We start from the raw sequence: 72,089 nt of genomic DNA on the forward strand, positions 1-72,089 counted from the left end.
TATTGTCTTAGAAATAATTTGTTGGGGGCACCTGGGTGGCTCAGTGGTCAAGCATCTGCCTTTGGATCAGGTTGTGATCCTGGGGTCCTGGGATTGAGTCCCACATCGAGCTTCCTGCAGGGAATCTTCTCCCTCTGCCTATGACTCTGCCTCTCTCTCTCTCTCTGTCTCTCATGAGTAAATAAATAAAATATTTTTTAAAAAAGGAAATTGTTAACAACTTTTCACATAATTAACTTTTAGGTAAATAACAAGAGTAGCATTTATTCTGAGAAATAATAGACATTTACCATTACATATAATTTCTGTTAATAATAATTATAATAGGATGTTAAAGAGGGATTTTTTTATCTTATTTTTATGGCCAGGGCCCCAGTGGTTAAGAAAAAATATAATATTCCAAGAAGTTTCCCCATCTAAAGGGACAAGTTGGTCTACTGTTCCATGATGTGACAAAACTCATTCTTCTAGAATTATTGATAACCCACTTCCAGATCATAAGAGTAGATGTTGATAAGGCAAAGAAAGAGCATACCCTTAGGGTGTGGAGAAAGATATTCTTGTACCTTTGACTGAATGAGAGAAAAACCTTCAAAGGGTTTACTTCTTAGAATTTCATCATGTCTTATCATCATTTGTTGAAATCTGAAAGCAATGCCAGGGATACTCTTCCACTTATATAAATGACTATGATGGCATGGGTTTCACAAGTACCAAATATGAGCCCTTTGGGAGGAATATTGCTGGAGTCTTAAAGACCCATCATCTGGGAAAGCCACTTGGAGAGGTGAAGAGAGTCAGAAAAAGAATGAATATTTTACTTCTTGAAATAAGTTTACTTTATGACTAAAGAGGGCTAGAAATCATAAAGACCTGCCTGATATGTCATCCAGGACCAAAGAACTAGTCTTCAGAGCAAGTGATGAGTAGAGAATAAACATTTTCTGATTGTACTCAATCAAGTCCAGTTTGGTCAATCATATAATGATAATAATTTAGAGTTTATTCAGGGTGCAATTTTATGGTACAAGTCTGATTTCCCAGGAAACAATGAGGTAGAGATTTATGGGCTGAAAGTTTACTGGAAGTATGCTCTCAGGATCCATACTTTTGGGGGAGTGAAGAAATTAAATTTGACAAAGGGAAAAATTAGACTGCTGTTCATTCATATCATAGGTTTTAGCTAGATTGGGATCATCCTGCAGAGTTGCCCCAAATTGAAGCAAAGAAGTGGAATTTTTATATAGACCAGGCATTGCATGTGAGTTACTCCGGAGAAGGATACATGAGTTTGGATGAAACAACAGACTTTTTTTCTGGGGAACTCACTGGATCAAGATGGGATAGTGTTCAGCTGCAGGATCAGCTCATTCAACAGCTGGGGAAATATACAAGTGCTTCAATCCTGGAGGGTGTGGTTGGCACCTCACAGGGTTTGTTACAGTTCATCCCTCATACTACTAAGATTTACTTGCTTCATATAAATTTGGGGATTAGCTTCTTCAGAACTATGGTGGCTTCCTCTCCTGAAGAAATGTATGAGTCCTCTTATACTCAGCCTCCATCACTGAAACTGCTTCTAAGAATATAATCAATACTTACCACTTCTTTTTTTTTCCATCTGTTCCAGATTTCCTTCCCTGTAGTATGACCTCTTTTCTGGCCTAGTTAGCTTACCTAAGGAGTGGGGTGAAAAGATTTGCCCCTGGTCACCATATTCTTCTCAGGCTGTGCCTGCTGCACTTGCCCATTTATCATCAAAATTCATCACCAGGATAGTAAGAGATACCCAAACAGTGACTAAATTTATTTTTCCCTGTCCCAATTATGTAAATGCAGCCTCTACCCCATCCTAATGAGTAGTGTCAATTACCCAACCAGGGTGGAGATGATTTCTTTCCCTCCTTACTGCTCTCTTGGTGTATTTTCTAACCACTGGCACATCTAATACCATATTGTCTCCCAGATCTCATGGCTCAAGTGCCCACGCTGCTTGCCTGGATCTGCTTCAAGGTTCTTTCCTTCTCTGGACCTTGATGAAGCTGATAGCTTTCTTATTTATCAGCTGGTGGATGACACCGAACTTCATTTCTCACCTGGTTCCCATACACAACCACACTAATAGAGGGTTCCATGATGATGCTTTGTGTTGCTGAATATCAATATCACCCCAGATACTATGTGCAAAAACTCTCATAATGTTTGGATATTTTCTTTTGTTACCCGGGTAAATGACTCAACTTGTAAAGAGACTGAGAAAACTTTTAATATATATACTTTCTGTGGTGTTGCTATTGTCTGTTTCTCCCCAGGTCAGATACTCTAGCTAACAGTTCAAACTTGTTATTCACTATGGTCTTTGTGTAGAAAGAACTTGCTCTGGCCGTTAAGTGCTACCATTTATCCTCAAATATTTCTGAGTTCTATCATCCATCCTATTAGTGAACCCATTCCTATAGTCATGTCTCCTCCCGTCACTACTGTTCCACCTGCTTAGCCCCCACTCAGCAATTCTGGTGTCCCTCTCATCAGTGCATTGCTTGCCAGGTAGGTGGGCAGGATGACCTGCATGCAGTCTCTCCTGCAGAACATAGTCAATTGGTGGGTTTTCCAGTCTTATACAGGACACCAACTCTAGCGTGCCCATTCTCTTAGCCTTTTGATTCCTTTTTACATAGTCTGCAATGGCTTATCACTTCTATTCAATTTACTGAGGGTCACTGATTTCCCCAAGCTTGAAAGACACATCCTGTCAATGTGTTAAAATCCTCATCCATGTTTTTTTGCCAGAGTATTACATTTTATATTCCTGGTAGTGTTCCCATTTTGGTAGCCTGTCTCTATCCAAACTTAGATTCTGCTCTGCTTACTTCAATACGTTCTGAATCCTGTTCTGTATATCATCTCCTGGCTTCTGACAGTAAGTCCTATAGTCCCTTAACAAATTCCTTTCCTCTTTTGGCAGGCTCAGCACTTTCTGAGCAAAGTATCATTGTGGTTTATCTCTTAGAGGTTTAATGGTGAAGAATGAATACAAAGCAGATCCTGAAGTGGACACATGTTGTTCTGCGTGGCAGAAAACTGCAGTCTTCATGAAAGAAGGGGGTCCTAGCTTTTAACAAGGGGTGGGGGGAGACTTCCATTTGCCTAGAGGGTTCAGCAGATCTAGAGATTCAAGGTTTTTGATGAGAAACCTCAGACACCCCTATCCTAATTCTTAGGGTCTCACTCTATCTCAATCACAGCAACCCCCACCCCCTCTTCTGCCAGAGCTGAGAATTCAACCCTAATCATTCCTTGGGGCTCTGCTACTCATAAGATTAGGTTTTAGGAATAGGTCAGGTTCTCAGTGCTTTTGTCTTCCAACTACACAGGAGAATCTCTTTTTAATTTGTCAAAGAGGTCTCTGGTTTTCACTTTTGACCTTTAATGATTCATTAATCACCTTCAGCATCTCATTGTCTTTCTCAGGAGGCTTGATTGCTTCTAGCTATGGCCATCCAATTCCATTGTTCTTATAATTACATTCAGCCTCAAACTTCTCAAACACTTGCCTTATAGTTTCAGATAATGCATTCCCTTCAGCAGGTAAGTCATTGAGCATCACCACCAGTGCCAGAGGTTATCAATGACTCACCTCCCAACTGCAATGGGATTGACAATGTCAGACAAAAGCGGTGGACCTCGTTCCCAAATCCCATTTTAGAGTCTGTTTTCTTGGAATGCTCCTGGCACCAACTGTTGCAGGTTGGCTTCACTGGGAAACAGATAGAGAAGATGGGTATTGGCATGCAGGAAGTTTATTTGGAAGTGTTTTGAGATCAACAACTGTGTAGAATAATGGAAACAGGATGGAGTGGAGGGGGAAGTCGAGCTGTGATGTAATCATGATAATATAGTAACCGCCTCAGACAATACCAAACAGGAAGTCCTGGAGCTGGGATGGCCCTGAGGAGTTGTCTTGAGCTGAGGCAAAAGACTTTCATGCCTCTGCATTTACTAGTTATTGATAAAGGATAATCCTGGGAATGGAATGTGTCCTTTAGCTAAGGGCATTTGCTGGCAGATAAACTTCAACTGCTAGCTTCAATTCTCCCATCAGGTTAAGAAATAAGTACTTAGTCCTGCTGTGGGGATGGTGGTTGGCAGGCAAGGTGTCAATCTATAGCATCCGCAATACTTTGTAATAAACTTTTCATATATATTATTCCAAAAATCAGCATTTCTGACATCAGGGGCACCTGAGTGGCTCAGTTGGTTAAGCATTCGACTCTTTATCTCAGCTTAGGTTTGTGAGTTCAAGCTTGGGGCCCAGGGAGCCTACTGTGTATGGAGCCTACTTAAAAATACATACATAGGTAAATACATTGTCAATATTTCTGATAACAGTCATCTAAAGTAGGACCTCCTAGCATTTATTTTACAAACATGACAGAACGCACACAAGAAACTGAGCCTCTAAGAAACTTTTGAGATATAATTTAGATATTCAGAACAAAACAAAATGCACAGAATTTGTGGGTTTAGTTTGATGAGTTTTGGTAACTGTATACATCTATTTAGTCACCTTCAAAACAAAATTTAGAATATCACAGCATTTCAAAAAAGTTCCCACCCCAAGAAATCACTTCCTTATTTTAATTACCATGGATTATTTTTGCCTATTCTTATGATTCATATAAGTGAAAATATCTGTGTTTTGATTAACATGACATTTTGGAAACTCAACTATGTTGTTCTGTGTACTATAGAGCATTCCTTTCTACCGTGAGTATTAGCTCTTCGTATGGATATACCCAAGTACTTAAGCCATTACCCAGGTATTGTTTCTGGTTTTAGGCTATAATGAATAAGGTTGCTATGAAAATTCTTTTTGACAATTTATTTACTTTTTGTATATTTTTTATTGGAGTTAGATTTGCCAACATATAGCATAACACCCAGTGCTCGTCCTGCCAAGTGCCCACCTCAGTGCCCATCACCCAGTCACCCCTTCCCCCCACCCACCTCCCTTTCCACTACCCCTTGTTCATTTCCCAGAGTTAGGAGTCTCTCATGTTCTGTCACCCTTTCTGATATTTCCCACTCATTTTCTCTCCTTTCCCCTATAATCCCTTTCACTATTTTTTATATGCCCTGAATCTTTTTGACAATTTAGAAATTTTTTTTTCAATTTTCTTGGGTAAATATATAGAACTAGACTCACTGCATGTTTGGGTATATGTATTAGAAACTATCAAACAGTTTCTGAAACAGTATTATCATTTTAAAGTTCCTCCTACAATGTATGATAGTCATAATTATTTCATATCCTTGATATCATTTAGTGGTGTCATTGTGGACTTAATTTGCATTTGTGACTAATGATGCTGAATATATGGTAACATCTTATGTGAAGTATTTGTTCAAGTACTTTGCCCATTTTTAATTGGTTGCTTTGTGTTATTGTAGATTTGTAGGGATTTTTTTCACATATTCTGGAAACGAGACCTTTTAAGAAACATGCAATGACAATATGTTTACCTGTGTATGGCTTATCTATTTGCTTTCTCATAGTCTTTTGAAATTTAAGTTCATTTTTTAGATTTATTTATTTGAGAGGGAGAAAGCAAGAGAAAGAAAGAGAGAGAGAGAGAGAGTGGGGTGGGAGATGGTTAGAGGGAGAAGGAGAGAGGGTCTTAAGCAGACTCTGTGCTGGGTACAGAGCCTGACATAGGGCTCGATCTCACAACCCTGAGATCACAACCTAAGCCAAAACCAAGAGTCATATGCTTAACCAACTGTGTTACCTAGGTGTCTTGAAAATTAATATTTTTTTAATTGATGAAGTCTAATTTGTTAACTTTTTTTTTCATTTTGGTGTGTTTTGTAGCATGTCCAAGAAAACTTTACCAGAATCATGAAGATATTTTCCTGTTTTAATATTTTATTAATTTATTTACTTATTGTAGAGAAAGAGAGAGAGTGCTCATGCAAGTAGGGGTGGAGGGACAGAGGGAGAATGAAAGAGAGAATCTGAAGCAGGCTCTGTCAGGCTCAATCTCATGATCTTGAGATCATGACCTGAGCTAAAATCAAGAATTAGATGCTTAATCAACTGAGCCACCAAGGTGTCCCATTTTCCTGTTTTATATTAATATCTGTTTGTGTCTGAGTTTCATGTTTAGATCTATGATTCATTTTGTGTATGCACTACAAATTAAAAAACAAATCATGCAAATATCCAGATTTTTCTTTCCCAATTAGTTTGACCTGGCATCTTATCTAAAATTCAATTCTGAGTCCATTACTATTATGGCTGTATAGTAAGTCTTAAAATCATATTGGAACAGTTGTCCAATATTGTTCTTATTAGAATTTGTTTTGTCTGACCATATACATTTTAGAATCCACTTGCTTATTTTGTCAAAAAATTTCTCTGGTAGGGACTGCATTCGATATTTATAATAAGTTAGGGAGAATTGGCATTATACATCTCTCTATTTATTTGTGTTTTTTCAAGTTCTCTTGATGTCATTCTATAGTTTTCAGTATAGAGGTCTTGCTTATTTTTTGTTAGACGTATTCTAAGGCATTTAATGTGTGTATTTTTTATGTGATTATAAACTGAATTTTTCTAATGTTTTTGAGTTGTTTAATGTTAGTATATAGAAATTAACTGATTTTTAAATACTTATAATACTAACCTTATATCTTAGAACTTTTAAAGTTCACTTATAAATTCACTTATAAGTTCACTTAAATTATGTTGTTCTAATAGCCAAATTATGGAAATGTCCATCAACTGATGAATGGATAAAAAAGATGTAGTATACACACACATATATATATGTAAAGGAATATTACTCAGCCATCAAAAAGTATATCTTGTCATTTGCAACAACATGGAGTATATTATGCTAAGTAAAATAAGTCAGTCAGAGAAAGACAAATACTACCTGCTTTCACTCATATGCAGAATTTAAGAAATAAAACAGATAAATATAGGGGAAGGAAGAAAAAAAAGAAAGAGGCAGGGAAGCAAGCCATAAAAGACACTTAACTGTAGAGAACAAACTGAGAGTTGATAAAAGGAAGTGGGTGGGGGATGGGCTAAATGGGTGATGGGCATTAAGAAGGCACTTGTTGTGATGAGCCTGGGTGTTATATGTAAGTGATAAATCACTGAATTGTACTCCTGAAACCAATATTACATTATATGTTAATCAACTAGAATTTAAATACAAACTAGAAACAAACAAACAAAAATAATGGTAATTTAACCTTTTTTTCTAACCAGCATGCCTCTTACATCTCCTTCTTCTCCTTCTTCTTTGTCTTATTTAACTGCATAGGACCTCTAGCACCATGGTGATCTCTGAGTACTTCACTAACTTCCCCAAATTCATTCATGGGAGAATATGGAGGTAGTGAGTAGAACTCATAGTTTGTCTCCAGAACCATGTTCTTAACCCCTATGGTAGGTATTATGATGGACCACATATGTTCATCCTTTAGAACTAAGTCATTCATTCCCCTACCTGCTAGAAATATTGGTAACAGTTCTCAGTTGATTCCATTTTTAGGAATTGCCCTCAGCTAAAGAGAACTACCCAGCCTAAATTTGTACTTTTTCCCAGAGTAGAAGCACGGATCCAGTGACTGGTAATATAAAGGCGAAAGGTTCAGCCTTTCTGCCTGAAGGCAAGCAATTTCCAAGTGATGATCCATCTCCAAAACTCTCCAGGGGACCTTGGGATTGGGTTGATGCCTTCTAAATTGCATTTCTCCCTCTGTACAATCTTCCTTCCTTCCTCCACAAGAGTCAATATTGAAGGCACTTCTCAATCATCTTTCTTTATAAAATTTCTGTTTTTCTTTCCAGGAATCCGATCTAAGATACCCATCATGTTTTGTAGTTACTAAACTTATATTGTGAACATCATTAGAGATTGTGTCAAATCAAATTTATCATAAATTTCAAAAATATTAGTATGCAAAATGAAATACTTACTTAGAAGTATATTTTATAATCTCTCATGCAAAATGATGAAAAGATTGAAAAAATATTCCTGAAAGTTTGTGAGATTATGCTACTATAAAATGAGTTTGTAAATTTAAGAAAGTTAGTTAATGCTTGACTACAGGATTATTTCTTACCACTTGCCCCTCATATTCTAACATCTTCACTTCGAAAGGTGCCTTTTTTGCCATAAATGTGCCACACACTGGCTCCTTTTTCAGGCCTTGTACCATACTATTTACTCTTCTCTCTTCTTCACATAGCAAAGTGAAGTGATACCAGAAATAAGCCTTTTCTATAGTTATGTTGACATATTTCACTGTGCAGGAAGCATCTCCAGAACTAATAATTAATATGATGATATCATGCTTGTATAACTCATTATCATAAGTTTGTCCTCTTTAGATATAACACAAGGAACTGGGTCAGCCAGATCCAGAGCTTCAACTTTGATAGAAAAAAATTTGAGAAAGATATGAGTGTCAACAGAGTAGTGTCCAGAACTCTCTTTTGTTGGTTTATACATTTTCTTATAAATACAAGTGCAAAAGTTCAAAGCCAGACTTCAGATGTCAACTCAACTCAGTCTTAGCTATTCAGGGTTTATTAGTAAGGAGCTGTCAACCATAGACTTCAGAACATCCATAATGGTCTGATAACTAGCTCAGGATAACAACATGAATAAAAATCTCTGCCTTAATTCTTATAAAGATTTTATTTATTTATTATTTTAGAGAGAGAGAAAGAGAGAGAGAGAGAGAGAAGGAGGGAGGGAAAAGAGTAGAGGAAGAGGGACAAGCAGACTCTATGCTTAGTGAAGAGCCCGATGTAGGGCTCTATCCCACACACCTAAGATCATGACCTGAGCAGAAACCAAGAGTCAGATTCTTTTTTTTTTAAGATTTTATTTATTTATTCATGATAGACATAGAAAGAGAGAGAGGGGCAGAGATATAGGCAGAGGGAGAAGCAGGCTCCATGCCAGGAGCCTGACGTGGGACTGGGACTCCAGGATCATGCCCTGGGCCAAAGGCAGGCGCTAAACTTCTGAGCCACCCAGGGATCCCCCAAGAGTCAGATTCTTTTTTTTTTTTTAAGAGTCAGATTCTTAACCAACTGAGCCACCCAGGAGCCCCTTCATTCTTTTATTAGAAATAAATGTCTCTACAGTATAAGTTAATAGCATTGCACAATCCTGTATGTAATTTAGGACTCTAGTTAGTCAGCAGAATTTGAGAAAGGACTGGAGTGCTCTGAGCCATTCTGAGGAGCTTTTTGGTAAGATCCTTCCCTTGAAATGGTTCTATAATAACAAATGACTGTTTAGTAGAGGTACATGAGGGATTTCCATAAAAAATCAGAGCCTCTAATAGAGTAAGTTTATAGCTTCATTTGTACTACTTTTACAGATTTTCCAATATTAGATTCTGTTCCAGAGAATGAAGCACAGCTTCTACCCAGTGATTTTGAGGGGACCAATCCCAGAAATGTGTTATAAGTAGTGCTGTCAAGATAATTTGACAAATGTTTTCTGGAAGAACAATATAATATCTCCACAAAAGATATTCTTTATCAGAAGACAATTGGCAGACATGTTATTTCTATCCTGTCAGCATCTTTCTACCCAATATTATCCTTGGAGACCCTCACTCATGATGTTCCACAACCTCTGACCATATTCTCTGACCACAGTTATTGGCTTGTGACCCAATTTGGGCCAATAATAAAATTCCATCTCCTTAGATCCAAAGATTTGTTAAGAAATGAACACACTATGTAACCTGGACAAGCAGATACTTTTGTGAGATTAATTCATGCTTATGAGACAAGACAATACCTAGTTATGTTGGGATTCTAAAACTAAGAAGTGAGCCAAAGATGGCTAATGGTGGCCGGTGGCTACCTTACTAACTCTATGAAAGAAACCTTCATTTCAAGTGAAATAACAGCTTACAGGTAGATGAAAAGGAAGATTCCTGAGCATATGTGTTGAGTCATTGGATCTGACTGAACATTTAGCTAGCTGTTCTCTTGGATATCTGTCAGTACACCAATAAATTTTTTTCCTGCCTGAATTTATTTGAATAAGATTTTTACACTTTAAATACATTTAGTATTACTTAACAAATTATTTGGATGAATTGTACATTAGTTGAATTTACTAATGCCTAATTCCTCCTGCCCAAATTCTCCATACCTAATTCGAGTCAGGCTAATCCAGAACCACTGCATATAGTTGTATTTTTTTCTATCTAATTAGAGACATACCACAGAAAGCTTTTTTTACAGGAATATCTTTCCATAGAGGCCAAAAGCTTAAAAAATGCCCATTGCACCCAGATATCCTAGGTTAATTAAAATGTGAAAGTATTAGACAAATAATTCCAATGTCACAGAAATGATAACAAAACTAAGAATATAGAATTCTACTTAGTAAAAACTTCATATAAAAGTATGAACAGAGGTTGTAAGGATGTGACTATAGAGGTAGGTGGAACTTTATTCTTATGAAAATAGAAAGGATTCCTTTATGTATTAATGTCCTTTCTTTCTTTCTAAGTAATATGTGATTGTTGTCTCTGCTATTAGGCAGAGCTAATCATTGACACAATCATGTAAGGTGGAATAGCAGTGATTAGGAGGGCACACTTTATATTTATTATAATACACTCCTCCAAAGTCAGAAAGCAGGAATAACTTGGAGTTTCAGAAATCATCTTCTCAGTCATGAACACAAGTATGAAAATGAATTAAGTTGACTGTAAGAAATTTCTTGTAAACTCAATTAAAACATAGGTAGAAGGCCTGAATAGATAGTTTTCTAAGGAAGCCATAGGAATGGTCAACAGGTACATGAAAATATGCCCAACATCATCAATCATCAGGAAAACGTAAACCAAAACCACAATGAGATATAACATCACATCTGTCAATATAGCTGTTATTCAATAAACCAAGAAATAACAAGTATTAGCAATGATATCACTGCATTCTATGCCTGAAACTAGTATCATGTTGTATGTCAATTACATCTCAATTAAAAAAGAAATTGCCTTTATTTTATCTTATTTTTACCTAAAAAGTGTTCATGTGGTTCAATGTAATAGTACCTAGTAATTTAATTCTAATACTATTACTGATAGAATACTAGCATCACTAAAAAGACAATACCTACCAAAAGCAAGTGTTGTGATAGGTACTTTATTTAAACTCATGGCCTTCACAACATTTGCTATTATATCAATAGGTATAATTATCTCCTTATTGTACCATTGTGGAAAATTCGTCATAGAGTTTAATTAGCTTGCCCAACACCACAAAGTCTGTACTTGTGGGGCTAAGATTTGAACCTGATTAATCTAGTTCTTGAGCTTGTTACCATTAACCATCATACTATATTATCCTACAAAGTAACACTCTGGAGTCCAGGTTTATATATCTCTTCTCTTATACTCATATGGTAGGTATAATGAAATAAGGAAGGGCTTCTTGAAGTCTTTCATCCATCTTTCTCTGATTTCTTATTTAGGACACCACTGAAATAAGGGATCACTGTTGGTGTTAGCAAGCTTTAGGGCTTCTCTGATGCCCTGAATAGATCTTGAGTCAACAGAATTACAAATCAAAATCCTTACTTAACAAGGATTATTCTTTGATTATGATGTCTGAAGTACTTCTTTTTTACTTCATTAGTGGGGGAGGGGCTCCCACCCTAAGCTTATGAGAATGACCAATGTAAGACACTTGATACCAGGCAGCTGAGATTTAGTATTTCATTAGTCACATATACTCTCAGCCTGGGGGAGGAGGACACTGCATGCCATATAGGGCCACATGAGGTTGTGCTTAGGACAGAGTGAAAAAGCAGGTCCATGGGAGAAACTCTTTGTAGCACCAAGAGGGTGAGGTGACTCTCAGTTCCCACAGGAGGATATGATTGGCTTGTTTGAATAATTCCACAGGCTGCAAAGGAACAGACTCAGAGATACTCTGAGATAAGTGGGAACTGTGCCTGGTCCTTTTGACATGGAGGGTTATCTGGCTCAGGGACCTTAATCGTGGGAGCAGAATGAGAGGAGAACCAGTGGTTAGGCCATTCAAGACTCTCCCAGTTTCCCCAGATGTCAAGGCAGCACAGAATGTTGGCCCTTAATAGTAGACTTTAAACACAGTTATCTAGCTTGATATTTTTAGTGGTATCTTAAGCCCTCCCCGCCAAAAATGCCAAACCAAACCAACAAAACTCCCCAAAATCCAAAACCAAAAAAACCCACAACAAAAACCCACAAAAAAGAAAACAGCTCTGACATGCTAACATGTTTAGACAAACTTGAATATGAAAAAATGTTTCCTCTAGCCAAAAGAGCTATGAGGCTGATTAATTATAAATGATGATTAGAGGCACTGTTTCTTGTAACCTGAAAATCTTACTTTATCCTCAGATTTTTTGGGAACCTACATAGTTGGGATACCTGAATGATTTGAAAATTTCCAAGTTATTTATTGAAATGTTCAATGTTTTAGGCTAACATAGACAGGAGGAGGCTATCCTCAAATATCTTCAAATGCCTGCTTTGAAAGTCATCTAGCATGAGAGTCTATGCTTAGACTCTGCTGATTACCAGCTATGTCGTCTTTGGCTATTGTCCATTTTCCCAGTCTCAACTGCTTAACTTTCAAAGTAGATCTAATGATATTTATCCAAATTATTATGGGAAGCTTGAGTGTGATAGCATAGACGAAGGAGCTAGTACTTCAAATGAATATCACTAATATTCAAATAAATATGTCTTTTCCTCCTGCCTGTTCCCTTTAGCAAACCTGTTTTGCCTCTGATATTATTAATAATTATTAGATGCTGCGTTACTTTCTGTGGTGAGCAAATGCAGTTTTTGTAACTAGATCCCTTTATCAAACTGTTGTAAATGTAATATTTAAATCAATCAAAAAGTATCTTATTAGTATTTAGTATAAGCACATAATAATTCTATATCTTTTCATCCATAAAATCCTCAAAGTCTGAAAGGTGAAAAAAAGAGAGACCAGGTTAGAACAGAAATGGCAATGTCTTCACTAGTATGTGGACTCCATTTGTAATATTTAAATCCTAAACTATTACTGATGGTGCTGGTGGCAAGTGAAATGTCAGTAATTCCAGTAGCTAATCAAATGTTTCATTGCTAGATAAAGCAGCGGGGAAATAAAATATATAATAGCTTATGTTTAGAGTCCAAGATAGTCCCATAACACTTTTTTATTAAAGGTAAATTTTAATTTAATTTGTTCATCATATGTATGGAATACCTGTTTTATGTTAGCAATTCTTTCCACTGCTTACTAAATATCCACAATATCTTGGCCCATGGACACCCCAAATTTAAGATGTCCAGGTTGAAACTTTCATCATGTATTCAGATCCCAATTATTTCTCTTCTCATTTCAGTGAAAGGATTTGACAAATTTATAACAAACTAGATTAGAACCAGGGCTTCAGGGACTCCTGGGTGGCTCAGTGGTTGAGTATCTGCCTTCTGCTTAGGGAGTGATCCTGGGATCAGGGATCGAGTCCCATATCAGGCTCCTTGCAGGGAGCCTGCTTCTCCCTCTGCTTGTGTCTCTGCTTCTCTGTGTGTCTCTCATGAATAAATAAATAAAATCTTAAAAAAAAAAAGAAGAACCAGAGCTTTATCCCTGACCTCTCCCTCCCACCCTTCATATTGAGTCATTCCTATTGTCCCATCAATTCTTACTCTTAATACAGTTTGTTTTCTCCCCCAGAGCCTTTATCTGAGTTTAGACCACATTTAAACTTTAGTCCAAATTAAATCATTCAACAACAGCTCTGTTGTCATATGCATTTTCCATATAGTACCCAATGAACTTCTCTTATTTAAAAACTTTATATAGTGTAGAAGATGAGAAGGTATGAGCATGATTATGAAGGTCCACTTTAGCCCATCCCTTACAGAAATTGCAACTAAAATATCCACACAAAATTTGTAAGTAACCAAGGACTCTAAAAAGGAAAAAAAAAAAAAAAAAAAAAAAAAAAAAGGAGGTACAGTAGAGCTGAAACTTGGAAAAGTGGCTTCACAGGTATGAGTTTCCTGGCATTTTTTTCTTTTTCCTACCATGTATTACATCTTTTTATGCCCCAGTCATGTGGCAGCATGGCAGTAGTGGTGGAGCCTTCAGCCAAAACTTAAAAAAACAAAAACAAAAACAAAAACAAAACTGTGTTTCTGGCCAAGGAATAGAGGCTTTCAAGGATTATTGCAGGATAGATTAGATGCTGTAAGAGAGAAGAGAATCTTTTAATTCTGTGTATAAAAATGTGTAAGTCTTAAACTAAACTTTGGGCTACATCTGTGTGGGACAGAGTCACACTAGCTTAGCTAAGACTTAGATGAATGAAAAGAGATATGAATGACATACACATCTTTCAGTGATGTCCCTAAGGAGTATACATATGGAATAAATACAAACGAAAAATAGTGAAAGTTTGTAGAACTGAATTTAACCACCTTGAAGCACAGGATACTTGAAGCCCTAGTATCTATCTAACCCCTGAGCTGGTCCTGCACAGGACAGACTCCAATCAGCACAGCAAAGACTTAAAGAATTAACCTGAGAATTCAACCACTTTTCACAGAAGAGAAGACATAACTTAAAATTGAAACCTAATTAGACTGAATGCCTGCTAAAACAAAACATATTCTTCATAGGACTTTCACAAAATCCAACATCCAACAACTTAAACTTCACAGCATCCAGAGTACAATGCAAAATTAACTGACATAAAAACAAAATAAATAATAATAGTAACAGCCAAAAAAAAAAAAAAAAAGATAGAGTAAAAAGTGACAAAAATCTCAAAGGCAAAAACAAATACATGCAAAGCTTAAGATTCATTTAAATGTTGGAAATATCAGGGAAATATTTTAAAGTGGCTCTTATTTTTCACATGTAAAGAAAACTACAGTTGAAAATTAAATTTGGATTTTGGAACTAAAAAATTCAATATAAGAAATTAAAAATTACTAGGTAGACCCATTAATAGAATAGTAATAACAGAAGAAATAATAAGTGAACTTGAAGATATATCAATGGGAGTTAGTCTAAAAATAGAGAAAATGTTGGAAAAGAAAATGGACAGAAACTCAGGAGTTTGTGGAACAGTATCAGAGGTTGGTTATACTTGTAATTGGAGTTCAAAAAGGAGAGGGGGGTGATTGCAGTTGAAAAAAATATTTGAAGGAGTAATTGTTGGAAACATCTTAATTCTGTGAAAGACAAATATTTACAGGTTGAATATCAGCAAATTACAGCCTATAAAATAAAATAAAACCATGCTTGGATATATTATATCAGTTCACAACCAAAGATGAAGAAAAGGTCTTGAAAGTAGCTAGAAAGAAGAAATTACATATAGTGGAAGTACAAATCGAATACTAGTGGATTTCTCTTCAAATATCTTTAAAGCAGTGAAAAAAGAACTGTCAACTCTGGTTTCCTTTTCTAATAAAAATATTCTTCAGAATTGAAGATGAACTAAAGAAAATTTAAAATAAAAGGAAACTAAGGACTTTTATACCCAGCAGACCTGCAGTGTAAAAAATGCTAAAGGAATTTCTTCAAGCTAAAGAGAAATGATACAGACAGAAATTTGAATATTTAGGAATAAAAGAAAAGCAACAGAAATGACTGGTATCAGGATAAATATAAAAGATTAACTTTAACACATAACATAACAGACACACACACACGACTGTTAAAGTAAAAATTATATTGTTGAATCAAGCGACTGATGTATGGCAGAAGTAAGTCATAATTCATATGACAACTATAAGATAAATATCAGTGTGGTGGAGAAATGAATTGATATAATTGCCAAGATTTCCATTTTACCTAAAGTGATAAAATAATAAGCATAAAATATTAAGAGCAAAAAAAAAAAAAAAAGATTAAGAGCGCATATTGAAATCTCTAGAGAAATCACTAAAAGTAATACAAAAAGATACAGACAAATGTCCAATTAATAAAATAATAAAATAAAACAAAATAAAATGTTTTCTAAATCTTCAAATAATTCAAAAGAAAAAGAAAATGAGGAATTAAAAACAATAAAAAAGAAAAATAATTGTGGATAAAAATCCAACCATATCAATGATGGTATTAAATGCTAATGGTTTATCCACTCTAATATAAAAAAAGGCAAAAAACCTCTGCCAGAAGAGATTAAAAAACAAGATCTCATTATGTGTTGTCTACAAGAAACACATTTTAAACATAAAAATGGCCTATTGAAAGTAAAGAAGTGGAAAAAATATATGTCATGATAAGAGTAAATATCAAAAGGCTAGAGAGGCTATTTTAACAATAGATAAAATAAAGTCAATGAAAAGAATACTACCAGAAATAAAAGGAAATATTTCAACAACATAAAAAGGGATATTTTGATATGACAAAATGGACAATATATGAGGGAGGCAAAAATTATCAATGTACAAGTACTTAATAATATAGTCTCAAATTACACAAAGTATAACATGACAGGGGAACATAGATAATTTTACAACCATGGTAGAAGATTTTAACATTGTTGCTGCTCATGAATTGATAAGTCAGACAAAATCAATAAGAAAACAGAATATCTAAAAGCCACCATCAAGTACCTTGTTCTAATTGACATTTCAGATCATTATATACAAAAGCTTTGCCATAACCTTCTTTTCAAGTGCACAAGGTGCACTCACTATAATAAATCACAAATTGTGATAATAAAACAGTTCTTATTAAGTGTAAAATGTTCACAATTGTACAGAGTGTATTTTTTTTATCACAAAAGGATTACATTTGACATGAATCCAAAGAAAATGTATAAGAAAACCCAAATATCTGGAAGTTAGTACACTTCTAAATAATTTATGGGTCAAAGTTGAAATCACAAGGAAAATTAGAAAATATTTTAATAAAAATAAAACACATAAAAATTTGTATAGTATAATTAAGACATATTGGTTATTTCTGATTATACTAGAAAAGAAGATCTGCTTTAGTAAATTAAAATAAATCAGATAAACAAAGACCTATTTTACAAAAAACACAAATGGTAGTCCTTCAGGTTAAAAGTAACATCATCAGACACCAGGTAACTCTCAAATGCATGGAAAGAAATTAAAAGCACCTGAAATGATAAATATGTGGGTAGAAATAGAAGATTGTATGAATTTTTTTCTGTTTTTGTTTCACTTCTTAAAATGGCACAAGACTGCCTGAGGCAACATTACAGCCCACTATTGTTGGATTCATAAGGTATATCGGAATTATAAGGTATATGATAGTAATGATAAAAGCAAAGGAGAAGGAAATGAAACTATATTGTAACAAAATTTCTATATCTTACAACAATTAATCTAAAGTGGTTTGTGATAATGACCACATAATTCATAGAAAGTAACTAAAAATATGTACATAAATCAATAGAGAAATTAAAAATGGTGATAGATAATACATACTTGTCATATTGCTATTCAACATATTGATACTCATGTCTTTTTTGTTACTCTGTTTCTTTTCCTATGATCTTTCATATGTATATATACAACCAAATATAAGTAATACTGTATGTATATATGTAAAATACCAAATATACACATAAATAACACCAAATATACATATATAATATCACATAATTGTACTATATATCAAATTAAACCATTACATCAATATATATGTGTGCATATGTGTGTATATACACATATGATTCATGAACATATATGCAAACATAGTAGGAAAGGAGAAATAGAGCAACAAAAAAGACATGAGATATATTAAAACCAAAGAGCAATATGCCAGTTGTAAATTCAATCACAACAATAAGTATACATATAAATGGACTAATCGGGGCAGCCTGAGTGGCTCAGCGGTATAGCGCCACCTTCAGCCCAGGGCATGATCCTGGAGACCTGGGATCCAGTCCCACATCAGGCTCCCTGCCTGGAGCCTGCTCCTCCCTCTGCCTGTGTCCCTGCCTCTTGCTCTCTCTCTGCGTGTGTGTCAAAAATAAATAAAATCTTTAAATAAATAAATGGACTAATCCTCCAGTGAAAAAGCAGTGATTGCTAGACCAGATAAAAAAGCAAGGTTCAAAAAAAAAAAAAAAAAAAAGCAAGGTTCAACTACATACTGTTTACAAGAAACACAGTTTAGATTCAAAAGCACAAACAGGTAGACTTTAAAGGATAGAAAATGATAAACCATGGGAATATTCACCATGAGGGACATGGAATAACTATAAGAATATTAGACAATAAGGACTTTATGACAAGAAATATTGCTAGAGGTCAATATATGATAAATATAAATGTATATACATCTTATAGATCAGCCCTATAACATAAATAAAAATCTGATAGAACTGAAAAGAAATAGACAATTCAACAAGAAAATTTCAATACATTCTTTTCAAAAATAGAAAGAAATCTCTAATTATATGAAAACTTGAACCACATATCAATATTTTTACTTCACTGACATTTATGCTGTGTTCCATCTAATCAGAGCACAATGTACTTTCTTTTTAAGGCTACTCAAAAATTATCCAGGATAGACTGTATACTAGGCCATAAAATAAACATCAGTAAATTTAAAGAGATTGAAATAATACAGAGTATGCTCTTTGATTCTAAAAGAATTAAATTAGAAACCAAATCGGAAAGATATTTGGGAAATCCTCAAATATTTAAAGATTAAATAATAGATTCTACTAAATAACTCTTTGCCTAAAATCACTACAGAAATTTTAAAAATATATTTTTAAATGAATGAAAAAAATATCAAAATTTAGGGAACGAAGCTAAAACAATGTTTAGAGGGGTATTAATAGTTTCCAAACACCTATATTTGAAAACAGAAAAAATTTATTTATTTATTTATTTATTTATTTATTTATTTTTGAAAACAGAAAAAATTTAAAATAACAGTCTAAATTTCCAACTTAAAATACTATGAAGGATAAATTAAACTCAAAGTTAATAAAAAGAAGGAAATAGTAGAAATAACACAAAAATTAATATAATGGAAAACCCAAATATAGAAAAATATGGAACTAAAAGTAATTCTTTTTAAAAGATTGACACAATTGAGAAACTTTATTTAGACTAAGACAAAAAAAGAAAGACACAAATTTCCTAATTTTTTTTAAAGATTTTATTTATTTATTAATGAGAGACAGAGAGAGAGAGGCAGAGACACAGGCAGAGGGAGAAGCAGGCTCCACGCAGGGAGCCCGACATAGGACTCGATCCCAGGACTCCAGGATCATGCCCCAGGCCGAAGGCAGGCGTTAAACCACTGAGCCACCCAGGGATCTCCATTTCCTAAATTTTTTGTAAAGAAATTAAAAGTATTGCTATGGAATATTTTGAACAACTTTTTGCCAATAATTTAGATCATAAATAAAGGAATATAAAAATTCCAAGAAAGACAAAAATTACTAAAATGAGTCAAGAAGAAATCTATAATCTCCCAACATTGAAAAGCCCAGAAACAATATCTTTACTGGAAAATTCTATCAAATACTCAAAAGAAGAATAAATACCAATTCTTCACAAACTCTACCAGAAAATAGAGAAGCCTTCCTAACTCATTATGTGAACCAATAATACCTTACCAAATATGTTGGAAGAAAACTGTCAACCAACATTCCTCATCATACTCAAAAATACCTAGTAGGATATTAACAAACTGTTAATATATATAACATATAAAAAGGATTATACACCATGACAAATTGAATTTATCCCAGAAATGCAATATTGATTTAATATAATACAATATATTAATTTATCAATTAATTAATATAATTAACTGATCAACTAATACAATATAACAGATTAATAAAGAACAACAATCGCACAATCACCTGAATAGATACAGAGAAAAGGCTTGTGGCAAAATCTACCACATAGTTGTAATTTAAAATTCTCTACAAATCGGAAATAGAGAGGATCTGATAAAGGACATCTACCAAAAGCCACTAGATACCATCAGACTTTATGATGAGAAAGTAAAAATGTTATCCTTAAAATTGGGAAACAGTCAAGGATGTTCACTCTTGCAACTTCTATCAAACATTGTACTAAACTCTAGACATGCAATGAGCAGAAAAGAAGAAGATAAAGAAAACTAAGAGATCCATATTAAAAAAGAAGAATTCAAACTGTCTTTTCCCACCAATGGTATGTTCTTTATGCATAAAATTAGGACTAATAAATTTAATCAAGCAGTTATGAAAGATAAATGTGCAAAACCCAACTGTATTCCTATCCATTAGCAATAAACAATCAGAAAATGAAATTGACACTTTACACCATACTTCAACTCAATATTCATCAACTGGTGAGTGGATAATCACATTATGATGTATTGATACAATAAGATATTATTGAGCTAAAAACAAAAGTATGAAACATACAAAAGCAAGGATATACTCCAATTATAATGCTGTGTGAGGAAGTTATGCAAAAAAAATAGTACATGCAGTTTGAATCTATAAATTCATGAGATATATCATTTTAAAAAAAGTTCTAGAATACATAAATAAGAAGTTTCATGGCTCTCTGGGGATGGACATAGGGTGATAAGAAACTTTTGGTGGTAGTGGATCTCTTCATTATCTATGGTGATGACTTCATAGGAATATACCAATATCAAAACTGATCCAGGGGCACCTGGGTGGCTCAGTGGTTGAGCATCTACCTCCAGCTCAGGGCATAATCCCAGAGCCCTGGGACTGAGTCCCACATTGGGCTCCCCTTGGGGAACCTGCTTCTCCCTCTGCCTATGTCTTTGCCTCTCTATCTGTGTCTCTCATGAATAAATCAGTAAAATCTTAAAAAAAACCTGATCAAATTATACTCCTTACACATGTGTGTCAATTTTATCTTAATAAGACCTACCAAAAGTAAATACACAAAATTTCTATGGTAGTCCATAGTCATTTGGAAAATTTTCTGTTTTTTTTTGTTTTGTTTTGTTTTTGTTTGTTTGCTTTGTTTTGTTTAAGCATGACAGGTAACAAAGGTCTCTGTATCATTTGAATTAGTTTTAGCTTTGAATGGCAGAAAATCTAAGTGGAAAATGGCTTAAATCAGGTGTCAACAAACTTCTGCAAAAGGTCAGATAGTAAATAATTTAAGCTTCTCAAGTCACTTGGCCACCACTCAACACTGCTTTTGCAGCACAGCATGAGTCATAAATGATACCCATGTGAATGAGATTACCGTAATGAACCCAGTGAAACTTTATTTACTAAAAATAGAGGGTGGGCAGAATTTGGAAGGTGGGCTATAGTTTGCCTCTCCGTGGTTTTAAAGAAATAGTTTTTGCACGTAGGCCATCCAGGAGTAGGATGATGGCTTCATCTACCTCCTGGATTTTTTTGTCATCCTTATTGTGTGGCTTCTACCTCATGTCCCACAGGGCTGCTTCTGTATCAACCACGTACATATTTCCACTAACAGGAAGAAAGAAAGGAATGAGAAGCATACTCTTCCCTGTGGCTACTCCTAGCAAGTCACACACAATTTTATTTACATTTCTCTGTCTGGAAATTAATGACATGGCCACACTCAGATACAGGGGAAGCTGAGATATGTAGTCTTTGTTTGGGTTGACCATGTGTTCAGTGTTCTATTACCAAGTTTTCTATTACTAAGAAGGAGGGATTAGGCAAAAGGTTTCTTCTCCACACTTCTAAACATAACATATACAAAATTCCTAATGATATGAAAGAATGAAAATTGAAAATAAAGTTTCAGACAGGAAGTGTAAGCTGTTTTTGTTTTGTTTTGTTTTTAAATAAAAGTAATATGTTTGGTCTTGGAAGACATTTGTTTACATTAAGGTATTTGAGATTCCCCTAATGATACAGAGGCAGTGTCAAAGTTGGTGTGTAACACATTCTATGTGTTGGATTCAGACAGGCCTAGATTGGAATTCTGGTTCTATCATGCATTATTTATGTGAAGCTTAATAAATGTCCTTTGAATCCTACTTTACTAACCTGTATAATGGGCAGATACATTTTGTTTAATACATGTATACCTATGTATTTGGACATGGAGAATATGGTTTATCCATTTAGCCTTGTAGATGTAATATTACATGATTCTCTTTTGCTCTGCTCCTCAAAGATTATAATTTTTGTGAAGATTTTATTTATTTATTCATGACACTGGGAAACTTAGGTGTGCCACAGAAATTTTAAAAATTCACATTAGGTGTGTGTAAATACAGGTAACTGATAAAATATTGTATGTAAAGCGAGCCGCTCATGGCAAAGCCATTCCTGATACTGACATGCCAGTAAGTCTCCAGAAAAATACTGGGGTTGGGATCTGAAGTTTGAGCCATTCTTGCATTTGTTGTCAAGAAAGTCATACCTATTACACATTTAAATGAGGTTATTATCAGTTTGTCTTGAAAATAACTTGCAACCATAATTGTATTCTATTTTAAAACAGCTTAGTTTGGTAATCTCTGCTTGACAGGTGACAAAGCCAAGACATAGAACAGGTACCTGCCTCGTAAGGTAAGTAGATATTTGTTGCTGCAGCATATTGCCACTGGGGGAGTATAAGAAGGTAAGAAACAACTGGTTGATTTGCCTTCAAGAAATTTACAATCACAATGGCACCTCATCGGTACTGGGCCAATCATTCCTCACCTCTGCAATGCAACAGTCGGGGATGTTGGATATTTAGTAGCTACAGCAGTGGGTGTACTAAGAGTAGAGTGCCTTCAAATTCTAGTCCCCCATCTTCCCTGGATAGATTTAGTAGCTAGAGGACCTACAGGAACTATCTGCTTCATGTGGTCCTTTGGGGAAGTAAAGATTCTAAGAGGTAATGCAAGGCTTAGTTGTTAATGTAACTATTGCCCTAAGGTAGGAGATTCAGGCTGTAGGCCAGGGAAAAGAACAAATTGGGGCTAGTTGCCCAGCACCTTCAGCCCTAACCACAAGCTCTCCGGAGATATGTGACCCTTCGCTTCAGTCACCCTCACCCAGCAACAGGCTAGCCCCAAATTTAAGTCTGGAAACCTTTAAAAATATCAGTTTGGTCTTGCCTTCAATCTCCAGAGTGTCTGATTTAATTGGACAGGGATGAGGCCTCAGTGTGGTATGCTGGAAGAGCTCTCCAGGTGTTTTTCATCTGGAGCCTAAATTGAGAACAGCAGCTTGAGACTGGGGTGTGGTGGTGGGAGGAGGATACCCTGACTGGGGCCACAGGATGCCTTCACCTTCTGGGCTTCCCCTTCATAATGCAAACTCGGCCTTCACCGTTGCTGTCCAGTTTGCTCCTGATTCTCAACTGAGTTTGGACCTCCTCTTGGTCCTGCACACTCTGCTGTGCGTGTTTTCTTCATTCTCTTGCACCTACCCAGTTTTAGCTGGCTGCCTGCTCCTTACTTCCCAGGTATGTCTGGGTTGAATCCAGGCCTTGCCTGAGCCTCTCCTGCAGGCTGGCTCCAGTTCTTTCCTGACAACCGTGGCCTGAAGCTTAGCAGAGTCTCCAAAACCCCACTCCTCAGGGATGCTTCCTTGAGATTCCTCCCAGCCAGGGGTGCCTTGAACGCAGACCCAGCTTCTGGGGCAGGCAGCAACTAAGGGCAGCAGAATTGGTCTCCTAGACTTTCTTTGAATTCCTCTTTCTTTTCTTCTTTTTGTTTCTCCCAAGGCTTTGAGAAATGCATAGTGAGATTCTCTGATGTTGCACTTTTGGAGAGAGATATGGGAGGAGGGGGAGGGGGATTCCAGCATATATTTTCCTATTATTACTAGACATAAATATTTAAATTTGATATATTTCATGCATATTTCACATTCTATAAACCTACTGTATTTTTAGTATTCTATTAAAAACATTGAATATTTATTAATAAGGGTTTAATATAAATTATTTAATTTAACTCCAATGCCTGCATTTTTTATGAAATTAAAAGGAAAAACTGTTATCCATACAGAACTCCACTTGGTGTTTATTGAAATTTGGGTCCCTGCAGCTCATGCTATTATGCAAAAGGAACTTATAAATATGACACATCATGTAAGTAAGAGGAGGAAATGGAGAAGAAGTCATTTTCCAAGCCTACAAAAATGGAAAACCTCGTCTTCTGTCCATGCTCTCATTCATATCCCTCAGAGATAGTTGAGAAGGAAAGTTGGGATCAAATTATCATATAGTTACATAAAGGTATAAATTAATAATTTCCATTTGCTTCACTTCCCTCTCCTCAATATTCTTAAATGGAATAATTCTGGAAATTCTGGAAACATGGAACTGAAGGTATGAGTGGAAGTGGTTCATTGAATAAGGTTACTGTCCTCTATTTTACCATTAGATGGGAGATATTAAATGGGTAGAAGCATATTTATCATTTTGCCTCAATTTTCAATGTCATGAATATACAACATAAGTCCCATTATGCCAGTGACTGACATTTACACAAAATTTCCAAAATAATAGGCCATTTACATACTTATAAGAAAAATAGTCCTAGAATAATATTCTGCCTTGTTTCCTGTCAAAAATTAGTCAGAATATGGCAATGCACTTGATTGCTTCCAATTGATGAATCATAATTCATGTCTGTGGTGTCACATTTAACCCATTTTTTTCAACCTATTTATTTTTATGCAGATAGAAATAACATTGCATTGACTTATTTTGTGCATATTATTTCATATTCTGAATTTCTTCTCTAGTAGAGATTCCCAAAATTATAAACACTGGTTAAATATCATTAAACATTTTAATCTAGTTGATAAGCCTACGGTCTAGGCTCTAGGCTTCCTAAAACAGAGGAGAGAGATTTTAAGAAGCTACTTATGTTGGTAAAGAGTGTTCGAGTTGAGGACAGGAAAGAAAGTAGTCTAGAGTATGTCTCCTACTCTGGGGAGGGTTGGTCTTCTTTTAGAGCACAGTGGTATTAAATCCCACACTTAACTGATTTTTTTTTTTTTTTTGGATGTTGACAGCTTGGGATAAAACTGCATAAAAGATCCTTACTGTGTAGAGCACCTACTGTGCACTGATATGCAGAGGAAAGTATAGAAATAAATACATTGGGAAAAAAAAAAAAAAAAACATTGGAAATCGGTGATGTCCAATATGGCCACTTGTATTGTTTGGGGGCATCTGTTATTTGGCCTCTTCTAACAGGTCACTGTCCCCTGTGGCTGGTCAGGCCCAGTTGGGTGGCCAAGGGAAATGCAGCTGTTCAGCTCTTACAAGTGCATGTATTGCCTCTTGAGGACCTTATTTTCCCCCACAGTTCCATGTATATTAGACTTCTGTGATTAACTGTCTTTACTGCTCAGTGTCTCAGCTGTGATCAGCAGACTTTTAAATCCTAGGCGGAACTTCCAGTGGGGTGCTATCGTGTGTGCAACAGCTTCTCTGTCTGTCTGCATGCTATAGAAATAAGATCGCAGATGCTTTCCTGGCAATTATTTTATTGGGACTGAAATGATATTTGATCCTAGTCCTAGTGACCAAATAAGATTTACCATCTTATAATTTTGCATGGTTAAATCTATAAATAATCATAATTTATCTTTTATTGGGAGGATAGTCAATGTATTAACTGCCATGAACAACTTCTATTCATTGATTTTCCTTTTTTTTTTTTTTATCTCAACACATTTACTTCTTTTGTTGACACCATTGCAAAGATTGTCCCTCTGCATATTTAAGAGGAGAGCTTCTAGGTAGGTGATTTTAGGTATGAGGTTCTGTGTCAGGATTGAGTTACTGAGTTTGGTCAGAGTAGCCAAAGCTTGTGGTGTTGGTGTTGTTTTTGCAAACTCTTACCTCCTCTTTTCAAAATGAAGGATACAGTCACTTAAACTTTTCCAGTCAGGCTCCTCATCTCCACAATGACATTCTTCATGCCTGGGGTGGGGGGTAGAGCACTCTTTATTTTCCCTCTCCACAGCGCATGGTCCCAGCTGTGTGGCTCCCTTCATGAATATGCATGAAATCAGATATGACATTGCCCTGCTCCCATTAATAATCTTGTCATCTGACTTGTGCTCCAGAAAGCTCCAGCCCATGGCTTCTCAGAGCAAATGTAGCCTGAAGAAAAACAAGACAAAACATAACAAAACAAAAAAAGGTCATATCGTTTTGTTTATCTTTTTATTTGACTGGGATTCAGTATTCCAAAATTTGGGGGCAAGGGCTCATGAGGGGAACCAAGGAGAGGTGAAGGGGGAGGGAGTGAGCACAGCTGAGAAGAGAAGTCAGCCCCTGTGTGAATGGCCCGGCTTGTTGGGAGCCCAAGCGGTGGGTGTAATGGTATGCCAAGTGACCTTGAATATAGGCGCTGTGGGTAGCCCCAGCTTTTTTCTAAAAGAAGCATTTGCAGTGGAGGTTTGGGTTTCAAGCCTCCCAGTCATCAATCATCCCAGGCCATTCTTCTCTTTGACAGCTCAGTACAAGGCCTGACATTTGACACCCAAGACCCCAGGACTTGCGCACAGACACAAGCTGAGGCCCAAAGGGAGGGGAGGAGGGGGAGGAAAAGGAAAAATGGCCCTTATGGTTTTTGTTGTTGTTGTTTTTCTTCTTTTCTTTTCTTTTCTTTTCTTTTCTTTTCTTTTCTTTTCTTTTCTTTTTTTTCTTTTCTTTTTTTTTTCTTTTCTTTTCTTTTCTTTTCTTTTCTTTTCTTTTCTTTTCTTTTCTTTTCTTTTCTTTTCTTTTCTTTTCTTTTTTCTTTTCTTTTCTTTCTTTTCTTTTCTTTTCTTTTCTTTCTTTTTCTTTTTTCTTTTTCTTTTTTTTTTTTAAGCAGCTAACTGAAGAATATACCAAACAAATTCTGTCACGGGAACGGATTCTCCGGGAGAGCATCAGAGCGAATTTTCCTGCTGCTTTGTGATTTCTCATGCCATCCGGGGTGCTTAAAATAGCTCCATGCAAATTGTTTGGGGCAAATATCTGAGCCTGGCTGGCCACTTCCCATTTGGCCAGATTGAATCCAACCTCAGCATGCAAGGATAGATTGGTGGACAAGAAGGTTATCACTTTCTGGACAATGGCTCATGACATTGTGACCTGAGTGTCATTACATCATACTGTCACCTCAGAGGAAGGCCACCCTCAGGGTACTTTCCCTTTGGAAAATTGAAGAAATAATTTAAAAAAAGGATAATAATTCAGGTTCAGATATGAGCTCACTGAAGTTCAAGGTCAACTAATGCAAGTGTTTCAGGGATCAAATAATGGTAATTGGTGTTAAAAAGAATTGTGTAATTTACGGTTCTAACATTGAAATAGTCTAAAAGGTTTACAACATGCAAGTCCCAGGATTTCATGGGTGAAGGTCCAGGTGGCTCTGCCTCAAATCCCTATTCATCTCTGGCCAGTTAAACTGAGTGCCAAACCCTGAGCATGTGAGGCCAATGGAGTGTGATTAAATTCTTACCCAAGTCTGAGACCTGACAGATCAATCCAGCAAGTATTTTTTGACACTGAGTGTATGCCCCGCCCTGTACCAGTGTCCTAGAAGATGCAGACACTCTAAGAGACTGTCCCAGCCCACACAGATTCTACGTCTATTTGGAGAGATAAAGCACACATTGATAAGATAGCACATAATAGCATGGCAAAAACAAATGTATCCTGATAGATCAACGAGGTTGTCTCCAGGATTACTCAGCACATCTTCCATTCTGGAAGCATCGGCATCCCACACACAGGCTTGAGATGTCATATATTTCTCCCCAGTGGAAATGTGGAAGAAATTTGGGGTGGGGGCTGCTTAGGAAATGTAAAAAGCTTTCTAAAGATATTTAACAGTATGAGGTTAGAAATACAGAGTTCAAGATCCGATGTGGTTCAGAAAAATTGGAGAAAATATATGGCATCAGTGGTAAATGGGGAGGCTACATTAAAAATATTTTTATTTTTATTTTTTTAAAGATTTATTTATTTATTTATTCATGAGAGACACAGAGAGAGAGAGGCAGAGACATAGGCAGAGGGAGAAGCAGGCTCCATGCAGGGAGCCCGAGGTGGGACTTGATTCCGGGTCTCCAGGACCACATTCAGAGCTGAAGATGGTGCTAAACCGCTGAGCCACCAAGGGCTGCCCAAATATTTTTATTTTTAATTCATTTTCTAATAAACTCTAATGAATATATGTAACTTTTTACTGATAAGCAAATGTTACAAATACAAAACAAATGGGTATATTCAATGGCTATTTGGAAACCTAGACCACTTTCATTCTATAGTTTTTCGCTTTCATTCCATTCTATAGTTTTTCTCTCAGCGTAGAAAGTCCATTAAGATCCCCCTCCTTTTTTTTCTGAGATTTTATTTATTTATTCATGAGAGACACAGAGGGAGCAGATTCATAGGCAGAGACAATCAGGCTCTCTGTGGGGAGCTCCATGCGGGACTCGATCCCAGGAACCTGGGATCATGACCTGAGCCAAAGGCAGATGCTCAACCAGGTGCCCCCCAAAGTAGGTATTTTTAAAATCAAATTATTTTATTTACTTTTTCATGTATTTGGCTGTTCCATCAGTGTACTTATCTATGTTTGGAGAAATCCGTGCTGGTACTTTTACCTGCCTTGGAAAACTCCCTCCACTGCTGTCTAGAATCCTAAGTCCAAATCATGACTTTTCTTCCCCACTTGGGCAAAGAAGTAAGGAATTCTGCAATATTGCAGAATGAAAGGTCCTAATCTTGAGGAAAATTCTTTGATCCATAAAATAAGAATTATGCTTAGCCACAAGCACTTGGAGACAGTATTCTTCATTTTGTGCAAAAGATCTACAGTTAGAAGTTTGAAAATGTCATACAGTGGAGATGATTACTTTTAATATAAATAGAACTGTGCTGTTGAAGACAGAGGCAAGACAACTGCTTGGTTTTTGTTTTAAAACATAGATTTTTCCTACTATTGCCAAAAAAAAATGGAGTTCAACATTTGTAATTAACAATGTTCAATACCCTGATTTCGACACTTTCCAACTATGATATCAGCTGGCTTTGCGTGCGCTTAGGGTGAGGCATGTATTGTTGCACAGAGGGATTCTGTGATTATTTTTCTCCTCTAAGCTCACTGTGTGTCACCACAGAATTGGAATTCAAGAGATGCGCCTGTATTTCTAATCATGTTGATATTTCCCATGTAGCTTTCTTAGTCAGCTCCTTGGATTCTTCACACAAAACTATAAAAGGTCATCAATTATAGGGACCTTATGTAAATAGTGGTCTGTTTTGTGATTCTATTCTGAGCAACGTTTATATACATCTGCTCAAATAAATTAATTTTCTTGTCCCAAATGACTCATTTAGAGGAACTCAAAGTTCTCATGCCAATGCAAATAGAGAAGGGGAGAGAGGGCACAGGGAAATGGGGAGGATGAGAATTCATTTTATAATCTACCAATTTATGAGTGCTGGCACATAATATTTAAATGGAAAAGCACTAAGCAAATATTTATATGGGGAAGAAAAAGAGAATGATGAATCTTGTCTTCTCATGTGGAATATAACCATCTTGAGGGTATGGGAATGGATACAGATATGGCTGCATTCCAGTCTTATTTGCATTATTTTCTGGCTTTCTGATCAGATTCACTTTAGTTAACTTCTCCAGGTCTTATTTTTTACATACAAAAAAAAAAAATCATAATATGGTTTTCCAAACTGTAATAGCTGGCAACTAAATTGCACAGCATTTTTATTTTCTCTAAGTACCAGTGTCATCTCCACATGTCTTAGACATTCCATAGAAGATGAAGAAAGGCTTGCAGACATTGCTCAGGAATGTTCCAGGCTAAGATAAAACTGACAGATCCTGGAAATGCCACCTGGGGCCTGTAGTCATGTCATATAGATTTTAATAAAGGTTCCTTTCCTTCCAAGAAAGGAAGTTTTTTTACAAAGCTTCCACTATGTTTCTATCAACCCATTGCCATGTGTTGTATAGATAGCTTCAGAATCTATATTGCCCCCCTGTCATTTGTTTCATCCCAATGAACTCTCCACCTTGGCATTTATAAACTCTCAACATCATGTAGCATCAGTTATCCTATTTTTGTGCTATTAGTTGGTTCTATCATTCCATGATTTCACCTCTCAAACCTTATTGCTAGCCCTTTGACATTGCTTGGGATTTCCATGTTTTGTACCTGATGTTGCATTGTTCTTTTGTCTCCAGCTTGTACCCATAATTTCCTTCAAAATTCAGTTCATCTTTCTTCAAGAATTCTTCCTGAACTAGACTCACCTTCTTTGAATTGTTGCTTTACTTTATGTTTCTTAAATTTTACACACAGTGCTTATGTTCTCATTTTTGACACTTCTCTGTTTCTCATAGGTTTTCTTTCCCTTCTACTTAGAGTTTAGAAACTCTTCAAGAGAGGATGGAATTTAATTTCTTTTTTATTTTATATTGCCTACCAGAGTTGCCTATGTAGGATAAAAGTTTTAATAATTGTTTCTTGAATAAAATTATGATTAATTAAATGCTACTACAGATTCCCCATTAACTATTACTATTCTTTTTATATAAATTCTGCTTATTTATATTTTTCTCTAGATGGATAGAAAGATTGATTCATTGATTTGGATATAAGTATTGATAGTCATCAATATCTATTTTTTTTATAAAGATTCTATTTTATTTTTTTTAATTTTTATTTGTTTATGATAGTCACAGAGAGAGAGAGAGAGAGAGAGGCAGAGACACAGGCAGAGGGAGAAGCAGGCTCCATGCACCGGGAGCCCGGCGTGGGATTTGATCCCGGGTCTCCAGGATCACGCCCTGGGCCAAAGGCAGGCGTCAAACCGCTGAGCCACCCAGGGATCCCAATATCTATTTTTTAATTTTATTGTGGCAATTCCCCTTGAAATAAAGGTTCATTTTTAATTGCTGTATTCCTTGATCCTAGGATGGTCCTGGTACATATAAACCACATAAAACATATTTTTCTTTTTCTCTCTTCCTTTTTTTTAGAGGCAGGGAAAGACAGAGAAAGAATCTTAAGTAGGAGCTACCCTCAGCCTGGAGCCTGACTTGGGACTTGGTCCCACGACCCTGAGATCATGACCTGAGCTGAAATCAAGAGTCAGATGCTTGACCAATTGAGCTACCCAGGTGCTACAACATATAGCATATTTTTAATAGAAATTAACTGAGCAATTACTACCAGGATTTCAAGTTTTATACCTTTGTATTCTCAAATTCCAGTGAACCTCCCTGTACTTCTAACTACTTGTCCAATAGGGCCTCAATCCAAGATCAAGAACTAAAATGAAGATGTGTCATTTCAGTTGTGTTCTTAAACCCCATTTTTATGATATAGATTAGTGAGTGACTTGATTTTTACCCTTACTAAATAAAATAGGCCATTGGCTAGTTTATACAAAATCATCTACTCTTTGAGTCCTGCCACATTGTGGTTTTGCATTTAAGCACAGAGATAGCAGAACCTACCTTACAGGATTATAATGAGGAAAGAATACACTAAATGCTTTAAAAAGGGGGGCAGGGAGTTGACAAGCAGTAGAGAGGAGGATGTGTGGTATGGATTCTGGAGCCAGAATATTTTGTTTGAATATCGACTCACCACTCCCAGCCTATGCAGGCTTACTATACCTCAATTTCCTCTTCTGTAAAATAAAAATAAAATGGAATTTTGCAAGGTTATTGGGAACAACCAATGCCATCTCAGTGGAACATGCTTATTTGGCATCTGGAGGCTATTCTTTTTGTATGTTTGTTTTTATGAATGAATCAAGTGGACAATGTGTCTGTGAGTTAGTCTTCTGCTGCAGGTTAGTGTGCTCTGGGTCAAGCCCCAGTCAAGTGTATGCTTATTTGGCCAGCACAGCTGCCCAGCTTCCAGCCTATGTTTCTTCCTCCCATCTTTGTGGGCTGATTGTGAAGGAGGATGGCAAAGTTGAAGGGGAGAAACAAGGCCCCTGAGCATTAAACAGAGTATATTCCCCACGCCTACTCTATGAGATTAAAGGGATGGATTCTCAAGCAGTTCTTCAGACTGACTAATTTATATGTATATGGAGGATTCAGCTGGAGAATTTTTTTTTTTTTAAAGGAGCTGGGGGAAAATAGGATGCTCTCACATTCCCAGTGGTGTTGCCACATTCATTTTACTAGTACGTTCATCCTTTAGTACTTTCATGGATTGACATGAGGGAGGAATTCGCATGTCACAGAAGATAACATCTCACTGTTGCCAAAGGAGTCTATTCAGACATGCATGTTAGTGGGTTGATAACTTATTCGGTATTGCAGAGGACTCAAAGATAGACATTTCGCCTTTTATCTCCATCTGTGTGCTCCCTGCATACTAAAGATAGTGCAAAACAGCCAGATCCATCTTAACTAAGCCACACAGAAAAGAGGGACTTTTGCTAGCCTGCTGTAAGGACTGCAAAGTTAAAGGAACAAGGTGTCACATGAACTAATGACAAATGAATTAAACATGTTTATGCACCCAACTTGAGTAGTCTGTGAATGTAATTTTAAAGCTCAAACCTGGTGATAATTTAGCAAGAAGAGGTGTAAAATAAATGGAAGCTAGACATTTTTGCTGTTGCTGTGGCTTGGGGAGGAGGGTGATAAAAGCTGAGTGAAGTTGCAATGAAAAAAAAGTAGGTTAACTTGTATGAATTTGTTCGGATTAGCTGACGTGTATTTTAAGGTGAAAAAAGGAAAAATGAGAACTGACTTAAACAATGCTTCTAATATGCATGAAAACAGAACATTCTAATTTCCTGTGCATTTGCAGACAGGTGGTCATGTAGGACTCTGTGAGACATTGTACAAAAGCACTGTCTATTCTCTTTACAGTACTAAGCATTGCGTGTTCATCCTTTACTCAAATGGCATGTTTTCTCTCTCATTTACTTGTGGGTGGTACTCAAGTGGGCCATTTAAGATTATGTTTAAAATATATTTCAAATATGCAATGTGAGGTTGACCATGAAGACAGTGATCAACTTCTTTAAAAATGAGGAAAATCACAGTAGCTCTGATGAAATCAGAAAACTGAAACCAAAAAGTGATATTTGGGGCAAAGTTTTTCTTTCTTTCTTTCTTTCTTTCTTTCTTTCTTTCTTTCTTTCTTTCTTTCTTTCTTTCTTTCTTTCTTTCTTTCTTCTTTCTTTCTTTCTTTCTTTCTTTCTTTCTTTCTTTCTTTCTTTCTTCTTCTTTCTTTCTTTCCTTTTCTTTCTTTTCTTTTCTTTCTTTCTTTCTTTCTTTCTTTCTTTCTTTCTTTCTTTCTTTCTTCTTTCCTTTTTTTGTGGTTGTTAAGTTTTATAAGTTCTTTTTTTTAATTTTTTTTTTTTATTGGAGTTCAATTTGCTAACATATAGCATAACACCCAGTGCTCATCCTGCCATGGGGCAAAATTTCTAACTCACTTTTTGTATTCAGTTGGAATCTGTAGTTGTGTTAATAATATAAAATGTCATTATATAAATGAAATATTAATATTCTGGGAGAAAAGTAAAACTCTTTATGGCCATGGGTTATTCTGTTTAAAGTGCTTAAAAAGAGATTAGGAGAATACAAGCCAGATGGTAAAAAGTGATTATTGGGTTCAAAGAAGCAAGTGATTTTTATTTTGTGCTTCCTTTCCTTAGATTTTCTAGATATTCTAAAGTTAGCATATATTTTCATCACCAAGAGAAAATAATGTGTAAGTACTTCTTAAAGAATATTTGCTATACTAAAACTCATTTATATGATCCATATTGTTTCCAAGTACATTTTAACCTAAGATTCTACTTTAGAATCCTTTCATACTCCTTTAGAATCCTTTTATACTACTCCTAAACAAAGAAATACTATATTTGAAAAAGTTTGCCTCATACAGACACCATTTAGGAAAACATACTATGTTTTTTTTCAGAGCCAAGTGTATCAAATAGACTAATTAATTTTGAGACCTCACCTCAGCACAGTAAACTGAACTGCTACTCAGAAATAGGTACAAAATTTATTTATTTATTTATTCATTCATTCATGCATTAGAGACACACAGAGAGAGGCAGAGACATAGGCAGAGGGAGAAGCAAGCTCCTTGTGGGGAGCCTGATGTGGGACTCGATCCCAGGACCCTGGGATCACACCCTGAGCCAAAGATAGACGCTCAACCACTGAACCACACAGGTGTCCCTAAAGGAAATTTATAATTCAATAGCTATAAGAAGACTACTAGATACCACTAATACAAGTAACTTTAAATATTATGCCTCTAACAGCATGCAGTCTGCTCACATTCTTTATAGGGTTTGTCCCAGTGTTGGGAAGTGTATGAGCCATACCTCCTCTGCTTGACTTCCTTCTTTGCTTTCAGCTGGCTTTTATAATATGTTTGTACCTTGTCTACATAATACAAAGTGAGGTGGAAGGCAAGTGTTTCGTTCTTTGATCAATATAGGGAATTAATCTGAAAAAGGAATCCTGTGAAATTGTGTCATTTGGTTCAGCAGCCTATTCAAAGATAGAAAAGTTTACTCTTCCCCTTCATGCCATGTAGCACCAGTGCCCGCTGCTCCTTAGTGGGAAAGTTCTTTTGCCTCAGCTTTAGTATGTCCTATCATTTTCCAAAGGAGCATGAGTTTCCTTTCCTTCATTTTTTAGTCCCAGAGTGAGTGCATTCTGATTGGTCCAAGTGTCACTGAATTCCTTGAGTGCGCAGGGAACCTCACTAATTCAAGAACTAATTAATAAATGATAACTGTAAATGCATTTTTTACATATATGCTTTTTTTTTTACATATATATTTAAAAATATAAATTTAGGAGCACCTGGGTGGCTCAGTCGGTTAAACATGTGCCTCCAGCTCAGGTCAGGATGCCAGGGTCCTGGAATTGAGCCCGACATCTGGCTCCCTGATTGGTGGGGAATCTGCTTCTCCCACTCCCTCTGTTGTTCCCCTGCTTATGTGTGCTCTCTGTCAAATAAAGAAATAAAATCTTTTTTAGAAAAGAAAATATAAATCTATATTATTTATATATGAGCTGTCATTGCACACAAGTCATAACCTGCTATGAGAATGTCTGAGGTGCTATCCCTTGCTTTCTACCTCAAATGCTCTTAACTTTCAACTTTTCTTCAAGAGCAAGGTTAGTACATGTGACTTATGGCCACCTCAATTCATATAGAAATGTGTTCTACTGCTCCGACAGAGTAGTTCGTCTTCCACATGATGACACCAGCACATCCCTATAACCTGAAGGAATTCTGAAGATGCAAAGTCAAAATGGTTGTAGAAAGAATCCAGGATCTAATTATAAACCTGACAAGCAGGAACTTGCAAAAATAGAACAGAGCCACTCTGGGTGATGTGTCTATGGTGATTTGTCTATTTATAAATTGACATGGAACTAAAATCCTGGGTAATTTGACCCTCTCAATGAGAGTACAATGTTACTCATTCAGAAGTCAATTGATTTGAAAAGACTTGGTTCATAATCATTGGTCCACCAAAGTTTTTCTTTGATTTTCCAAATTAAGTTGTGGGCTTGAACACAATACAAATAATGTGCTCAATATTTTAGTTTCTTCTTTAGAACAAATGTCAATGTTCTGTAAACATATAACTATAGAAATCATTCCCTTATATACTCACTCCTATTTCTTACTCACTGTTCCTAGGTATTTGTTTATATTTATAAACACACGGAGTTTGAATGTATCAAAATATACCAATTCAAAAGAAATCTCATTTCCTGGATAAAGTTTTTATGAATATCAATTATATAGGAATTTCTTTGATGTTTCTGATAAGATCCAAGTACATTTCACTTCTATCGTTAGTAATGTCAGGATGAAAATAGCCATGTGTTATGGTCAACTTCACATCCAATGAATTGTGTCCATAAATTTACACTTCCCTAATACCTCTGGCTATAGATTTGAGCCTGATAAATGTGACACCATTGGAGGTCCATTAAAAATGTGTCTTACGTTGGATGCATCCTTAAGATAATACTTTATTCATTGACAGTTAATTATATCTTGTATTAAATCTCTTTTGCCTATGATTGAGCAAAAAAAAGAGAGCCAGCAGGACTTGCATAAACTTTAGTTTTGATTAGATTAGGTGATTAATAAATATTGGTGATAAATAAATCTTGTTCAACAAAATATTTTTGAATGTCATTATCCACAAAAGCCACAACTTCAAAGTCTCTATGTGGCTAACTACCAAATATAAATCTCTAGCTGCCATGTTTTTAATAGATTATTTGACTTCAGCTGTATGATGGTCTTTTCTAAATGATTTCCATAGTCTCATAATATCATCATGCCCTTTTCAAGCATTTGCTTTCTTTTTTTTTATTTTTTATTGAAGTTCGATTTGCCAACATATAGTATAACTCCCAGTGCTCATCCCATCAAGTGCCATCCTCAGTGCCCATCACACAGTTACCCCACATTCCCCAGCCTGCCTCCTCCTCCACTACCCTTTGTTCATTTCCCAGAGTTAGGAGTCTCATGTTTTGTCACTCTCTCTAATTTTTCACACTCAGTTCCCCTCCTTTCCCCTATAATCCCTTTCACTATTTCTTATACTCCACATATGAATGAAACCATATGATGATTGTCCTTCTCCAATTAACTTACTTTACTCAGCACAATACCCTCCAGTTCCAATCACATTGAAGCAAATGGTGGGTATCCGTCCTTTCTAATGGCTGAGTAATATTCTATTGTATACATAGACCACATATTCTTTATCCATTCATCTGTTGAAGGACATAAAGGCTCCTTCCACAGTTTGACTATTGTGGACATTGCTGCTATAAACATTGGGGTGCAGGTGTCCCAGCATTTCACTGCATCTGTACCTTTTGGGTAAATACCCAATAGTGCAATTGCTGGGTCATAGTGTAGCTCTATTTTTAACTCTAAGCATCTGCTTTCTCTTCTGTGTCTTCTTTCTGTGAAAGTCACTCCCCACTGATTGACCACTTCAAATTTTTGAGTCATCTTTGGTTGCCCTCTTTACGTTCTATTCCTCCACTTGCCATGAGTTGTAAACTGAGCCTGTTCTGTCTTGCAGTTTTTTTTATGCTCATCTTTTTCTCTATTGCCACTCTTGCTACCTATCCTTAAACTGTCAGTATTTACTATAGAGACATCAACAACTTTCCAGTTGGTCTTCCATCCCACTGTCTTCTCTGACTTTAGCCAACTTTAGTACAACTGCCAATTAGTATTTCCTTTGGCATCTACTTGGAATATAAGAACTCTGTTTCAAACTTTCAGTTATTCTAAAACCCAGATTTCTAGAATGAACCCCTCCATATTTTGACTCCAAATTTATTTTCTAAGGACACTTGCTTTTATCTCTGATATGTATTGAGCTCAGAAAGTCATTTTCATCCTTCCTACAGGAAAAAGCTGAGCAAACTAAAAATCAGTAATTTTTCTAAGACCCATCAGAGAACTGATATGGCAAAACAACCCTTTACCCTGAAATCTGAAGACAGATACAGGAATGGAGATCTATTTACCAGAAGCAGAAGCTCCTCGGGCCCAAACTGCTAGGAACGCATAAATGGTAATGTTGATAAATTGCTGGAGGCAGAACATGGATTGATGTGTGAGGGAAAAAGCTCATGAAGGCTTTACTTAGGGGCCCTTATACTTTTTTGAGTTTTCTTCTTGGGAGTCTTGTGAGGATCCAAGAAAGATTCCCCTCACAGACAAGTCCAGAGCCTTTTCCATAACAAAGGTCTATCTCCAGGGAAAAGGACTTTGCCAGAGTGCAGTTCTGAAAACTTATTCCAGCTGGGAGAAAAATAGTACTCCAGCATATGGTCAACAGACACATAAAAAGATGCTGAACAACTAATTATAAGAGAAATACAAATCAAAACCACAGGCAGATTTCATTTCACACCAATCAGAATAGCTAGTATCAAAAAGACAAGAAATAACAAGTGTTGGTGAGGATGGAAAGAAAAGGAAACACCGGCACACTATTGGTGGGACTGCAAACTGGGACAGCCCTTCTGGAAAACAGAATGAAGTTTCCTCAAAAAATTAAAAATAAAAGAACCATATGATCCAGGATATGGATATTTGCCTAAAGAAAGCAAAAACACTAATTCAAAAAGATATATGAACCCCTATGTTTAGCGCAGCTTGATTTAGAATAGTCAAGATATGGAAGCAACCCAAGTTTTCATCTATAGATGAATGGATAAAGAAGATGTGGTACATACAAACACAATGGAATATTACTCAGCCATAGAAAAGAATGAAATCTTGCCATTCTCCAATTTGTAGGATGGACCTACAGTATGCTAAATGAAATAAGTCAGACAGAGAAAGACAAATAACATATTATTTCACTTATATATGGAATCCAAAGAACAGAACAAACAAATAAACAAACTAGAAACAGACTCATAAATATAGAAAATAAATGTGATTGCTAGATGGGAGGGGGTGGAGGAAGGATGATATAGGTGAAGGGGATTGAGAGGCACAAACCTCCAGCTATAAAATAAGCCATAGAGATGAAAAGTACATCATAGGGGATATAGCCAAAATATTGTAATAATGTATGGTGATAGATGACTACATGTGTCATGGTGAGCATTGAATAATGCAAAGAATATCACTGTGTTGTAAACCTGAAGCTAATATATGTCAACTACACTCCAATAGTTTAAAAAAAAAAAAAAAAAAAAGGAAGGAAGGAGAAGAGGAAGATGAAATAAGGACTTTCTCAGCCAAATAAAAGCAGGAGTTCACTAAGAGCATAGGAATTGTTAAAAGAAATTTTTAGGCAGAAGAAAAACTACATGGTCAAAAATTTGGATCTACATAGGGAGATTAAGAGGCTAGGAGAATGAATTAAGTACTGTTATTTTAATTGATCAAAAATTTCAATTAGAGGTTAAACTAATGCTAAGGCAATAATAGTAATAATGTTTTAAGTGATTTTAGTATACATATAAGTCAAAGGAGTGACATCAGTGGCCCAAAGGTTAGGAAAGTGGAATTGGGAATACTTTATTATAAGGTATCTGTGCAACACATAAAGTGCTATCATGTCATTTGCAGGTGGACATAAATTATTTGAAAATGTATATTATATACTCTACGCTAATCTCTAGTTTAAAAGAAAGCATAAGTGATATGTAAGAGAGAAGATAAAATTGAATCACATAAAACAGAAGGCAGGAAAGAGTAGGAATGAGAAACAAAAAGCAAATTCAACAAGTCAGAAGAAAGCAGAAAGATGGTAGATACTATTCTAGCCATATCAATATTCACTTTAAGTGTAAATGTTCTAAACACACTAATTGTCAGACTGTGTTAAAAAAATCAAATGATATGTTTTCCACAAGAAATTCACCTTAAACATTCATATTTAAATTTCTAGATATCATCTTTATACTCAGAAATTTTAAAATTAAATGGAAAGAGAAAGATATGTCACCCTAATCATTAAAAAAATAAAGAAAGCCAGAGTAATTATATTAATTTCAGTCATTATAATAAGGACAATTACCAAAGATAAAGAGCATCATTACAGGATAAAGGGACATGATACTGCAAAAGACATAACAACTCTGAACTTATATGCACCTAACAACAGGATGTTAAAATATATGAGACAGAAAATAATAGGACTAAAAGAGGAATAGACAAATCCTCTAATATAATTGGAATCTTGAATAGTCCTCTGTCAGTAATTGATAGATCAAGCAGGCAGATAATCAATATGGGTATTGATGACCTGAAGAACTCCATCAATCAACTTGGTTTAATTGATATTTATAAAACTCTCACCCAACAACAGCAAATATTCTTTTCAAACAGATGGAACATTCCAAAAGTTAGAACTCATTCAGGCCCACAAAACGCACTCCAACAACAAATTTAAAAGAATAGAAATGATACTTGGATTTTTCCAAGTTTGATCTTCCCTTCACTTAATAGCTAAATTAATCAAACCAGATCCCTTTATGCCCCACATATATCTACCCCTCCTTCCTCACTTATTTTATTTATTTATTGAATACCTATCTAAGGATACTGGAGTATCTATGGAGATATATTTTAGTCTGTAAGCTCCTTGAAGGCATATTCTATTTCTATTTTATTTGTTCATCCACTCCCACACTCTAGTATCTAATATTCTAAACAAAATGATTTCTCAAGAAATATTTTTTTGAAATAATGGGAATGAGAGAATCAGGCTATCATGACAAAATGTCTCTTTAGGAACAAAAACTAATGAGACTAACTAGATTATTGATCCTGTAAGTAGACACTAGATGGATAACTCAGATTTCTGGGTGACTTAGAACACGTCCTCAGGCCTAGCTCACCAAAGAGAGAGTAAAGCTTTGAAAGGAGATCCAAAATTTGATTGAACACAACATAGTAAAATAAAATGCATCAGTATTCAAAGGGAAAATTTAAGAAGTGGGAACACATGAATACTGTCCAAAGAGCAATAGCAACAACCAGAAAAGTAGCATTCTAGCTAGAAGAGTTTGGCAGTAGCATGGCCACTGCACCATGGTGACTGGAAAACTTCCTAAATGTAGGAGAAACATGTAAAGTATGAAACTCAACAGACCTTAAGTTGGAAAGGATAAAGATGCTAAAAAGATTTACATCAACTCCTGATAAAGAGAGAATGGATGGGTGTTAAACCAACAATTTCAACACCACTACTATAAGTAATGAAATATTAGTTGAAATATGTACGTTTTATAATTTAATAATTCAAAAGAAGTTAACTCAATATACAAAATGCAATATACAATAGTATTAAAAGACTATTACTAAAACCCAACAATTCAAGCAGTATCTTAGGAGAGTAACTACCTACACCTTATAGGGTGACTATACTCTGTACTATAAGAGACTGGAGTCTTTGGTAAGGATTGGTTTATTAAATCGAATCCTTCCTGGATTGTCATGGGTCGGTTACACCTGCTCCCGTATCATATCTGGTGGGCAGAAATAAAAAATTGCTGTATTTGCAAATTAAGTTACTTTTAAAAACCCAGTCACTTACATATTAAGAAATAAAACCGAAATGAAAAAGCTAGAAAGGGGCAGAGATGTGATTTATTTTAACTTTTGATTCTGAAAGTCATATTTTTATTAGTGATTGTTCTACATGAACAAACTAGCTATGACTCTCCTAAATCACCTAAATGTCTCCAGAGTATCTAAAGTGAAGTTATATCCATGCAAGGAGATGAGCATTCCTTAATCTTTTGAATAAGTCTTTATGTGAGAGGTGGGAAATGTTTCACTCCCCAGGACATCCTTTTACAATATTATGTGTAAATTATGGTATTAGCAAAGCGTTATTTAAATTTATGACTCCCCAAATTCTTCTTACCTTGAGCCATTTCTCATTCCCATTCCATAAGCAAGCTGCTGAATCCCAGGGATCATTTCAACCTAGCAAGCACTTTGGGTCAGAACTAACAAAGACTTTTTAAAATAGAAATTTGGGGAGAATCTTCACATTGTGAGTAGAACCCAAATGAATAAATCCTCATCTTCACCTTTTGGATACTCTATTCCTATTTTAAATATTACATGCTTTAATGTTAAAAAAACAAAAACACAAATAGTACCCTCCCTACACTCTACCCACAAATCTATTGAAACATACAGATTTAATTGAATTAGTTTAAGTTAGTAGATATATTAAGTTTGTATGCATTTACAGGTAATGTTTTCTCTCTAAGGACAAGAAATAGGTCAGTAGAAAAATTAAACCTGAATCTATTACATTTTTTTCATTAAATATTTTAAAATTTACTTATAGCAGTGTGCTATCTGAAATATGTTTACTATGTTGATAACTAAATAAAATACCTAAAAATACATTCGTACCCATACTAATTCTTTATATTTTTAGTTGATACGAACAATGGCTTCTCTTATCACATCTAGGTAGATTGCAAGTAAAATTATTTTGACATTTGTTTTGGTTGTTTCAGAGAAACTAAGTAAATGAGCTGTGGTATAATCCTTGAAATCTTCCTTCCAGACAGAGTTCCTAGAGTTCTGGATCTATAGCCCTCAAAAGACACATGTGGTTCCATGTTTAGACCAACTCAAAAGATTTTAAGAAAGCAAAGACATAAAATGAAGAATCCTATCAATGTGTTTCTGCTACAGGTTGTGGCTGTTAATCTGTGGGAGAATTTATCTATAGTTAAACTACCAAAATCCTTCCTGGTTAATGTGTTATTTATTTTGAAAGATAAACAAAAAGTGTCAAATCATAGATTTTTCAAATGCAAAGAAAGTACTGTTTTTATAACACCATTCAATACACTTTTTCCCTTCTAAATAGGTCATTACATTTCAAGCATTTCTTTTAGCAAAAGATGCTTTCTTCTCCTTTTTTTTTAATCCCAGCATAATCAGTAGGAATTTAAATAACTTTATTATTTGCATTTCAAATTACAGCTGAAGAGACAAACTCAAGTCTCCTGAAAGCACAGCTATGAAAAAGAATTAACAAGGAAACCAGTTTTACCTGAGCCATTTCTTTACTATTAATGTTTAATCTTTTAAAACTCAATGTAGTCCAAAAAAAGTGTACATTTCTATTCTTCTTCTTTGAATTTACAAAAGAATGGATAAATTCTGAGGTCAAGTTGGAATGTGTGGGCTCATGCAGTCTTCCCCGGACAGAAAATAAACACTAGGTGATTATTTGTGCACAAATAGCTTGATATAGCTACTCATTTCAAAAATGCTACCTTTATCAGTGAACGGCAGATGCAGACAAGTGTGGGTGCCTGATAACACGGGTACAAGATGGATACAAATGTTATTAGCAATCTTGTGCATTAGGAGTGTGTGCTGCTGCAGCTGAGTTGACACCACTAGGGTAAATACAAAATTTTTCTGTTCCACAGAGATTGTTAGCCAAACTTTGGTTTTCTTCTTGATATCTAGATAACTTTTAGGATGGTGTTTTTCAAACTGTAATATATCTACAGTTACCTAAGTGATCTTGTTAAATGTATATTCTGAATCGGTAGGTGTGGAGTGGGGAGCAAGAATTTGCATTTATAACAAGCTCCTAGGGAGTGCTGATCCTGCATTTCTTAGGACCATACTTACAGTTAATAAGGTTTTAGAAGACTACTCTATGCATTTAAGAGAAATTTGGCCACATATATATTGTTATACATTTTCCCTTTATATTAAAGAGCATTTTCTTGGCTGTTTAGATACATGGTAAAGTTCACAATGGTATTCTCATATTTCAGTAGCTTTTGATACTATGCAGCTACAAAAGAAATGGTTTTGTTTGCTTTGATGATTCAGGGGATTTTTGTTTTGTTTTGTTTTGCAGTAAATTAGATACAGTCCCTTTGTAATGAATCAGATTTGGAGTCCCAAAAGCTAAGTGCTGTATTTGTCAAGAGAATAACAATTCTTTTCCATACTGGCAAAAAATAACTTTTGGCTTTGTTTCTTCACTTTGCTTTAACTCACATATCATCATCCACTATTATATGTGGAGAGCACAGGTACTTTATCAAGTAGGCATGTGCTGATTTCAGAGTCAACACCTCACTATATTAGATATTAATGATACAAAAAAAAATAAGGCATCATCTCCGATGGGCAGAGATATCCAAATAATTTCAGTGTAGTTACTGACATGTTGAGATAAATAAGAATATTCTGAGGAATAAGTGATCATTCTAGTTAGGGGAAAGTCATGGAAAGGCTTTATGGATGAGATGATTATGATTGAGCATAGCTCAAACAGCTGACAAGGTCTTGGTCAGCCAGAGAAGGTTGTCAACGACATTGAAAAAGCAAAATCCGGGATCCCTGGGTGGCGCAGCGGTTTGGCGCCTGCCTTTGGCCCAGGGCACAATCCTGGAGACCCGGGATCGAATCCCCATGTCGGGCTCCCGGTGCATGGAGCCTGCTTCTCCCTCTGCCTGTGTCTCTGCCTCTCTCTCTCTCTCTCTCTCTCTGTGTGACTATCATAAATAAATAAAAATTAAAAAAAAAAAAAAAAAAAAAGCAAAATCCCTGCAAGTACTCTACAAGTTTGTGGAAGCCTCACTTGTTTTGTTTTGATGGGAGAATCAGCAGAAAAGAAAGTGAAAAGCAGAAAGGGAATAGTCTTTGGAAATTGTTAGGCAGACTCGAAGATGTATATTTTATCCTGGCAGTGTAGAATCAGTGATGATTTTAAGTAGGGTAATGATGTGATAAGATTATTTTTTTTTTCCCAGTTCCTTGATCTGCTTTCGTTTCAGGTTTGTTATATAGAACAAATCTCTTCCATATATGTTCCTACCCTTGCCCCTTTAGAGTTTAGCATTTGTCGGTTTAGATTTTGCCTATCAGTTTTTGCTTTTGTTGTTTACAATGGCTATATGCACACAGATTACTAGTTTTTCCTGAGTTATCAGAAATCCTAAAAAAAAAAAAGAAAGAAGAAAGAAAGAAAGAAAGAAAGAAAGAAAGAAAGAAAGAAAGAAAGAAAGAAAGAAAAGAACAGTAGCCAATAATTCTACTTTTTTTTCCCTGTCTTATGCTTATTGGTTTTTCAACAAAAATTCTAAGTATTAACTCATAAGGAAGTTACTGAAACCATGTACTTCCACCTAAAATCTCTTTAAACCATGTTTCTCCTGTTATGCTTTTATAGGGACATTATCTTTGGACCAAATTACAGAGTTTCTGTTATGTTTCCTTTAAGCTCTACTAATTTTAGAATGCATAATAAATGACTTTATCATATTCTTTAGAAATTATATTAATGACAACTGATTCTAGCAATGGGTCTATAAATAAAACCCTTGAAAATATCTTCACCAAACATTTTTTAAAAATAAGTTTAAACCTACATAAATTGTTAAGATTTGCATAATATACCTCTCAATACCCTTCACAGAGATACACCAACTGTTGTAATTTTTTCACTTTTGCTTTCCTCACATACACTTGGATTAGACTAAAGTATTTGAAAATAAGTCACAGGTATCAGAACACGTTCACTCAGAAGTACTTCAGGATTCATCTCCCCCAAATAAGTAAACTCTCCTTAAATAAGCCCAATCGCCTATGCCTACAAAGAAAAGTAGCAGTAATAACAATACTATAACGACACTATTAACAATGTCGCTTGATATATGGTCCATATGCAATTTTTTAATTTCCAGAATGATATTTAAAGTATTTTAAAATAAAAATTGCACATTTAGTTTGGTTTTTGGATTTTATGATTTGACTAATGCTAAATTACCTCCAACTACCACCACAGCCAAGATACAGAACTGTCCATAATGGTCTCTCCAAATTGGTCTTTGTTCCTCTGCAGTCAATTTACCCCCACTTCTCTCTACAAAAAACCCTTAAAAATATGTCCTCCATTTTTAGAGTTTTTTTTTTTCCTTTTTGAGATCATATAAATGAATTCGTATATCAAGTGCCCTTTGAGGCAGGCCTCTTTGTCATTATGCATTTGAGATTAATCCGTGTTGTTGCCAGTTTTGATAGTTCATTCATTTTTATTGCTGAGTAGTAGTATATTTTGTGGATATACTACAGTTTGTTTATCTATTACTCACTTGAGGGGCATGTGAGTTGCTTCCAGTTTAAGGCAATTACAAATAAATCTATAAACATTCATTATAAATGCTTTTAAATACAAATAGTTTTTCATTCTATGGGTGCATACTTCATAGTGCAATATAGTAAATATATGTTTAACTTTATGAGGAATAGCTGAAACTATTTAGAAATTTACTTTCTCAGATATTAATATATCCGGTAGAGCTTTCTCTAGATTAGTGTTTGCATGTCATATATTTTTTTCACCTGTTAACTTTTAAGCTATATCATTATATTTAAAATGAATTTCTTTTAAAGAACAGTTTTGTTTTTGTTTTTAAATCCAATATGACGATGTTTGTCTTTTGGTTGTTTCTTTAGCTCACTTTCATGTAACCTAATTATTGAAATATTTCAGGGTAGGTCCATTTGTCCACTCTGGGTTTTGTTGTTGTTGTTGTTGTTTTGTTTTTACCATTTCCCATTTCTTACTTTATTTTGGACAATTTGAATATCTTAGAATTTCATTTTAATTTACTTGTTTGCTTTTAACCAATTTCTATATTTTCGGTGGTTCTCCTTGGGATCACTACGTTTCACAATTTACATAAATATTTCACAATTACATATACATATGTACATGTGTGTGTGGGGATAACAATAATTTATTATACTTACCCAGAAACTTACCGTTTCTGTTATTCCTTGTTCATTCTTAAAGTGAAAAGTTTTTTTCTGGTATTATTTTCCTTCAATCTGATGAACTTCTTTCAGCATTTATTTTTGAGCAGTTAATTAATTCTCTGAGTTTTCTTTTATATAAGATTTTGTTGTTGTTGTTGTTGTTGTCCTATTTGTTTATTTTCATTGGACATAGAATTCTGCACTGGCAGTTCCTTCTTTTACTGGGGTTGGAAGGGCAGATTAAGGGCATTTCATCTTCTGGCTTTCATGATTTCTTTTCTTTTCTTTTTTTAAAAGATCTTATTTATTTGAGAGAGGGAGAGCACAAGCAGGGGTGGGAGGAGCAGAAGGAGAGGGTGAAGCAGACTCCCTGCTGAGCAGGAAGCCTGATGCCTGCCTCAATCCCAGGACCCTGAGATCATGACCTCATCTGAAGGCAGATGCTTAACCCACTGAGCCTCCCAGGTGCCTCTGGCCTTCATGATTTCTCGTGAGATATCTACAGCCTTAGCTTCCCAACCTGTAATGTATCATTTTTTTTCCTACCTGTTCTTAAAGTGTTTTTTCTTATCATTAGTTTCAGAAGTTTTATTATATATATGGGTATAATTCTCTTTGACTTTTTTCCTATCTAAAGTTCTCTAATTGTCTCAAAGTTTTAATTTGTCATTGGCTAAATTAGGGCAGATTTTCAGCCATTATTTTATCAAATATTTTATCTTTGTCAATCCCTTTCTCCTTTCCTCTGGGGCTCCAATGTTATAAATGTTATACCTTTGGATAATATCCAATAGGACCCTGAGCTTCATTAAAAAAAAAATGTGTTTTGTTCTCAGGTCTTCAGATTGGATCATTTGTACTGATTCACCTTCAAGTTTGCTGACTCTTTTTCTCTATCATCTCCATTCTTCTATTAAACCCATATGATATTAAAAAAAAAATCAGATACTGTATTTTACAATTCTCATGTTTCCATTAGGTTATTTTTCGTAGGTTTTACTTCTCTGCTGAGAATTTTTACTTTTGCATTTACTGTAAAGTGTTTGCTTTTGTCTTATGGAGAATGGTAATATGCTGCTTTAGAATCTTTGTTCTATAATTCCAAAATCTGTTTCATTTGAGATTGGCATCTACTAATTATCTTTTCTTTTGAGAGTTGGTCAAATTTCCCTGATTCTTTGTAGGCTGAGGAACTTTGATTTTAGGGATGCCTAGGTGGCTCAGTGGTTAAGCATTTGCCTATGGCTCAGGTCATCTTCCCTGGGGTCTTGGAATGTAGTCCTGCATCAGGTTCCCCACAGGGAGCCTGCTTCTCCCTCTACCTATGTCCCTGCTTCTCTCTCTCTGTCTCTCATGAATAAACAAATAAAATCTTAAAAAAAAAAGAACTTTGGTTTTATCCTAGGAATTCTGAGTATTATGTTGCAAGGATTTGAACCCATTAAAATTCTCTGAAGAATTTTGACTTTTTCTTTAACACTCAACCTAGTCAAGTTCAGATCACAAATTTTATTTTACCTGCTGTGGACAGTTGTTCCGGTGTGTCTATCCCCTTGGATATAGAACCAAAGTTTCAGGTAGGACTTTGGCAGTAATTTATATCCTATTCAGCTCTCAGAATGGTTGCTGTGCTTCTTGGGTGTGTTCTGTGCTTATGGTACTTGGAGCATAAGTTGGGAATTTCTGCCAGTTCATACGCATACTTTGAGTATTTCCTCTCTCCTTCTCAATATTTCCCGCACACTCTCCAGTGTCAAGGGTCTTGTTTGCTCAGTTGTCTGGTTCGAAAGTCAGTGTTTCTCTCAGAATTTTAGCTCCTGCATGGACACTCAGAGAGAAGCAACAATAAGATGAGAAAATTAATGGGTATTTCCTCTTGTTCTTATGACATGGACCGCCTTTTCCTGGTTTCTCTGTCCAAATTAAATATTTTTTCCCAGTGTTTTGGGTTCCCTAGCAATCAGCAATTTTATCCAAATGAGCACAAAGTGATGAGAGCAATTTATGTGAATATTTACTCTCTTTTCAGGAGGGAATCAAAATACCAGAGTCATCTCCTTTACCTATCTTAAGACAAGTTGACTTTAAAACCGCTTATAGGAATGTGTTCTCTAATCAAGGGATTCTCTGCAGGCAACCCCAATAATCTGATCCGAGCTCTCAGAATTTGTCTCAGTGTTTAGTGAGTTCCTTCTACTTAGGTTGTCTAAAAAATGTGTGAAATATTGGGCACTTTGCTACAGAAATATTTAGAATTGCTTAATACATTTTATTTTAGGTGGCTTAAAGATCAATATAGCCTTTTGAATTAATTTTTTGTATAGTGGTAAAGATTTTCCATCATATATTCCTTATGTTAATATTTATTTTTGCTAATGTAGTCCAAAGGCTGTGCTAAAAACCTAATTTGGATGTTCTTATCTATCATGCTAGAGTGATACAAGAGCACAAATTTTTGCTATTAAAGTTAAAATGTCTTATTATAGGGTATTTATGCTATAGATGTTCTTAGTAAAGTGGAATTTTTATATTATGTCATTAAAATGAATATTAAAATGGTGCAATGGCAAGATATGGATTTTCATATTTCTTTGGCATAGAGAAATTCTAATGCTGAGTAGAAATGTCATAGAGTAGAAAGATTTGAATTGAAGCCTTTGATTTAAAAGGAGAGCCATTTGATTTTTTTTTAAAGATCTATCTTAAATTCCCTTAACTATTTCACTAATTGAAGTGACAAAATAAAGTCTCTACAGTGTCACTATCTTCTTTTTCCCCAAACCCTGTATTTGTGAAGAAAAATCAAAGAGCTGACTGCTGAGCTTGAACACAAAAATACTAGTTTGGTACCATTGTATCTTACTTTGTTGCTATCCTAGATATTTTTGACATATCTTGTTGGCTGGCCATCATCCATTTCTCTCCCTTTCTGGTGAGAACTTTCCAGATTACTTCTGAAAAATCAATGTTCACTGACATGATCCGATCTGTCCCCTCTCCAGCAGAGTTGTTCTCAAACTTTAAGTGTACCAGAAACACTTGGAATACTTAATGAAGCACAATGGTTAAGCTGTACCCCCAGAGTTTCTGATTCAGTAGGTTAGAGGGGCTTGAGAGTTTGCCTTTCTAACAAGTCCTCAGGTATCCTTGCTGCTGCCAACCCAGGGACACCACATAGAGAAGTACTGATTCAGGATAAGTCACTTTCTCTTTTCAGCAAAAATCATCTCTGAACTGTCACAGCCTATGTCATTGTCATACTCTCCATGCTGAATCAGAAACCCAAAACTATAAAGTCAGAGAGTGACAATGTAGTGTTGAAATGTGGGTAGGCTGTTGTTAGAAGCCAAAGCTTAATCAGTTGTGTATTATAGTCAGAACCACAATGATAGCAAATGACATAAGCCATTGCCTAGTGGGATAAGCAATGTATTCCCATCTTTGTTAAGAAGATATATTGGAAGCCCCTTTGTATGCCTGGCTATCATCACTTCACTGAAGTCTTCCTTGATCCATCCCTTCGCCGAGTTAGGTTATTGATCACTTCTTCTTGCTCTCAAGACATTCTGTGAATATATCTATCACTGAACTTTATTCAGTTTTTAAAATTATCTTTTTTATGCATCTGTTGTCTTCATTAAATGTTTGGTCTTTTAGGACAAAAGTCATTAATTATTAATGTTATTCATCTTTTTAACCTTAATGTTTTAGAGAAAATCTTGTGGGTGGTTGACACCCTATAAATTTTTGTTGAATAAAAGAAAAGATTACAAATGGATGATATGTGAAAACCAAAGTCAAAGAATAGCCTGTCCAAGATGATTTCCTGGGACAGTGATTGTTTACAGCAGCATTTCTTCATAAACTCATGCAAGTCTGTACATGAGAAGTTATTGTCACCACAGTCCTTAGCTCCTTTCAAGAAAGTGTTCATGTGCTTGCAACTTGTACAGAGCATGACAAATAAAATGCTCAAGGGGATAAGAGGTGATAGACTGGAAAATTTAGATTCTAGTGGAAAGACACAAGCTGAAGGGGAACATGTCTGAAGTTAAAAATTCACTGAAGGCATGGATGGGGGACTGTGTGTTTAACAGTCACAATAAAATAAGCTAGAATCAGGCATTTCCTTTGGGATTTAAGAAATTACATTAGCTCACTTTTTTTTTTAATACTACTTTTCATCGTTATAAAATGCAGAGCACATTCGTCCTTTATCTACATTTTTGTTCTTAATGTTTTGTTCTGTTGGAATGTTCTCTCCCTTTAAACTCTAAGCATTATTTATAGACCCACTATAAGACAAATTACCTGAACTTACCTCAGTTCCTGCTCCCACCTGCAGTGAGTACCTCTTCTACTGAACTCATACAGCCCGTGTCTTACTAATCAAAATATTGCCTTAAAACATCAACATTCATGAAATATATACCGTCTTTAACTATATATAAGTTCTTTGATGTCACTTATCAGAAATGGCAATTGGATGCATCTTAAATGCACTTCTTCCTAGTGACAGTAGCTGTCTGAAGTCCTGAGATGAGAGGGATTCTGAGGGTAAGTTGTACATGGAAGGAGAAAATGGCAAAATGTATGCTGGATATGAGATTTTCATTAAATTTTGTATTCAAAACTTGTGGGACAGAGCAAGAAAAAAAAATAACTTGATGGTTTCCACTTCTTCTGAATGGCATATTTTTATTTATTTATCTCCTTTTGGTTCTCCCTCATAAATTTGTGTTCTCAACTTATGTTTATTATACTTCTTCTCTGTGCCAGATACTTTGCTCAGTGGGAGGCTACACAACTGAAGATGACACAGACCATGCACTCAAGGAACTACAGACCACTGAAAAGACAGATAAATAAATAGGCAGCTAGACTAAAATATAAATGTTATGATAGAAGCAAGTGATTTTTAACTCTTTAATCTTTTATCTTTTGTGTCTCTCAGGATTTGGAGCACCCAACATCAGGAAAATCTCTACACCTCATAGACTTCTTTTTTCACTTCAATCTTTTATAACAGTAATCTCCCATTCTTGCTCGGCACCACTGAGTTTTAAAATCTTTAATTATCATTGACATACAATACCTACTTCTTTGATGTAGTGACAATGAAGGTAATAAGGTATTAGAGCACACCTAAACAAACTGGAGATATGTCTCTTCCAGGACTTGGATTAATTGATATATTCAAAGCATGAATTACCTGTGAAGAAGAGGTACATAGGTGGAGTAGAGGGCTGGCTCTGATTTAATACTACCCTAAACAAAATTATAAGGAGTCAATTTTATCATGAATGTCTCATCCTGGACATGCCTTAGTCCAGATTAGAAAATAACTTTCTTTCCCTTGATCTTGCTACAGGTCTTTTCATTACTTAGTACCTGCTTTATTTTTCTAGAGACAGAATGGGAGGCAAATCATGTTCAAAGGGATGGAAATTGTATAAACACTTGTACTCATTATCTCCCCATTCCTGAAAAATAAACCAAGCTTATTTCAAAATCCCTGGTTTCTATAGAAAATAGAAAATCAGGGAATAAAACTATTCAGTGCTAATATGTTCTGAAAAAGATATATTGGTTTAAATAGTGGAAACTTTGGGCAAGGGTAGACATTTATTGCTGGCAACACACAATATGTGCCACCATATATTCTACCTAGGAACATACACACTCTACTAATCAAAAATAAAAAGTTGAGACCATGCTATACTTGCTCTTTTGTAATTTTTAATTCATTTAATAATATTTTATGTTTTCTGGTGTCAGTACATTCTACATTATTGCTATCATGCCTACAGAATAATGCCTATAGAATATTCAGGGCATCTATCCCATATCTATGTATATATAATTGGTGTAATCCATCCTCTGTTGTTAGGCCTTGCATTTTCTTACATTTATAATATTTTTTAAATGGGACAACTGTTTTGTGCATCTTTGGTAATTTCTTTTGGACAAATGGTTTATTAAAAAATACACATTTTTCGGTTTTCCTTATTTATGGTCATATTTCCCTCCAGAAATAGTGCTTACACTCCCAATAACTGTCTATAAGAGTGTTCTAAAAATCCAATTAATCATTTATAAAATATTTATTGTATATTTAGAATAATTATCTATGTTAGGTGCTGGAGGTATTTTAATAATGCATAAAACCAGGAAATGTTTTCAATTATATGTTCAATTTCCTTAGCAGTTAAAGGGCTATGCCTATTATCTAGTTCATCTTGTGTCAATTCAAATTTATTAACAAAAACATGTTCACAATATCATTATAAAATCATTTTAATGTCTCAGGACCAATAGTGATGTTATTTTAATTCCTGATATTTGTTATTTTTGTATTCTCAATTTTTATTGTCTTTTCTAAAAAGTAAAAAAAAGAAAATGTTGATCATTACCATATGTCAGCTTTCTATACACTTAATTGATGCTTTTATGTTTATTATTGACTACTTTCTTCAGGTTTTTTAGTGTCTTTTTAATTTTCTTGACATATAAGCTCATTAATTTTCAGCCTTATTATAGATTGTATATCCTAATGTGAAAGAATAAAAAATAAAGCTTTAAAAATATAATAGGAGTAGTAGGAGAAAAATTATTAAATGGAAGACAAAAAGACTTAACCAAAAAATTTATACATAATAGCTAACATATTAACTTAATTATATTTATGTTCATCAAAAGAAAGTATTGAGAATGAATTAAAAAGTACAAAAAGGGTGAAGCTGTTTAAAATACCCATAACAAAGGAATCTAATTTGAAATATATATATATAACTGCTACAAATAAATTTTTAAGAAGACAAACAATTGGGTAGAAACAAACAAAAAAAGAACTGAAACAGGCACATCAAGAAGTCGCTATTGAAATTACCAATAGTCATATGAAAAATTGCTGTATATGATTAGTAATCTGAAATATATGCCAATTAAAATTGCAGTGAAACACATTCACCAGAAAGGCTAACAAGATTGACAGTTATACAGTAGCCATAACAAAGGGTTCAGAGAGGAAAGATCAATAGATGGTAATATCATTGAATGGAAGATAGTTGGGAACAAGATATTTTCTGGCTCTTTCACCTCCTTGGCACAGGATGCTGAGTCAAGCATATGGTGTTTTGCAAAGAGTGACATGCACCATGAGTGCTATAATTCCAATGATCTAATATTTCATCAGCAATCCTCTGTTTCCTTTCCTGCTGTTTTTTTGGAACTTTCTGAATGGAATGTAGAAATATGGAAGAGGAAACATACGCTAGCAGCCTCAGAAAGTATCATTTATATAGAAAAGGGATAGTTACTCAGCTTTCTGCATGGAACAAACACTGGGTTCTGAGATAGGAAATAGATGGTATGACCTCAGAAGAAAATCCTTTCACTTCTCTTAGAACAACATTCATGAGAAAAAACAACAAGAATCATTCAATTTTCCAGTTCACCTCAACTGGGTTTATACCCAATAGGAATTCTCAAAATATTGTACTAAGTTTTGTTGGTTTGTTTTAGTTTGGGGTTTTCACATATTGACATGTATTGGTCTCTGTTTAGAGGTATCTTTTTTTCCCTTATTATAATTATCATAATATACTATTGTAATTATTTGTCTTTTTCTCTAGATTTCAGGTTCCAGGAAGGTAGGAATTATGCTTATTGACTTATTTTTCATTATTTCTTGGCACAGTGTAGCTGCTCAATTTATGAAGGAATGAATGGATCAATCAAACACTCAATTTTGTCATGAAGTTTTAGGAGAATGAATCCATAATGGCCAGCCACATGGCATGATATTCCAGAAGTTAATGGTATTAATATTCATGCCATTCACAGGAACTACTCACTTGTAGCTGCAGAATAATAGATAGCATTGCATTTTGTAGGCTGGGACAAGAACATTCTGGGTTAAGTAAGGCATCATTGGAATGGGAAAATGTATGCAACATGAAGAATCAGCTATCTTGGCTGAACAAGTGAAAAGACTCAGAAGGTACCTAATGAAAGCTTATAAAGCCCTTTGAATTTGGGGCTCTAGAATTTGGGTTTATTAAGCATAATAGAGTAAACTTGTTTTAATAGGCAATGTCCTGATTTAAACAATGTTGCAAGGAGAATTAATGTCATAGCCACATACATAGTGGATTGTGCTTAGGAATGAAGGTGGGGTAAAAGGCTGATAAAGAAGGGAAAAATTTGGCCCAATGTCAGAAGGGTTCTCGGTGATGGATTAGATGTAGAGGAAAAGGAAGTAAAAGGAGTTCAAAATGGCTCCTGGCACAGGAACCATTGAGACTTCAGGAATGTACTGTGCTTGGACGCTCTCTTAACTTTCCTGCTTTCGTATATTCTCTCTCATCATGGACTTCTCTCTTCAGGTTCCATTTGTCCCTGTCCTTTCTCTTCTTTTTCACCCTCATTCATTCTTTCACACTTTCTTCATCTCTTCTCCTTAAGCTTCTTTAGTTGTTTGATTGTTTTTTTTCCCTCTCATTTTCCCCCACATTGACCAATTTGGGATTGAAATTCACCCTTCTTTCATGCATTTATCCAACAATTCAAGAAAAATGAATGGACTGCACACTACAGCATGCCAATCTTGTTAAATAGAATGCAAAGATTAATAAGACATAATATCTTGCCTCAAGACATTGTACCATCAAACCGTGGTAAACATTCATTCATTCACCTATTTATTCAATCATTATTTATTCCTGAGGACATCTGATTGAATAATACATGATCTATGTTCACAAGGAATCCCAAGTTTGATACAAGAATATATAAAGTATTTTTAGTGTTTTTCATGATAAGATGTGGGAGGAAACACTCCACACCATTTCATGCTTTGCCATTGGGATAGGATTAGAGATGGGGAGTGGAAAAATATTGTTTTTTCTCCTATATGTAACTTTTATTTTGATGAGAAAATATTATTTTATAATTTAACAAATCAAATCAATTAAGTACCAAATACAACGTTATTTTTCTGGATAAGTTTGAGTTTTACATTTTTCATGATTTCTTCTCTTCATTAACCACCTCAGTTGTCAATTATCAATTTTTTTCAGTGTACTTTAGTTTAACCCTTTTATTCTTTGCATTGGGTGTTATTAGAAGAGGAGTAAAACATGTTTTCTGGTAATCTTTAGTCTTACCAAATGACTGCACTCACTCAAAAAACATATCATTTACATAGAATTCTCATACATCTATTTTCTTATTTGTGGCTTTATTTAAAATTTCCTCCAAGAAACTTGATTGCTTTAGTGATGAATTTAACTTTATTTATTATTACATCTTTAAAATTCTCTGAAATACAGGTCCATTTTCACAAACATTTTAATCGATCATTAATAAGATTACTTTATATTATTCTCTAAATTCTAAGCAGCCAGGAACAATAAGCCTCATTCAAGAACTCTATATATCGTGTTCCCTCCCAATTAGTTTCCATCTTTAAGAAAGACAGAAGTGTATTTTGACATACTTAAGCTCTCAGCTGAATGTGCTATCACTACTAGCACATCTTTTCTTGCCTTTTTAAAGCAGTTGTCCTGGAATTTAAAAATTGAAATGAAAACCCATCATAATAAAAGAATCGATTTCCAGGTTTCAGTGGTGCTTCATGGCAAAGAATTATGTTTTCACAAACTTACTCGAGTGAGAGAAAGTGTACCCCAATTGACAACACGTTGCCCTACTTGTCAGGTCTGCAGGTTTCTCTGGCTCTGTCACCTCCTCAGTAATGGATGCTGAGTCAAGCATATGGTGTTCGCTGCCATAAGTGACACTGCACTAGTTTTCTTTACTCCTCAGGAGGATCTTCCCATGCCAAGTCAATTTGCAATGCCTTGGATCTTTCAACAGTCCTTTGGTCAGAATCCAGAGTCCCTTTCAAATATCAGATGACGGTGACCTCTTTGTGTAAACTTCAATATCTCAGAAACCCAACCTAAAACCCAAGAAGGTTTTTTCAGCTTTTGAACTTTAATCTTGGGGCTTTCCATACTGTCCTTGAATCCATGGAGGGATTACTCGGTAACTTGCTAATATGCCATCCAATTTGTCTGGAAGCTTTGGCTTATAGCCCTGCAGAAGGAGAGACACAAAGATTTGGAAGATGAGAGGCCGATGAGAGCTGGCAATGTTACTGCTTCCAATTAAGATTTCTAAGTGAGAAGGCAGGAAAAAGGTGGAAGCAAGAGAGGTATGATGCCAAGGATGAAAACCAACCAAGCAGTGAGGGACAGAACAGGACAATACTTTATTTGTTGTAGTTAGAGAATCACAAATGGTAAGTTAACATGGAAGAGTCTGGTACAAATCTGGGGGAAGGGAAGCAAAATGCAGAGATCATGAAAACCAAATGGCTCTAGAAATAAAGTAGAAATGTATTAAAGAAAATTAATTACTTTCCCTTCTTCATTTCTTTTCTTAACATTTAAATTCTCTTTAAGGTCACAAGCTCTTAATGCTAATATTAGCTACTGTTCTTCTCAGGCACACTTTTGGTTTACTCTATCTATGTAAAAGTGAAATTAGGCAGAAGTTGTAGGATTCATTCAGATAATGACATATTTCTGTTTAGGGTGACTAAAAAGGAATAAATGTAAGGAAAGCCATTAATTTCTCAAGCAGCTTGTTTTTTACTTGGAGAAAAGTTACTTCTACATTTCAAAAAAAAGATGAAAAAGACAAAAACAAAACCTATTCTCTCCCACCATTGTTTGTAGCTTAAAACACACGTATATGTGCACACACCCCTTGCCTTACTAGATCATTCTAATTGGCAACATTCTCACTGTTAACACCACCATATCTCAAAGAGCACTAGGGATTTCCCACTTTCTTCTTCTTCTTCTTCTTCTTTTTTTTTTTAATTACTAAACTTTGAGGATTTTTTTTAAAGCAGTGTTTTATGTTTACACAAAAACTGAGCAAAAGTACAGAGAGCTCCCATGTAGTGTGCTGCACCTTTGATTTTTCCCTATTACTAACATCTTGCATTAGCATGGTACATTGACAATTGATAAACAGATATTGATATATTGTTACTAAATAAAAAGCCCACAGTTTACATTGGGGTACATTCTTTGTGTTGTAAAGGTCTGTGGGTTTTCACAAATGCATAATGTCACTTACTACTGTGATAGTATTAGAATAGTTTCACGACCCTACACATCTTTTCAAAAGCATTGTTAAACACATACCCTGTGTGCAGTGTACGTGTATTTCTTGAGTGGTCAACAAGACATGGAAAGTTGGGGCACTGGATGTGCGGAGTCCTCTCCAAGACAACCATACCAATATACACCCCAACTAAGCTGGAGAGTTTCTATTTCCCTTTGCTGTTTCTAATACATTACAAAACTTTTAAATTTTTGCAAAAGGGTACCTTATTTCGATTGGCATGTTCTCTGGTTAGCGGTAATGTTATGCATCTTTTCATATGTATCATTGACCATTGTGTTTCTTTTTATGACAATTGCTTTGTTATATAATTTGTCAATGAATTAGGGGTGGTTGGTTTGTAATTTTAGTATTGATCTTTGGGGGTTTTCCATCTTCCAAATATTTATCCTTTACCACCAGGCATGTGTAAATATTGGATTTCAGTTGTTTCTCATCTCTTAATTTGGCTTATGATGTCTTTTATGGTACATGAGTTTGAGTAAAAAAAAAATAAGGATAAAAACAAAGTCTAGAATATAACTTAGAGTAGATTTATATAATAATGTTGGGAGTGGGGTCTGGAAGTGAGGAAAATAAGAACATTTGCTATGGTCCCAGTTTTGCATAGGGCCTGTCCTTGTTCTGGTGACTCATTTTCACTTGCTCTTCTGAATAGCATAAGTCAGTTTTCCCCCTTTTGCGTCTTTAACTGTCTGCAAATGAATTTCATTTTGTTTTTCCGCCACCCAACCATGTCACTTCATGAGAACTCCCTGCTATTTAGATTTCCTCATTCAGAGCTCTTCTCTTCTGTGTTTGAAGCTCTATAAAGATCTGTGTACACTCATAGCTCTCTATAAATAATTGAAAGAGTAATAATTTGCATATACAGTGGCCTGTAATTGGCTGTGATATACTCACTAGTAATTTTGCATGAGGGATGCTCCAGTGAAATAAATTGTGCTTGTCCGTGTTTAGTTTGGACAGGTAAAGTACTATATGGCATGCTGAATTTTTATAGCAAGTTTTAATTAGGTCATTCTGCTTGAGTTACCAAAATAACCTGCTTTCTCCAATAATGAGAATGGGATTTATTTAGAAATAAATATCAAGGACTCATCTCTATATTTCAGAATATGAAAGAACTCTTCTCTGTAATATATTCAAGTTAAATATTTTGCATCCTAATCTAGTCAGGCTTACTGATTGATTCTCTGTCAAGGAGGGCTGCTGCCAAGCTAGAAAATGGAGATATTGAGGTTAGGGCTCCCCTGCACACCCAAGAAAACACTTGTAACCCAGTCTTTGGGGATCCGGGGAGAGGTCAACCTCTTTCTTTTCCACAAATCTCCTTCCAGCTAAGAGTGGAACAGATTGGAGGCAGATATACCCCCAACATCATTTCTCTTTTGGCAGTGTGCATTTGTACAAGAAGTGTCTTCTATTTGAAAAGGAGGGGCCAAAGACTTTTGTTTCCCTTTTTCAAAGAATACATTTTTACAAAGCACAATGGATTCTCTGGAGCTTGATATTTTAAGTTTGATGAAATTCAAGGCATGGAGGATGACAGAAAGAAGTAGGTATAAGTTAGATTAATACTTAAAAAAAAAAAAGATTTTTGTTTATTCATAAGAGACACAGAGACAGAGGCAGAGACAGAGGCAGAGGGAGAAGCAGGCTCCCTGTGGGGAGCTGGATGTGGGACTCAATCCCTGGACCCTGGGATCATGCCCTGATCCAAAGGCAGATGCTCAACCACTGAGCCACCCAGGCGTCCCTAGGTTAGTACTTTTTACTATGATGATTGTGGTTTTTAACCTCATAGAGGACTTTTTTTTTTTTTTTTTTTTTTTTTTTTTAATTCTTACCCCAACCAAAGAAGGCTAACTCCTTCAGAGAAAGAATGCTCATGGTATCGGTCAAAAGGCAAAGGTGCAATATGCACATGATTTTAGTCTAGCCTGGTCACTTCATTTATACAAACTGGCATTTGTGACTCCAATGGATGTACAATGTACAGCCCACACACAAAGGAATAAGAGAACAGACTTGTGTATTTACACAGAGAATGTGTTTTTAATCTAGTTAGATTCTCTGAGGTGTGAGATACAAGACAGGAAGGCTGTTTCCAAACTAAGAAGACATTGTATTCCAGCAGCATGGACTTAAGTCAACAATTTTGCCTTGAGAGTGTGTTTTCTCATGGAAACAACTGTATGCATCAAGAGTTCATAAGCTTTGTTGGAGCTGTATGACTTCTTTGAAACACAGCCCTCAAGCAAAGAAGGTGGTGGAAATAAAGTTCTTTAATATGAGGGAAAAGTGTTTTGGTGGATATTGTGCAGGAGTTCTGGCAAATACTGGTCAGATGGAATGAAGAGTGTAGTGGAAGAGAGAACGATGGGGTGGGAAGCAGAAGGATTGCAGGTAAGTAAAAATGTGAGAAAGAACTATAGTAATGGTCAGATTGGGGACCACCCTCCATGGATTCCACATAAAGGTCTTAACTTCCTGAGATTTTCTGATTACGAGATGGTTAGGTTGCCTCACTAGGCCACAAAATCCTATACACTGCCCAAATATTTTGTAATTTCTCCCTCACTCCAAATAATTAAGTTCTTTTTGGTGAAAGTCTGAGGAAAAAAAAGGAGGAAGTCCTCCCCTATCCCCTAAGCACCTTCTTCCTCTTTCAAGCACACTTAACCTAAGGAAAACTGGTAAGCTAAGCAAAGTTCAACTCACTACTTGTTTCCTATCCTATGCTCCTCTTTCAAACTACCCTTAATTCTCTTCCTCAGAATGACAATGTCTTTGTGAAGTTCTAAACATGATCACGGTATCCTGCTCTTCCAAAGTACTGCAGGTAATTCCTCCCATCCATCCCTAAACAAAATGCGGGTTACCTTAGAGAATTTAAAATTATATACACCTTAGAAGAATAACACTTGTTTATTATTTAAAAAGATTTTATTTATTTATTCATTAGAGACACAGAGAGAGAGGCAGAGACACAGGCAAAGGGAGAAGCAGGCTCCTCGAGGGGAGACCCATGTGGGACTCGATCCCAGGACTCCGGGACCACGCCCTGAGCCAAAGGCAGATGCTCAACCACTGAGCCACCCAGATATCCCAGAATAACATTTGTTTAAACTGTAAAGGTGTGAATGAGAGCCAGTAGTGTTACACTCTCTCATTGTTTTGGGTAGGTGCTTCTTAATCTAATGATTCTGTAGATAATGGGATTTCTAAGTGGATCTTAAAAAAGGGGTTATGCAGGAGAATTTTTTGAAAGGGGAAGAAAAACCTCTCACTATTAGATTAAATTTACTAAGAATTGGCCCTGGCATTGGCTCCTTTGAGAAATTTCTACTTTCCATAGTTGGTTTTACTTTTGCGTTTCTACATTTGTTTTCTATTGAGGTATGAAGTTTCTTTTTGTTGCTATGGTTTCAGTCATCTTATATTTCACTTCTTAGCTCATCCCTCAGCATCCCTAATCCACCTGGGACCCTTGGTGGGCTTCTCCCCTGCCCTGCACCCAAACCTGAAAGCACATGTCAGTGCTTGCAGATAGCAGCATCACATGCCACACCTGGTGTTTAAAATCCTTCCTGTTCTCACCACCCTGTCTCATGTCCACTATCTCCAATGGCTCACAGCCTTCTCTGGGTTCTCCTTCTGCTTCCTGCCCTTTTTATTGTGTATGTGTGGCCTCCCCAAGCCTGTTAGTTTAGCTAAAGAGTTAGCCTCCCTAGTTTTCCATCCTTTGCTCCACAGACATTTTACCTTGTTCTCTTGACCCCACTCACCTTCGAGACCTCTCAGAGGAACATCTTGCTCAAGACCTGCTGCACAGCAGCTCTGAGTTCTTCCCTTTGTATAAACTGGTCTGCAGAAAGGACCCAGAGAGATGGCATCTTAAAGATCTTCCCCAGAAGCATTTTACCTCGCCCCCTACTTTGTAGGGGTCCATCCCTGGAAAGTGAAAATTCCTCATCTGGCAACAAAGATGGGGACTCCAGTGAGAAAAGGGCCTGTGGCTGGTGGTGGCCCAGCTTCTGTTCTCACTGCTGTGTGCAGAAAGCCCTCAACCGATCATCAATGATTTCCTAACTGGTAAATCCAGTGTCTACTTTTTGAGTCCCTAAACTATGCATTCTCTGTTTAATACATTTTATATTCTTCTCTGTGAAGCTCTACTTCTGTTACTGTAATGTCACACTCTCCAGGTTTCTTATTTATTTATTTATTTATTTATTTATTTATTTATTTATTTATTTATTTATAAACAAGTATTTATTTGGTGTTCTATTATATTCCAGATATATCTGGGAGTAATTTCTTTGCCTAAAGAAATTTTACCTATTAGAGGAGATAGAGCGCAAGATTTTTTTTTAAGATTTTATTTATTTATTTGATTGAGAGAGAGAGAGAGCACAAGCAGAGTGGGGGTGGGGGACAGAGGGAGAAGCAGTCTCCCCTGCTGAGCAGGGAGCCTGACATGGGCCTCCATCCCAGGACCTTGAGATCATGACCTGAGCCAAAGGCAGATACTTAACCAACTGAACTACCCAGGCGCAGGTAGAGAGCAATATTAAACAAGTAAGTAAACATGTAAACTGATTTCATTTCATATTTCTTAATCCTTCTCTGTCTCATACCCACTCATACCCAGACTTCTCTTTATTCTAGCAACTCTTTAAGCGTCATTTTTTTAGGTTTCTCTCTTTATGTCTTTTCTCATTCTTTACACTTTTCTATCTTTTCTCATGGTTTTAACTATCTGTTTAGTCTTGATCTCACACCAGTCTTCATGTATACAACTGTCCATCCACAGATAACTCCACTTGCATGTCTGGCAAGCATCAAACTCAAGACATATGAAGATAAATTCATCATCTCTTTCTCTAAACTTGGATCTTCAGAGGGATCTCCCCAGCTGAGGAGTCTACCTCAGCCTAAAAACTATAGTAAAAATCATAGAAAGCACACAGGGTGGGGGAAGTCATTGATGGTCATTCCTGGTGTCTCCAGTCTCCTAGTGTACCAACTTGAAGAGGTATTTTGGTTTTCGTCTCTGGTCTTCCAGAACAATCCATAGCATAAGTACAGTGACTTCCTTATTTTAAAAATATAGATGGTAGATAGATAGACAGATAGATAGATGCAACCTGCACAACATGCACAATAGATTCTTAGAGGTCAAGTCAGGTCAAATGTTCTAATCTCATTTTATTTATTTTGGACATAGATGTTCAGAATAAGATGTTTACATCAGAAATCTTGATTTTAATTTCCCCATACAGCTATAATACAAATTTCCAGTTAATGTCAGGACCTGAACTTCATGGCATCTCACTTAGGACCAAATGCACAGTAGGCCCTCAATGTCCTCAATCATGCATGTTCATTAACTCATGCTTACTGAGAGACTCCTATCATAGAGGCTGCCAGTCACTCACTCCAGAAAGAAAAGAAAACTGGGTAATTTGTTTTCTAATCCAATATGGAGTTTTGAAATTTTTTCCTGGGAAGTAGAGAATAGATGTATGGCTTTGATTAAACATTATGCGATGTATTTTCTGCACTTACCTCTTGGCTTTGTTATTGTCAAAGATAATTTAGGATCTCTTCCTTTTTGTTGTTGTTGTTTAAATGGATCTTTGGCAATCAAGTGAATCTATTATCTATTGTATTTTTCACAGTGTATTCTTTTTCTTTCTTTTTCTTAAAAAAAAAAAAAAATTCTAATTCAACACAGCAGCCTAATGTGAGCTGGGCTGACATTAACACCCGAATCCAGCTGGTTGCAGATTTCCATCCTGCTCACCGTCAGCCTGGAATGCAAGACTCCTGGATGTGCTGACGGTCCCTCATCCAGCTGAGCTACTGGCCTATGGCAGATGCAATCCCTTTTCAAGAGAGCAAAGACCCTATGCTACAGGTCATGGTCCTGGTGCTGGCAGAAGGCACGCCGAACCCATCGGTGAGACCCAATCTCTTCTTTATTAGCCGGAAAACACTTGCAAGGTTGAAGGGTGAAGTCCATGCATATTTTATAAAACAGGTTTGTTATAGCCGATTGCAACCCACATCATCACCTTCCAGAAGCACTCATGTTCTTCCCTCCAAACTTATGCTAGCCATTTTCATTCTGTCCAAGGTGAAATAAATGCCCCATTAGGTCCCCAAAACCATGCCTGCCTATTTTCTCTCATCCCTATCTCCATGTTTTCATCGTCGTCGTCTCCGTTTCTCTCTCTCTCCTCCTTTTCCTCTGCTGCATCTCAGAGAAAAGAGGATTGGGAAGGAAGGTGTGAAACAGGTTTCATCTCCTTTTACTACTTCCCGAACAATAAAAATCTCTAATAACGGCAATACCCACAATAACGACGAAACCAGGCCAGAAAACCAGAAAGCCTCTAACTTAACATTCAGGGTGTTTTAAACCCCGGCACTTACCAGCGCTCATTAAGAGAGATGGTGCATGACAGTAATACACACAAATGAGGATAAGAACTTTTTAAAGCATTTCTTCCCCAAACTAGACAACAGGATGGGAAAGAAGGTGCAGGAAATTCACAGTGTGGAGACACTGACGCTCAGGCGAGGAAGGGGGAGGCGTTATTTGCCAAAGGTGCTCTTTTCCATCACCTCCCCCCCTTTTGGGGATCTTTGTATACACATGCCAGCCCCAGACAAAAGGAACAGGGCCGCTTTAGAGCCTGCAGAACCGGGGGCTGAGGAGGCGAGGGAAGAGAGGAGCATGATTGATGGAGTTCTGGTTGGCTTATAAAGGGCAGCCGGGAGTGCAGGGAAATAATCAGGGAAAGGGCGTCCCGTGCTGGCTTTCTCAGAGGGGCGAAATGAATCCTGCTCCTCTGCATTATTAAGTTGTCAGGCGGGCTGATGATGAAAATCTGAAGGTCAGGCATAACAAGAAGCACCTTATGGGGGGGTCACGACCTTTCTGGAAGTGCTACACTCATGTTTATCTGCACCTAACCCTTATCCACAATTCTTCATTTGATAAGAACATTGGGAGAGGGGAGGTAGGGAGGGGGTGTCTCCTCATATGTATAAGCAGTGAGTGAAATTAGGCTTCCCGTGAAACTGATGGTAGAGGCTCAATTCGCAGTGAAAGATAATAAACCAAAAGGACACACGAGGGATGCAGGCAGAAATTGTTCGCTACAGTGGAACTCAATAAAGGGAACAAGAGCTTCCCTAAATGACAAATTTGGTACAGTGGTGCTAAAACCGGGATTCTCCCTGGAATTGCCAAAGCAATTCGCTCTAGGCTGTACCGCTTTTTATTTACTTTGGAGATCCTAATGGCATGGGGAGGGAGGCGCTTTTGGGGCAATGTTTATTTCTGTATCTGCTTGTTTTAAACCAAAGATTCACGGTGAAGGACAATCAGACAGAAATCTTCTAATTTGCTTTGTATTTGTGTGTTTGTTTCCAAATTAGAAACTGGAGCGGCTGCCCTCCTGCATCTTGTCTGCCTGTGTTTGGGGTGAGAGTTTGTATTCTTATTTATTTATTCATGTACCTATTTATTTATTTAGTTTTTTTAAGCGAGGCATTTTCCAGGTGTTCTCTGTTTCTTGGGAATTGAGGAAGTGCTTGGGATTCTCAGCTGGGACTCATAGACCAAGCCTCTAACTTGATCACAAAAATAAACATATCACTTGTAAAAATAACACTGGAGCGATTCACAACCTACAATGCAGGCTTCCAGTGACGCTTCCACGTCTAATTGTTTATCTCTGTCTGCGAAAAGAGCGTTCTTCAGATTTGGAGTTGTTGGCAGTAATGTGTGAGTTGTGGCAGCATTTACAAAAATCATTTACCTCTCAAGGTGGAGGTATGTTTGAGATTGCACAGAAAGGGGAGAATCCTGCAAATGAGGAGAGGAACAATTTACTTCTGGAATAAAAAGTGAATGATGCTCAAAGTCAGTTAAGGGCTTTAGCCTTCCTAGAAAGGAATTCTTCTAAATCTGAAAGGAAGGACCATTTTCTCTAATGCCCTTTATATTTCTTTTATTTGTATCTCTTTAAACGAGTAACACCTGTTTTTCGACATGGTCCTCTGAGAAGGGTTCATTGACCAAATGAGTACACTGCCCCTTAAGTGGATGGTATTCAATTTGGAATTACATTTTTTTTTATTTGCTAGGACTTTTAAAATATATTTTGATCGGGTTCCTATAGTTATAAGCCGCTTGCCATCCTTTCTGCCAACTCATAAGTTACAGAAATATTATCCCAATAGATTGTCACAGTTAAACTAAGAAAAAAATCCATTTTAGTTTCTCAATCCTGTACAGGAAGAAAATACAAACTATATGTATATAGATATCTATATATATACACATATATATAGATATCTATATATAGATATATATATGCATACACTTATAACTTGACCTAGCCATCACTCATGCTCTACACATGCAAAGATCACATCTGTGATTTGCTTTTTCCCTCACAGGTAGCTCCCTATATGGCTGAGATGAAATCACTCCTTCCTATAGCGTTCATATTTGTAATGTTTTTTAAAAATCAGACTCCCTCTATAAAACTTGCACTGTAACGTGAAGGAAAATAAGAATACTCAGCAGCAATGTTATGCTCTTTTTTTTTTCTTTTCATTTTTGGCCAGAAGACAAGATAGGCTTATAATTGATGAGATGCTCTCACTTAGACTACACTGACCCAGAAGTCAGAAGTCAGATGAGAGAGAGCCCTTTACTGCTAGCGTGGCCACCATGTTCAGTGGTACCAAGGACTTTACATGCAGAGTAGAATAGATACTGAGAGGTGAAACCACAGGAATAATCACTGCATAATTGTTTTTGAGAGTTTTAAACAAAAACTAATTCTTTTTGTTCTTCCGTAGGATAAAGGAAGGGTGTCATCTGGAATGTGTTTTACGTAATATCCCTTAGAAATGATTAATATTATTTGTTTCTTATTCAATCAAATCTTTAAAAAGACACAGTTCAGCTTGTCACTTGGCTCCATTTGTCAGAATGCATCCATATAATTGGCCAAGATGTCTTCAGGATTTAGGGTGGATTTTCCAGTGACATTGTGAATTATCAGCAGGCCAGCCACATGGTAACTAGCCAGAGTATTACAAATAATATCTATCCTTCATTACACAAGAACTGAGAATGAAATTTTATTTTGTATTTGTTTCTTTAAGACCAATGGATTTCTTCTTTAAAAAGTGGATTCAAGGGACGCCTGGGTGGCTCTGCGGTTGAGCATCTGCCTTCAGCTCAGGGCATGATCTCTGGTTTCGGGGGATCGAATCCTGCTTTGGGATCCCCGCAGGGACCTGCTTCTCCTTCTACCTATGTCTCTGCCTCTCTCTCTCTGTGTCTCTCATGAATAAGCAAATACAAATCTTTAAAAAAATAAATAAATGGATTTGAACCTGCTTGCAATAGATGATATAAACATATTAAATAATTAGGTCAAAACATCTACAAATAGAATAGAAAATATTGAAAAGTGATGCCCTGTCATCAGGGTAAGGATGGTCTCTGGATCTCCTGGCCAGTTGATGTTTCTTCTGTTTTTTAGCTTGTAGTGCCTCATGTTCGGAGCATGTTGTCGGACCTTGAGAAATTCCTTTAAGATTTGTGTCTGTGGTTCTGGGGCCATGACTTTTAATCTTCTTAGGCTTGTGTCTGCTTTCTATGCCATTCAGGAGTTTGTTTTAAAACTTAGGTGACACTTAAGGGGAAGGAAAGGGTGAGATTGACTAGAACCTTGGTTCTCAGGGTGTGGTCCTCAGAAGAGCAGCCCTGGGAGTGTATTAGAAATGCAGAATCTCGGATCCACTCAATCAACTTCTACATTTTTAATAAGATCGGAAGTGATTCCTAAGTACATATCGGTTTAACTGAAGTAGGGAACATTTGGCATTTTGGGGGGACTCCCTTGGCCTTAGAAGAGGGCCACTGTGCTCTTGTTTCCATGACAATTTCTGTTGTCTGCTGCTTCCAGGGAAATTTTCACAAGTGACCAAAATGGGCCACTGCTTGAACTTTCTCTGCATGCCCTCATCCTGGCTGAGCAGAAAACATCAGAGGAAATATTGAGAAGATACTGGGGACACTCTTGCAGAAGTACAAAATCAAATCCCTAGAAAAAAAAGGGACTCCATTTCTCACTAAAGGGATTACCCAAAAGGTAATTAATAACAAATTGTCCAATACCAAATACCTGCACATTGGAGTGCCTGGGTGGCTCAGAGGTTGAGTGTCTGCCTTTGGCTCAGGTCACAATCCCAGGGTCCTGGGATGTAGTCCCACATCAGGCTCCTCGCAGGGAGCCTGCTTCTCCCTCTGCCTGTGTCTCTGCCTCTCTGTGTGTGTGTGTGTGTGTGTCTCTTATGAATAAATAAATAAAATCTTTAAAAAAAAATACCTGCACATCAGGTTAATCGCAAGTCATAATAACAATAATAAAACACAAAGTCTTTTTTTGTCATCAGCTACGCCCAAAGAAAAATGCCCTCTACTCTCAAGACACATTGTGTTAGCTGCTTTTCTTTCCTCCTCTTTGCAGGGGGCACAAAACACCGCCTGTGTTTTTAAAGACACTGGAAAGTGGATGCTACCTATCACAATACCCTGTATTTTATTTTGAACTCTCTAAGAAAATTCCAGCGTGACTTTTTACTGCTGCCTTTTTTATACATTCTAAATTTCATAGGGCAATTGATTCAAATCCATTTTAAATCTCAATGGGCTGGAGCTTGGCATGCAAGTTAGTTGGCCAGGTGCAAGTTTCTCTTCAAAATATGACAAAAGTCATGGCTGAAATATAGAGCGGCAAAAATGTTGGAGAATTTTGCCAAGGTGCGGCCAAACAAGGCTGACAGTTATTAGCAAGGGGCAGAGGGGCATGCCGGGGGTGGAGGGGGACTATGGGCAGCATGCCATTTGCATAATGATCAACCTAGCTTTTAAAAACAGGAAAGAAAGAAAGAAAGAAAAACACTTTGCTTCTGTTCATTCTTCCTCAAGCTTTTTTTTTTTTTTTTTCATTACAAAAAAGGTAATTCAGAGAACTAACAATGCCAAAAACAAATGCAGCAGAGAGGTGACAAAGGGGAAGAAATTTTAATGATCTTCAGTCCGATATTAGATACCCACCCCCCTCCCCGGAACTTCTATCCCGGTGACACCCCGAAATTTGCAGTTTCAACCGTCATAGCATGAAGCCTTGCAGTGGCACGCACAGTTTATGTGCCACCGAACAGATGCTGCAGAATAAGGATGAAACAGTTGCTGGTTCGTCTTAGATAATCACGCAGATTAAGCAGTGGTTTCATTACAGTGTTTTTACTATGCATTATTTTTACTAGGCAGCGTCCTTTGAAATAATGGGAATTGATTTCACAGATCTTTTGCATATTACTGATACTCAGTAATGTTGCCGAGTAAAACCTTTTCCATCCTGCCACTGTGAAAAGGCACTAATTGGGGAAGAAGAAGGTTCCCCCATGGAAGGCTCTCTTCCGCAGATTTGAGGCTGGGAAGCAATTGAGCCAGGGAAACTATATGGAGGCCTTTGTGGTTTAGCAGCTGTAGCTTTGTGTCCTGATTTAGCTGACCTAAAATTCACACGCTCCCAGATCACAGAGCATCGGCCGGCACTGCCCTTGGCTTCCCCTTCTTGGCCCTCACATCCCCCCTCCCAGCACGTTTCTCCTGCTAGATAAAACGGCTGGAAATGTGCCGCCAATGAATGGGGAGTCCAGGGAACCAATGCAGAGACAAAGATCATCGGTGTCTTCTGCAATCAGGTGCAAACCTTAAAATGCATTGAGTATTTTTACCTTGACTTGACTCACTTGGTGTGCACTGTTCACGTCTACCGGGCCACTTGGCTCATTTTCCTGAGCAGCCTACCTGCAAACATGTTCTCAGCAGACATTCTCTCTCTCCTCTCCAAAGACGCCTGCCATCACTGATTAACTTGGCAGTAACCTCTTTATTCCTCCAAGAAATGTTTAGAGGGAGCATTTCTGCTTTTCCTCCAGCCCTCCTCTCTGTGTTGACGACTCATCTCTGCGTCGACGGAAATTTCCTCTTGTTGGAGGTGAGAAACTGTCAGTGTTCCCAGAAAGAATTGGGAGAGGAAACAGACAATCTGGGTGCAGTGTCCTGACATGAATTAGCTCCAGCACATTGATCTTTGCTGGTACCTTGCTTTTTTTCCTATGTAACTTTTTCTGTGGAGTGATGAAGGTGGCCTTCAACTTCCCCACTCCTCTCTTTGGGGAGGCGTGCTATTCAAGTTAAACTCTGGTACAATAATTCATTTGCAGCACATTATCAACACCACAAGCAGGCCAGGCCAGGCTATCCTGAGCTGAAGACATTGGGAGAGGCTGGAAGATTTACTCATTTTATCTGTCAAGTTCTGAGAAGGGGATGTGGCAAGGTTTTTTTGTATTGTTTTTGTTTGTTTTTCCCTTCCATTCAGTAGGAGGAAATACTTTGGCAGGGAAAGTCTATATGACTCTATAAATGTTTTCATCGATAAGGTTGGATGGTTTCAGTAGTCATATTCTAGGATGATTGTAAATATAATTTGGGAGGGAGCAATATGTTTGGGTATGCTTCGAGGATAAAATGAATTAAGCAAAGATCCAGAAGTACCTGTTGTTCCATAAAGCTTTGCATGGAGTTCAAAGTCAATTCCCTCCAGAGATACAACTGCACCAGCTCAAGAACTTCTCTGGAAATCTCCCAAAATATGTTCCTTAAAACGCTAAGTCAGTGAGATGTTAATGATTATTCTAGGCACACACACATGCACACACAGATGCACATACACACATGGAATAGGTTTTCATGGTTAAAAACAGTTTGCAAGATTGGGGATGAAATATACTTAAGCTGGCTTTTTTAAAAATAATTTTTATTTATTTATTCATGAGAGACACAGAGAGAGAGGCAGACACAGACAGAGAGAGAAGCAGGCTCCTCATAGGAAGCCCAACTTGGGACTCGATCCCCAGATCAGGATCACACCCTGAGCCAAAGGCAGATGCTCAACTGCTGAGCCACCCAGGAACCCCTTAAGCTGGGGTTTTTTTATTGCTTTTTATATTTTTTTTTATTTTTTTTAGTGCATGATATTCTGAGAGCCTCTTACCTTCAGGTGTAAATCAGGAATCCCCAAGAGAAGGCTGACCTTCACAGCATCTTTACAATGTATATGGCCATTACTCTTTGTGGGGAAACACTAGTTAATACTTTACTAAGCCAGTGCATCTTGGAACACAGTTTATTAAACCCTGATATAAATACAGTCTGTTAGAACCAAACAGAAGGTGGAATCCAGGTGTGACTCCTGGACATTGCTTTAAATGAATGATGTGTTTTAGGAAAACTCTGTCACTATTTCTTAGTATTGTCTCTTTTGGTAAAAAAAGGATTAGCTACAGAGAAAGCCCTCACTATGGGTAGGTTTAAGAGATAAGTAAAGATGATGTATGCTTAACTTTTTGGCTTAACTTCTTAGGTGGTTTTATAGCGTTCGTAGCCTACCATGCAGAAACCCCAACAGACCACTTAAACTACATCACCCATTACACATTGATCAACCTAACTTTTAGTAATGTCAAACTTCTCCCCATTCTCTGAACCCACCACGTGCTTCCCTGTCTCCCTGCACTGGCTCACAAAATGCTTTCTCCTAAAAATCTCTTCATCCTGATGGCCACTCTTTAGATGCCATTCATCCACAAAGCATTGTATCAAATGGGAGGAAGACTCCCTTTATCTTTTTATAACCAATCTTTTCCTCTGCTTCTTGCTTAGCAATTTGTACTTGCCACTACCTTCAGGCACACATTCCTCATCTTCTACGTAGGTCTTATTATTATTTTAATTTCCATTTTGTAAGCATTTGTTCTGAGCCAGTCACAGTGCTGTTGGCATATATGATCTCGTTAATATGTAATCTACGCAATGGTGAGTGGTACGTGCCTATCTATCTCCCCCCATATACCCTACTCATACTCCCATCAAGTCATCTTCTCTTTAATAATGAAGTGGGCTGGGATCCCTGGGTGGCGCAGAGGTTTGGCGCTTGCCTTTGGCCCAGGGCGCGATCCTGGAGACCCGGGATCGAATCCCACGTCGGGCTCCCAGTGCATGGAGCCTGCTTCTCCCTCTGCCTGTGTCTCTGCCTCTCTCTCTCTCTCTCTCTCTGTGACTATCATAAATTAAAAAAAAATAAAAAATAAAAAAAAATAATAAAGTGGGCTTAGTGAAATTTACTGAAGACTAAGGGACTCTTCTACAAGTGAGTGGCTAAATGTCGGAGATGAAAGTATGCCATCTTTCCAAGGTTTTTCTCCTTCAGTCCATGCCGTGAAGATGTCTTGCAGTGGCTTGCTCTGCTCAGTGATGTTTTGATATTGTTCTCTTATTTGAGACATTCTTTCAGGCCTGAGAAACCATGAGAAGTTGGTGGAGAATAACTCATGCTCCAGCATGGCATGTACGTTTGGAGGACCCAA

Source organism: Canis lupus, chromosome 3, assembly GCF_011100685.1.
Source record: "Canis lupus familiaris isolate Mischka breed German Shepherd chromosome 3, alternate assembly UU_Cfam_GSD_1.0, whole genome shotgun sequence".
NCBI classification, from domain to species: Eukaryota; Metazoa; Chordata; class Mammalia; order Carnivora; family Canidae; genus Canis; species Canis lupus.